This window comes from Puntigrus tetrazona, chromosome 23, assembly GCF_018831695.1.
Source record: "Puntigrus tetrazona isolate hp1 chromosome 23, ASM1883169v1, whole genome shotgun sequence".
NCBI lineage: Eukaryota > Metazoa > Chordata > Actinopteri > Cypriniformes > Cyprinidae > Puntigrus > Puntigrus tetrazona.
Window position 1 is genome coordinate 5,404,884 of NC_056721.1, and position 72,089 is coordinate 5,476,972.

The 72,089-nt window shown below is 39.3% G+C and overlaps 3 protein-coding genes, 1 long non-coding RNA gene and 3 pseudogenes across 8 annotated transcripts; 1 reads left to right on the top strand and 6 right to left on the bottom strand.

Moving 5' to 3' along the window:
* Positions 1-25,662: 25,662 nt before the first annotated feature.
* LOC122329300 lies at positions 25,663-26,641 on the bottom strand. The gene is made up of 4 exons (XR_006247896.1): positions 26,508-26,641; positions 26,333-26,371; positions 25,859-25,905; positions 25,663-25,764 (listed from the first exon to the last, which is right to left on the bottom strand). It is a non-coding gene; the product is annotated as an uncharacterized LOC122329300 (long non-coding RNA).
* A 5,993-nt stretch (positions 26,642-32,634) lies between these two features.
* eef1a2 (eukaryotic translation elongation factor 1 alpha 2) lies at positions 32,635-38,650 on the bottom strand. Its single transcript, XM_043225509.1, is given in 10 exon segments — positions 32,635-33,253; positions 33,902-33,931; positions 33,934-34,135; positions 34,223-34,432; positions 34,434-34,480; positions 34,594-34,744; positions 34,869-35,165; positions 35,287-35,466; positions 37,168-37,362; positions 38,211-38,650. Coding segments are annotated over 9 exon segments (1,389 nt in total). The 5' UTR covers positions 37,312-37,362; positions 38,211-38,650; the 3' UTR covers positions 32,635-33,125.
* Positions 38,651-39,883: 1,233 nt separating this feature from the next.
* LOC122329294 (MRG/MORF4L binding protein) lies at positions 39,884-44,715 on the bottom strand. Of its 5 annotated transcripts, none has more exons than XM_043225522.1 (6): positions 44,488-44,712; positions 43,869-43,990; positions 43,170-43,251; positions 43,003-43,077; positions 42,736-42,772; positions 39,884-40,238 (listed from the first exon to the last, which is right to left on the bottom strand). In XM_043225522.1, exons 1-6 carry the CDS (start codon positions 44,621-44,623, stop codon positions 40,034-40,036), a joined length of 657 nt encoding a protein of 218 aa, XP_043081457.1. In that variant the 5' UTR covers positions 44,624-44,712; the 3' UTR covers positions 39,884-40,033. The 5 variants fall into 5 exon arrangements, with proteins under 5 accessions (XP_043081457.1, XP_043081459.1, XP_043081458.1 ...); XM_043225523.1 differs by having other exon boundaries at positions 40,116-40,238; positions 42,624-42,772; positions 44,488-44,715; XM_043225525.1 differs by having other exon boundaries at positions 40,116-40,242; positions 42,624-42,772; positions 44,488-44,715.
* Positions 44,716-49,210: 4,495 nt separating this feature from the next.
* On the bottom strand, positions 49,211-50,262 carry LOC122329185 (annotated as a pseudogene).
* A 1,519-nt stretch (positions 50,263-51,781) lies between these two features.
* On the bottom strand, positions 51,782-55,241 carry LOC122329287 (HAUS augmin-like complex subunit 8). The gene is made up of 10 exons (XM_043225512.1): positions 55,024-55,241; positions 54,612-54,670; positions 54,490-54,542; positions 54,255-54,387; positions 54,007-54,114; positions 53,829-53,920; positions 52,947-53,105; positions 52,726-52,867; positions 52,454-52,595; positions 51,782-52,347 (listed from the first exon to the last, which is right to left on the bottom strand). Exons 1-10 carry the CDS (start codon positions 55,086-55,088, stop codon positions 52,218-52,220), a joined length of 1,083 nt encoding a protein of 360 aa, XP_043081447.1. The 5' UTR covers positions 55,089-55,241; the 3' UTR covers positions 51,782-52,217.
* A 329-nt stretch (positions 55,242-55,570) lies between these two features.
* Positions 55,571-57,590, top strand: LOC122329186 (annotated as a pseudogene).
* A 9,059-nt stretch (positions 57,591-66,649) lies between these two features.
* LOC122329187 overlaps positions 66,650-72,089 on the bottom strand; it is a 6,324-nt pseudogene continuing 884 nt past the window's right edge.

Genomic DNA, 72,089 nt, shown 5'->3' on the forward strand with positions numbered 1-72,089 from the left:
TCATTCTTCACCCCTCTTTCTTCTACAGTTCTCTTCTTAACTTATTATCCACCTAGGAGAATTCATCATTAAATATAGATATGCATGCTCGATTATCAAAAAGCCTATTCCCGGCCTCAGTCGTGTCCACCCACAGTTCACTGGCTGTCTGATGCATGCCGCACAAAAAAAAACTAAACTTTCTCGATTTGGCAAGCTCCAATCTGATTGGCTGACTTTAAGCGACTGCACTTTTATCAGTCCATCTGGAAGCAAAATATCAGGTTGATACTACAAACACTTTTGAAGATGAAATATTCACTGGGTTTGCCAATGTTCGCAAGGTTATACGATATACAATATATAATTCTTTGTTTCCAGACTTTGGGTATGTTTACATGGCAAAGATGTACTAAAAACAGAAAAGTTTGGGTTTGATTTTAAGAAAGTTTTGCTTACAGATGACAACACTGTCAAAAAAAAAACCCAATCCAAAATCGATCCAAGAAAACGACTTAACACGTTATTCATGCTGGGCCAGTAGATGGCGATGTCAATTTGTAAAGAAACCCTTTGCATCTGTGAACATATGCATACCTATAGACCGAACATGTAATATGTTACTGTTTTCACAAATTCACCTTTGTGAAAAAGGATAGGAGTATTACTTTCAAAAACTTGCACTTTGAAACCCATTTTCAAAGGTTTGGGTTTTCAGGGCCCAAGAATGCTGTTGTATGAATGGCCAGAACACATCAAATGTTTTCAGTTTTATATAAAGTGTTATTGTGCTAACATAGTGGTGTTATTTCAAACAATAAACTCTGCACTAAATGGCGCATAAACTTTGCAAAACTGGCAAAAAACAAATCTGGCCACTTTAACATTTACAACACCAAGAAAGCATTGTCTGTGCCTAGTACATTTCCATGTCTGAGCAAGAGTACAAATCAGCATTTACAGCGCTTCAACGCTTACATGAGCTAAAACCACTTTTTCACAGTCAAAATACTGTAAAAAAGGTGGAAAGTTTTCCAGCACTTTAGTCAAATTATATTTCAGAAAGCAAACAGTTGCATTGCTGTATAAGTCAGACTGGCGTCTATGTTTAAGTTGGCTATGGAACGCAGACTAGCACATTCTGGCTTGTTAAGCTTACAGCCTGCTCTATATTCGCATCAGTGCTCATAAGCGTGTCTTTCTGCTGATCGCGGTACCAGAAAGATGGAGAGATAGACAGAGAGAGTCTGGCATGTTTCCGCACAGGACAAATGTCTTCAGTGTGATAATGTAATGAGATGCCAACATGCATCCCAGAATTCAAATACATATCAATGGTGTAATTTCACCTGCTCATGTCTCATGGTACGGCAGAGCTTGAAAGGCCATATTCAGAACAGATCAATTGGTGGTAATGGAGCACGGGTGAGGATGTGTCTTTTTATGTGAATTATCAGGTATATGAGAGGAAGAGAGTGAGACTTTGCATCTCAGACCGGATGCCAAATGGGATGTGTAATTTTGAAGTAGTGTAATAACACACAGTGAAAATAATCTAGCTGGTTCAAGCTTGCTTGGTCTCTTAGCTGGACTCTCAGCTTGACCAGCTAAGACCGGTCTGGCCAGGTAAAAACTGGCCACTTTAAAACTAACCTGGGAGACTAGCCAAAGTTTTTTGTTTGTTTGTTTGTTTTACAGTAATGTGTTGTTAAGGTTCGCCATAGCAACCAACAGCTTAAATACACCATAAGTCTCCCTGTACAAAAGTTTTCATCCCCTCAATGAAAGTCTATGGAATGTTTGGTGGATTTGACAGTACGGTTTACAAAAAATATCAACTGGATTACTTCGAAAAGACATAGCACACCAAGTCATACCAGTCTGAAGGTCTGACTCAAGTTTGATGGCTGTAGCTTGAAAGTTCTATCAGGAGTTAGGGGTTACATTTTGGTTCAGCAGAAGAAGCTTAAGTAGTAGATCAGTAAAACATCCACATAGTTACTTCCCAAATAAAAAATAAAAAAATTGTTTGTAGTCTTACTTGCATATTGTGCCATTTTCCAAAAAAATTTTAATTTGCTGTTCATTTTTTCAAATCTTACATTAACATAAGGTCAGCGCACACAAGCATTTGAAAACATGCACTGGAAATTCCTAACAGCCGACCTAGAAGTCAGTTGTTTTTAGAGATATAATCGAAAAAAAAAGGTTGAACTTTGAGGACTCGGTTCTGCAGAAATGGACCATTTGAAATTCTAACAACCAAAACCAGCAAAGCATATACAGACATGCACATCACAGAAAATCTGGACAGACAGGGCGAAGTGAGTCAAAAAGGTGAAAAGACAAGGACGAACAGACGGCCAGTCAGAGAACATGTGCTAGTGTTTGGTTAGCGACAGGCCTGTGATGTGCCCCCATCTGTCACACACACACACACACACACACACACACACACACACTATCATGTATTCATCTAGACTCAGGATGCTGTGGGACTAATGCATGTCTCTCAAGGGAAAACCCGTCTTTCTCTTGAACAGCCAAAACAATAAGTGCTCTCTCGTCCTTTCAACAGAAGCTTTGAGTTTTAATTACTGACCATTAGGCGCTGTCTGAATGTACCAACACGCCTCTCTGGCTATTTTACATAATCCCTTTATGAATAAACATTTCACTGTGGTCCCCTGGCCACTCAGAACGCTACTTGTTCAGGTGGTGATAAATATTCATTTGGCCTCACAGTGTTTGCTTGTTCTTGATGTTCTCTTTGACCTTCTGAGCATGATGAAACTTCAGCAATTAGGAGCTGAACCCAAATTAATTTGACAAAAATATATGAGATATATGTTTTCCACTTTTCAAATGAAGCTTTGTATGATAGTAATATATTTATTCGACTATATTATTTACATCAAATCATATATCATAATAATTGAGTTTATCTTTACGTTTATTCAATTTCTTTCTCCAGATGTATATTTAAATTGACTTACAATATGCAGTGTAATTATTAATATCTTGATTTTCAATTAAGGATTAACTAATGTAATTATTTGTACAATAAATGAACGTATACATTTATTTACTTAATTATTTTTATATGTAATAATTAATTACTCTAAATTTGTATTAAATACAATATGAACAATAAATAATACTTTTAGAAATTACTTGGGATGCACGGCTTACGATAAGACAAAAATAATAATAATAGTGATCATAATCATATGCATAATCATAATTATAACCAAAGGTGGGGAAACACTTACTATATTAAGTTTGTTTGTTTTACATTTTGTTGTAAAGTTTTAATATTGTTTTTGTGTATTGGTAATTTTTATTATCACTATAAGTTTTAATTTATTTTGGTACTTATACATGTAAACTATATAAAATGAGAATTTTTGCCTTTGCAACTATATTTTAAATAAATAAAATCTAATTATATAACATATATATAACTTTACTTTTGTCTTTTTATGTATAATTTTAATTATTTCATTTTATTTTATAATTAATAATACTTTTACTTCTGGTAGTGATCATTTTGTATACTGTATTTTAAGTTAAAGGGATAGTTTGAAAATTAATATTCTGTCATGTTGTGTCTTTGTCACGCTAACCACTGAGTCCATATTATGGAAGGGTTTTCATTAACAGTTTGGTTACCCACAATTTTCAGAATATCTTCTTTGGTGTTTAACAGAAGACACAAAAAATAAATGGGCGAAGAAATTGAAGGGAAAAAAATCCCTTCAATGATAACAACCCTGGTGTGGATTTCAGGCAATAAAAAGTCATCATACCAAGAGTGTTCAGCTACATGCATGAACAAGAAGCATGCTTCATTGAGACACACATAAACAGAGACATCAGCATGCGTACAGGCATCTGTACACATAAAGTGCACAGGTAATGGTGACAGCACACGGGATGAGGGGGATCTCAGCAGGGCAGGTGTACATCCACGCCCCTCGCTGCAAGAGCAGCTGTCTCACATGTCTTCCCTCAGACAGCCCAGGAGGAGAACCGCAGCGCTCAGACAGGTGTGACGGTAATTATCAGCTTCGCGGTGTGTGCATGTGTGTGTGTGTTTGTGTGCGCAATTACAACGAAGACGCCTGGATATCCACCCTTTTTGTTGTTACTGTAATTATGCCCACATCAGTCCCAACTCCGTCCTTCCTGCGCTCCGAAGTCTGACAGTTAAACACCCAGACCCCCCTCTCCTCACAGTACTGTCTCCGTGACTTTCACATCTGAGCAGACGCACATTCACTTCATCCCTTTATTTCTCAACGGTGATCCATCAGCATCGCACATTCACACTTCTTTGTTCAGGCAGCTTTAAATATGTAAACAAACTAGCAGGAGTCGCTCGACTAGACTAGCTTTGATAATGTTCAAGGTTAATGTGTTTTCGAATCATTTTGTGTGCTTTGGGGCAAGAAGCGAGAGAATTTCAAATATTAAAGACGATTTGTATTGTATTTTTCGCTTCATGGAGCAGAAAACAGTTTAATATGGTAAAAACAGTGTTGTTTTCAAAATGTAGTAAAATGCAAAAAGAAGAAAAGATTTTTATCAAACGATGACTAAAGTAAATAGCACTCTGTCGTACGAACATAGAATTCAATATAAATGTAATAACTGAGTGTACAAATCCGATTTCTCACACTTTCTTTTTGATTATTTGAGATCTTGATATTTTATAGAATCTTGTTTAATTACAATTAGTCACTCTGAGGACAACTAACCTTATCACTGAATTATATTTGTCAATAGCTGTTTTGAAACTAAATTAAATCGATGGTGCAATCTGCAAAAGTCACAACTGCAAACGTTTAAAGTGCCCCTATTATGGATTTTTTAAAATTACCTTTCATGCAGTGTGTAACACAGCTCTAAATTAATTTAAACATCCTGCACCGTTTTAAATCTGAAAGTGCACCGTGCATAAAGTTATTGTCTCTCAAAACAAAGAGTTGACTGTGAATCGTTGAAACGGGTTGTCATTAAAACAAACCCCAAGTCGTTCCACTTGTTGGTCTGAATGATAATGCGAAATGCCACTAGGTGCCGCTTTCATATCTGTAGAAATAGAGTTTCCCTGGTAACGCTGTACACAAAGCAGCGCTGCACTCACAAAAGCTGCTTTATCAGGCATTACAGACATTATGAAATGAAAATCAGATCATCAGACCAATCAGTGCAGATTAGAGTCATGCAAAGGATGGCTTTGGAAAAGTAAATGCATATTATAAGACGGTTAAAGTGTTTGCATGCATGTCAACCTGTCTATCTATGATGTTTTGGGCACACTCGGTGGTGGTATCTCTGAGGTTTCCCCAGAGGTCCTTCTACATTCACCTTCTCTTCAAGAGAAGGTTGTGGTTCTTTGAACTTCTTGGTCGTATCTTTGAAGTTCTTTGGTATGGGCTTCCTTTGGTTTCAGAGCTTGTGTTTGATATCCACCATAAATAGGTAATGATCAGATTCTATGTCTGCTGTAGTGATGACCTCCACTTTTGGCTGATGCATGAAGTCAAAATTTCACCCGTCTTGTGATCTCGGCAAAGTTTTCACAACCCGTTATGTTCGCAGAACGATGCCAGCCACACCCCGTTGTTGCTAATGAGGATCGCTTTGGTGTGTCTATGAATGAAACTGTATGGTTGTGATAATCCGACCGTTGACGGGTTCCAGCCGAGGAGTGCTTTCGTCACTCATTTGATAATCCCCACGTTCGTGCCATTCTTCATGAACCCCGTACAAGATGGTCTTGCCGTCACTGCTAATTCGTCCATTTGTCATCCATCTGACCTCGCTTACACCAAGGGTGTCCAACCGGTAGTCGCCAAAAGCCCGCAGTAACTAAACGAGTCACCTGCTTTGATACAGAGTTCTTACATTCTACGATTCAATTCTTGTAATATTTCTCACGGAGAACATCATTTATGATATCAGGCATCAGAAGCCATTGCCAGTTTGTTCCAACGCCATCATAGAAGATGAAATGAAATCCTGAGATGAAATCCTGCTTGTTAGACCAAAATTTCCATTTATTCTTGATGTTTCTGTAGCAAAGGTTTGTTTTGCAGGGACAGGGGGCTAGCCCTTCCCTTTTGCATCTGGGCTTGGGATTTTTGACAAAAGTGACATTGGGATTGAACAAGAAAGTGAAAGACCATTGAAATCCACAGCCTTGTTTTAGTACACAGCGTTGTGCTTTCAGTACACTTTTCATTCATCACATACAATAATTTATCTAGCGAGAAATGGCCTGATTAATGTCAGGAAATTATAGCACAAGGTCCAACCAAAAGCTGACCTTTTACAGCCTATATTCGATGTGTCACTTGGGACAAATTTCAGGAAACCTGACACATTACCTTGAATATATGAGTTTCAGCATAGTGCCATTTTCTCTATGTGCCAAAAAACAGCAGATGTTTTGAGTATTAGGCTCTCAATAGAGGCTCATTTCTAACAATGAAGTTTCTTCGATGACTGCCATTAGAACACAATGGAAGGTAATTTTCCTTCATAAGAGGTCATCGAGGCAGATTACAATTAAATCAAGCCACCAGAAACACCTCCTATCTTTTACTCTCTTTGATTTGATGACCTGTATTAAGCTTGAATACAATGATTGCTACAAATGTAACATAGAGCAGAGAACTAAGGAATTTAAAAACTTTCAGCTTTTTTAAAGACAAGGTGTATTATTTCTGCTTCATAACCAGTGTATAACCAGTATTATAAACAGTTGTTGTTTTTTTGGAGGAAATCAACTAACAAATCGCATATTTAATTTTTTTTGACATTCAAGAATGCCATTTGTGTGGGGTGAATTTAATGGAGGAAACTGTAAAATACAAGAGAAAATCATGTCGTATTATGATTTTTTTTGCAAGTAATAAGAAGCTTTTGGATCATGTGTATGGAAGCACTTTTGCTTCCAGCAATTTTTTTTAATTGCAATCACACAATTGCTCCACTAAGTCTCACGAGATGTCACTCTGGATGTGAGGAGCTAAGTAGATTAGAAGAGATCAGCCAGGTCATTCAATGAGACAAATGGAGAAACTTTTGTCAGAAAACTTGAAGAGTGAGGCGTCTGAGAGGATGTTGTTATTGAATTCATGTTGGGAAATACGAACAATATGTGACACTTATCCGACACCAGACATGCTTGCCTTCCTCATTGTCCTATCACTCTGTGTGGTTATGATCATTACATTTCTTCTGCCTTTTTATTTTCAGTGTTGGCGTAACACATTGCAAGTTACGTGAGTTATGTGATCAGATTCCTTTTTTCAGAAGAACTAGTACAGTAATGCATTATTTTTACATTTACAATGAAATATCCAAGTTACTTCTTCAAATAATTAATGCAGTCAACTTTGTTTTCCTATTTATTCACTGACTCATCTGGGATGTCTCTTGTTTCCATGTTGAGACGCTTCCTTCAGCCTTTGGCTTTCGGTGTGAAAGGGCCTTTACAGTTGCTAAAAATATAACTTTTGTGATTTTTCTTATTAATAAACAAATTCGCAAGCCCAGTCCAAAAGTAAGCCCTGTTTAAAAGTATCTTTCCCTAACACTGTTTATTTATTTTCTCATTCTGTTACATTTTCCATCTATTTATTTATTTCACTTCTCTTGATATGAAACATGTATCAGGACATCTGGGCAAAAACGGTCCTTTAAATATACTTGATGAAATTTTTCTGCAACAAAACTGCATATGAATTCTAAGCCAAATATTAATAAATCAAAAGTGAGGATAGTGTAGTATAAAGCACTGGGTAATTGCCTTCAAATGACTTTTATTATGTGGCCCATCAAGCCCTGAATAGAAATATAATGAAAGTAAGGTACATTTAATCCTACGAGATATGATGGCCATTCAGCTGCCTGAACTAAATCAGTGGGCATGTCCTTTAATGCCAGCCCAAGGTACGTGAGAAGAAAAGTTATGAATTTAATGGCCGCAGTGACTTCAGTTCTGCTATATGCTGATCTTTGACCAGTGGATTGGGGCATCATTTTCCAGCCGTCACAGTTACTTAGAAGCTAAATGATGCAGTGACCCAGTATTGCTTAACCATACGCAATAGCTCTTCTGTTTGCTATTAAAACCCTACATGCCTTAAAGAAAACTGAAAACAGATCTGCCAACATAGGAAAAGAGAAAATAGGAAGTAAGAAAGAAACAATGCATAGATGGATGGACGAACGGATGAAAGAAAGTAATCAAGGACAATAAGACAGACTGGATAAAAAGAAGAAAATAGAAAAAGGGGTGAATGGATGAATGGAAGGATGGAAGCTGGAAAAGTAGGGTGGACAGAGGATAGGAAAGAAGGAAGGAAGGATGAATGGAAAGTATGACAGAAAGATGAATGGAAGAAAAAAAGGAAGGAAGTACTGACAGATGTACGGATGGATGGAGAGAAGGAAGGAATGACGGAAGAAATGTGGGATTGACAGATGGCAGGATGGATGGACAGAACGAAGGAAGGAAGTAGTGACAGATGATGGATGGATGGATGGATGGATGGAAGGAAAGCATGACAGAAAGATGGATTGATAGAAAGAAGGACTGATGCATGATAAGAATGGATGGATGGAAGGAAAGAAGAAAGAAAAGTAGGGTGGACAGATGATAGGATGGATGGATGGATGGATGGATGAAAAGAAAGAAAACAGGATGGACAAATTGGTTAGATGGATGGATAAATAGATGGCTTGATGGATGGATGGAAAGCATGAAAGAAAGATGAATGAAAGGAAAAAAGGAAGGAAGTACTGACAGATGTATGGATGGATGGAGAAAAGGAAGGAATTATAGAAGAAACGTAGGATAGACAGAAAGAAGTAAATAGTGACAGATGATATATATGGATGGATGGATGAAAAGAAAGAAAGCAGGATAGATAGATGGATGGATAAATAGATGGCTTGATGGATGGATGGAAAGCATGACAGACAGATGAAAGGACGGAAAGAAGGAAGGATTGATAGATGACATGGATGGATGAATGGTGAGAAGGACGGAAAGAAAGAAGGAAGAAAGACAGGATGAACGATGGATGGATATATAATCACTTAGCTCTCTTCTAGTATAGTGTGTGTAATAGAGTGCTCAGAGCCCCTCAGTGGCCATTAGGGATGATCCGTACCCCTCTTTATCTGCTGCCCTTGTGGGGATTCAGCAACTTAATAAACATTAGCTTCACTCACAGTCAGATGAGCAGCTCTGCCAGGCCATGCGACTGCAGTCAGGACCCCGAATGTCCTGCTAGCTCATTTGTTGTGGTGAAATTTATTATCTCTTGTCTTCACACAGATCGCGCCGCCTTGAAGGCATTTTTGGACTGGCGATCGATAATGAGAAAAGTAGGAAAGGCTCATGTGGCCTGGAGAATACGAAAACAAGCTCTACTAAAATTAACTGCTCGGAGGGACAGAACTTTGTGGAAAAGAAGTACAGAGCAATGAATATGCCACGCAAACAGGTTGAAGATGATCGATCAGACTGGGATTCCTCAAGAGAAAGAGTGCCCTGTTAAACCCTGTTAAAGGGTTAATACATAATCGGTTGCCGTCTCTTTAAATTAGTCTTAAGGCCTGCCATTTTATACAGTGCTGATGACTGTGCAGCCACTGTGCGGTTCTCTTGTGCTTTATGATATTCAGAGAAAGTATCTAAATCCATGGAGTTTGTCAGGTCTCATGTCATTTGTTGTGACTTTTCAGAGTTTCCATCTCTAGCTGTTATTAAACCAGAATTACAGTAGGAGCATTGTTTGCACCGACAAAAGAGAGAGCCACCGAGAATGACACTTATATGGGTGCTTTAGCAGTAGATGAGATAACTACAGAAAAGAACAGCTCTAAGTGGAAGAAATAAGTGGATGGGTAAGGGCCTCTTCAGGGGACATAATTACCACCAACTTGCTGAGAAGGATGGAAATGTACCGAGGAATCATCCAGTAGATGGTGTTTCGTGTTTGAGGCAGGGCTTCTGAAGGAGGCTTTGTCTCAGTGCTTCAGTCAATGCTTCACTTTCACTTTTCCACATCAGTAAAGCAATGAGATGAATCAGAAGGGTCTCGCTGGGGAGGAAATGTCTCTGTGAACGGCTGTTCAGAGGAGCGTTAAGAAGCAAGACACCCTCTGACAGGACTCGAAATGAGAAATGTACCTCAAATTGGCGAAGGTGGACAAGCTGCGGAAAATGCAGCACGCAGAATCTTACATTCAAGCTTAACTACACGTTGATGCTTTGGTCCACGCTCTATGCATACGGATTTAAAATATCTGTTTCCATAGGGAAAATACAGTTTTATGTTATATATTATAGATAGTTCTTGAATTCTGTCAAACGGTTTTATCGTGTCACTGCGGTGTTATAGCAATGGCGTTTAAATAACGATTTTAATTCTAGGACAATAGCACGCTCCACACCAAAGCTGTAACGATACACCTAGGAACGACTGATACCGAAGAACAACAAAAACACTGACAGCCAATCAAAATCCAGAATCCTCCCTGCTTTAAAAACAGTGGTGAGGGATTTTTCAGTGTCTCATTCCACAAGTTTCATGTTTCACCAGTAGGTGGCGACAAGTGAATTTCTCTTTTGAGTCACTCACTCATTTGGTTTGTTCAAACACACTAATTCATTCAGGATGGTGTGCTGCTAATGCTTTCAACTTTCTTTGGGACAAGTGTTGTCAGAACAAAAATACATAACTGATGACACTGTGTATAAAATGTAAGTTAATGATTATTAATGTCTTGCGTATTGAACTGTTGTATTTCACACTATTGTGTATTTACTGTCATATATTAAATATAGGAATGAAATTGCTTTACTTACTGGTGCGGCCCAACTATGACGTTCATATTGTGAGTATTTTTACAAGTGTATTTTTTTCCACGGACAGTAAGAGGTCTAAAACGAGAGCGTTAACACTGACAGCACTATGATCAGTCATGGCGAGCGCCGATGCCTCACAAAGACCTCTGACATTTGTCATAATTGCTTTATATTGATCTACTGTTTTGCAGTCACATTTCTCCTCTCAAGCTATTAAGCTTTCCCATTCAACTCACATCCAAACTGCCAAAAGAAGAACAAAGTCTGACAAGAACCAGAACTTGAAACAAAAAAGAACAGTTTAAACCTCAATTTCGAACTCATTTTTAGAATAAACCAGTTTTTTTCTCCTCTGACTTCCTCTCTTTAACAAACGAAACAAACGAAACCTTTTTCTTCTTAATTAATTTTTTTCCCCCCAACTTGATATTAAGTGAGATGAAATATTTAAATAAAATTTTAATGCGAAAAAGAGTATCACTTAATGTGACAACGTGTGAAAATAGCTTTAAGATATTAGCGCTGCAATATTAAATCGTTCAACGAAACTTAAAAGAGATCAAGTCAAAAGTATGTTTGACTGCGGGGTCGCATTTAAAGAAACGTTCTGGGGCTTTCATTTATGATTTGATGAAAGTAATTAGTCGTGTCCGTCTGACACAATGCAGCATCATTGGTCAAGACAGAGAAATCTTGCTGAATTCGTTTTCCTAAATTGTCTTGATCAGTTGAGGAACTGAAGCAAGACTATTTACCAACTCATCAAATATAACAAGGACTTTCGTGACAAAAACATATTAGAAAGATGTGTTTATGATATGTTATGTGACCAAAAATACATATTTTGTATTTGACGTGTAATACTAGTTTCAGGAGAGACATTTCATGAACAAAAAAGCTCCATCATGTAGTGTAGTGGTGTATTAAGCCGGCGTGATCTTGTGGCAGTTCATAAATAATTTACGAGGGGGCTAATATGTCTGAATTCGTATGTCTTCAATCTTACACATTCAAAAGATATTTGCTGAACTGTACGAGTTGCATCACTGGGGTCTAGAGAAATCATACAAAAACATGTACATGTGAGGACGCACGAATTTGATCAAATTTGCTAATCAGTTACTTTTAAGCTGAGGGTAAACGTCGCAATCCCATGTTACAAACTTTGCTAAGTCTGCTAAATCTGTTTGCTGTCACGCAAAATTCCCAGTCAAGCGGATTCCTATTAAAACAACCCCTGAAAGCTGGAGGCAGTAGGCTGGTGGGTAGTGGTCCAACATCTAGTCCAGCTGTGCTTCAGGCAACTTGAGTTTGAGTCCTGGCTTAGTGATCCTCTCCCAAACCCAGCCCTGTCTCGCACTTGTTTCCCTTCCTCTTTTAACGGCTACACTTTCCAAACAAAGACGAAAATGGCGAAACCAGAACATTTATTTATGCATCTTGGCCCTTCATTTACACAAAAGTGGTGTTTTGGAGGCCTGAAAATGCAAACTTTTGAAAACATTCGCCCATCAGTCAATTGTGGTGGACAGTCCTGTATTTGAGTCCTTAATACGGTTACGTTCACACGTAGTACGGTTATTCACATGCGTAACAACCACATTCTGCAACTGAACTGATACACTTGATTCGCACATTAATATAGACAGACGCAACTGTAATATTGTATGTTGACATTATTATAGACAACACACAATAACTAAAATTTCTGTAGAAATGCCAGTGTTAGCCATCTGCAGTCCCTAGCTATGTTTCCATCCAAAGATTCAAAATGTATTCGGTAAATGTTTCCATCGTAGTTTAGGCACAGTTTTTCTTATCAGAAATGGGTTCATTCTACTCAGTTGTGCACATATGTTTATTTATTTTTTTTCGTTTTTTATGCAATATTCAAAAATGCACTTAAAAATAGGTGCTTGGAATCATAAGCTATGTTTCCATCCATCTATTTTTACATAACAACTTTGTCGTACATAATTATCATGTAAATGCTCTTAACGGAGTCTCTGTGGAAGCTCTTTCAAACTCTACGAAGAAAAATAAAAAAGGTATTAAGAAATGATTTTTTCTTTTTTTTGACAGGGGACCTGCGTGGCTCTCGAAGCTCAGCGCTGACCTGTAACTCCAGCTCCATCGAGCGTCCGTCGCTATTCTTAGTGGACTGAGTGATGACCACTGTGTTATTCTAACTGGGCTGAAAACTAGGTTAACTCCAAGACGACTTCCTCAACCCCCCTGGAGGCTCATGGCGACTTCATTTCTGACCTCTTCACGGCGAGTTAAGGTAACATGCAGATGACACATCCCCAACAAAGGGAAAAGAACAAAAAAACCTAAAATAGGATGAAAAAAGCTCATTTTTATCAGTTAAAGTGGTTATGATTGCTTGCAAAGGGTTGCTACTACAAGCATTTTCTCTTATTTTAACATATGCAAATAAAATCTGTCGCTTAGCGGAGAGCCAAAAGGTGTTGTACCAAAATTCTCTATGGGACAAACCTGAGCCCTCTTATTCTCTTACTAAACATTTATCTCTTTTACATCCACTCGCCAAAACCATCCCAGCGACCAGACTTTAACATGTGCGCTGAATTATTCAAAGCTCACGCTCAATTATTTATCAGTCTGGTATATTTGGATCGTTTGTTAAGAGTCTGCTGGATGGAATAGTGGGCCATCCATGCACACTACGCAGAAGATACGAGTCCGTAGCTTTTTTTACAACACCGTCCACGAAACTGTCCGTTAAGGCGGGCAAACATATAATTTGCAGACACGGGCCTTCTATGCAGCGCCGCCGTCATTAACGTAGCGAAAGCTTTAGCTCCCAACGAGAGCGTAGCGCGCTTGGCTCAATCCATTCTGCAGATTTTTCCCTCGAAGCAGTGGGGAAAAAAAAGTCTGCAGATTCCATCTGCAAGCAAACAGAGTGTGTAATACCGTCGGTTTTGGCGGCTAGTCAGACTGTGACAGTGCATATCCATTAGCAATAATGCAAGTTTTCACCTCTTTGATGCAACTGTCCATGTGTGATGAATCCAGTAATGGAGTCCTCATTAATAAGTAAAGCTGGTTTATTAGAAAATGCGCCTTTATGAAATTAACTGGGGGTTTTAAGCATTATTTCGTTCAGTTAGAGACCCATTGTGAGTCGTAAACGGTAGCAGTAAACGCTAGAGTTTCTCTGGTGCTGTCCACATATTTACCGAACAGAAATCTCTTGTTATAGCTTCCTCTTCTCTCTTGCCTTCCCCCAAGGACTGAGTATGTCCACAAAAGCGAAGGATTCCTTAGGTCAACGAGGTCTCTCCGCTCTCCACAGCCAATTACTTCCTGTAAATGTCAGTGCAAAGCAGAAGACCACTAAATAAGGCCTAACATGCACTGTATTCAAATGTTTTTCACGCTTTAAATACATAAAAACACAACCCCGAGTCTTATTATGCTAGCTATCCGAGTCACAGGTCGTGCAGAAATGTTGTTTTTAGTTCACGCCTTAAAATCTGGATGTATGGCGTATTCTATCTCCATGCATTCCTACGTATCGCCCCGTGGCTATTTTCATAGTATGGATTTCATATTCCCCATATAGAGAAGGCAGTATGTATAATGTACAGGACAATTTCTCTACGCACACTCATATGACCTACGAATACACTGGCTCAGTTTAAAAAGGCACACTAGCGTACTACTAAAAACACAGTGACATTATCGTTATTACTGTTTACTAAACTGTAAAGCGGAGTTACAGTGGAAAAAACATACGTCCTGGCAGAAAATCCGTACTTTTTACACTCATTTTAAGGTAATTCGAATTTTTGCGAATTCAAAATATGGGTAAAACGTATGCAAAAAGGTAATCAATGCTAACAAAAATACAGAACAAAATGAATTCGACTTCAGTTTAACTAAAAATAAAGACTGATATAAATATAGCGTATATAAATAACACTAAACGGATCCATCTAATAATATTCGTCACATCTTCACAGCATCTCATGGGCCTTTAAAAGACGCCGTCTTGCTAGGCAGCTCGGTGTTTTCTGTATATACCGTGTTGTAGGCAGTAAGTTAGTATTCCAGTCAAACCCTTGGACTGTTTTCGTGGACTCAACAGGGGTATGATTCATGTCCCCACATTGAAAGGCTGGACAAAAGGCCTGACGATTTAATTTATCGCACCAAACACAACACCCCAACCCCACGGCCCTTCTGCGGGCATTTCTACTCACTCACCGTAATTATTTCACTTATCATTTCAAAAGACAGCTTCTGGCCTCCATCGCCATTCATACCACAACAGGGAAAGAGGCGACCGCCATTAACCGCTGTGATTCAGACTCAGATTCATTTAAAACTCCATTTAAAAGCAGTGAGCGGAATTCTGAAGAACCGATAGTGGAGAGGGAACAAGAGAAGGCTTTTCACTTAAAACATTCTGCTGCAGACCTGAGCAGAGCGCACTTCTCTGAATACCAACGTTTTAAAGACCACCTTTGCTTATTAAGAGCCTTTAAGTGCCTCGCATTGCTAAATAAGAGCGAAATAATAACAAAAACGTGGGTTCAGCGGCTTGGGAATCGCATGAATGAAGTAACCTGGACTTCAAAAAACTGCTCGGAGAACCCAAACCTTATGAACTGGGAAACTTTGTTTTGTTTTTCGGCATTTGGACTTTTGATTTGAGCTAGAAGTCAAAGGACAAACGTTACCTGTAAAATACAGCGAGCGAGATCAGACCAAAAGCGCACTAGTCACCTTCAGGCAAATGCGCTAGTGCCATCTCGTGGCTGCACCGAGTAATGCAGAGAGCAGGACCACATCAAGAGCAATTCTCTCAAAGTCTAAAGACTACTTAGAACCCCACAATTAAGATCCAAGGACTGGACTATCAACTTTAATGAACTTAGAATAAAATACGGAGGAAAAAAACTCTTTTTGCATTGGCTGTAAGACTTAGGGTCAGTCATGATCCCTTCACCCAGATCTCACATTTTTAATGACCTAAAAATATATAGCATATTCATGAGCCTTTTCTGGAACACAATAATAATCAGAACTAGAAAGTACATTTCCTGAAGAAAATGTGAGTGGTGCTTGCCGTGGCAAAACTCTCGCTCGAATGCTAGGTTTAAAGCAAACCTGGGTCTGCACTCTGCAGAGCACCAGCATGGAAAAGTACGGTTGAGATGGAGCCATCTAAACAATAGTCAGACCAAGGAGTAATATCACGAGATCTCATAAAAGCCAGCTATTTACACACCCTGCATTGTTAGTTTTGCATGAAAAGAAAAAAAGAATGTTGTATATACGCTTTTAAAAATGTAATTTAGTTTTTTAATATGGCACCAGAAAGAATTTAAGGGGTTTACAAAATTTTTGCCATTTGTCAGTGTGAATCAAAAGAGCCCAGTTTTTAGATGAACTGCTTATATTTTCAGCTTTTAGCATAAATAAATATATTTAGATTTTAAAATAAATTTAAGGTATCTCCTAAGATACCTATTACAACCAAGATTTGTTTTGTGCAGTTTATGTAATGACCTCCCAGACGTAACATTTTTGTTTTAATACTGAGATATATATATCGCTTTGTGAAATGGTTTGAGAGAGGATAGCGGAGGTCACCTTTCTGCAATACAAAAAAAAAAAAAAAAAAAAAAGTGATTTTTCTCTGGAATCTCTACCATGTGTTCTGGAGAAGGCCAATATGAACAAAGCCAGAAAGTTACACTGAAGTTAAGTGTTTGTTCAATTTTAAGGTTAAGTTAAAAGTTTTCTTATTGGATTTGCAGACACTGTGATCTTAAATTAGATCAATAGTAAATACCCATATCTAATTTGAAAAATTATTAGAATTTTTTTTTTTTTTTTTACACAAAATGTAGTCTTCATTTATACAAGTGTAAAAACCTTCTTACTGTACGATACAATAAAGACAAACAGACTGGATTTGCCAATTCACCTAAAATGTTTATTAAAAATGTACAAAAAGCACCTGTTGTCAAATCTCGCCCCACCAAACCTGACAATCCTCACATTACATTACATTACATTCATTTTACCTTCTTAATATTTAGAATAATAAACAAATTATGCAATATGGCCTAAATAAGATTAATTTGGTCATCCAATTATAAGATGAAGGAAGTTGATCAAGTCTTGGACTCGTCAGACAGGCTGGATATCCTGTGGTAGAAGAAGCAAAACAGATGTAATACCATTAGTCAAATGATTCTTTTTTGACTCCACAATAAATTATGAAGAGAAATGATAAGAAAAACACAGGTCTTATTATTTCAAGATTTTTTGTTCTGAAACAATCTTACACTAATAAAAATGGAGAGCTTGCAAGTAGTATTTATAAACGTATTGCTTCATATTAATGGGATCAATGCAAAGAAAAAATTTATTTGATCAAAACATTTGTCTTTCTAACTTCATAAACAATTTTAATCTTATGCTTACTCCAGATCCTGGTGTGCAGGTTCTCATCGTGTTTTTACACGCTTTATCTTCTCAGGCTTTCGGTCTTCATCTTCACAATTGCTGAAAAACGTCAAAACCAAAAACAGATTAAGATTAGCATCTTCCTAAAAATTTGGTTGTTTAGTGCAATAGTACAGTGATTGTACAGTAAATGTTTAAACACTTAGCTTTTTTCGACAATGTTGCAGTCACATCCAGTCTTGGACAGGACTGCTAGTGTGTCTAAACCCTTCCTGAAACTTTACAGAAAAGCACATTAATGACAGAATAATAGTGAACAACATACAATACATTTAGTACAGATTTTCAATCAAATTCAAGGTAAAACACCTATTATACCAGTGTCTTAATACCATCTCTGTCTACATGTTAGTGTTGTTACTCACTGCCTCCCTGGAGCTGCTGCACTAATTCTCACTGTCTGTTGTTGGTGCTGCTGCCTCTACTGTCCAGTGTCCTTCCTGAAGCTGCCAGTCTACTCCTATCTTCATTCTTCGTGTTGCTGTAGCTGCTGCTCTACTTTCCCTGCAACATAAAACCTCACTCCGACCATATATCCCACCAGAACTCGATCATACGCGCCAACCCGGTGGCTAAGGCTGTTCTAGCCCCACTGGCACCGTTAAGGCATGCTCAGGGCCCCCGGTTCCGTATGACATAACACCAAAACACAACCATACGCGCCAACCCGGTGGCTAAGGCTGTTCTAGCCCCACTGGCACCGTTAATGCATGCTCAGTGCCCCCGGTTCCGTATGACAATCACTGCAATATACAAAACACAACAACAACAACAACAACAACAACAAAATCATCTACATAAAGCGCAATACACAGTACACAGGATTGTGGTAACTGTGGTAGCTCTGTAACACACCTGATTGGAGGCAAAGGTCCGGATTTGAAATATAGATGTGGTCAAGCAGTGTGTGCTTTCCTGTTGTCGCTGTTCCAATTAGTTGCGTGTATCCTCGAGCTCAAAAAACTCCAAAATAGGTTGTTTTCTTCCAGCTTGTAGAAGGTCCTCATTGAAGTCTCCACAGATGATGGTGAGATCGTGTGCAAGGTCCATATAATCCAGCACACTCTTCTTTAGGTTGTTCAAGAAATCTTGAACATTATATTGTGGTGGCCTATACACAGCTACAATTGCTGCTTTTATTGGAGAATCTAGTTTAGTTAGAACAAACTCCAGATCAGTCACATCTTGTATATATTGCCTGGACTGCGTTGGAATGTGCTCCTTGCAATATATTGCGACTCCACCTCCCTTTTTCCTTCCGATTTCTTGATGTGTCGAGTAAGAGACGTGCGGTTCCGTAAACAAGTTGTATCCTTCCAATTGGAGATCTGAAACACATGATCCGGTCAGGTGCGTTTCCGTAAAACAAAGAAGATCCGCCAGTCGCAGCTCATGGTGGCATCGGATATCCTCAATGTGAGATGCCAGTCCTTCCGTGTTGTGATGTATGATGGTAAGTGTACGTTCCCTTACATGCTGTAGAAGTGGCATGATGTCTTCGACTCTTGCTCTTCTCATGCTTTGCAAAGAGGCCGTGATTTCTGGATCCGCATATATCTTCTTCTCGTCGAAATCCGTAACGTGTAATCCATGCAGAGAGGTTGTTCTGCTAAGGGCAACGAGGCCATTCCGGCTCAAAAATCTTCTTCAAAGACACAACTGCAGACTGCATTGTCATGCCTTGAACTTTGTGGGCTGTGCAGGCATAAGCTAGCTTGATGGGAAACTGTCGACGAACCATTCCTTTCCTCAGATTCTCTTCAGATCTCTCAATGTAAACTAGGGACGTCTTCTTCACCTCGCACCTTTTTGCGATGTTTCTGACCGGCACTTGGATTGTCGAGTTGAAGTCCTAACATTTTTACTGTGGCGATTCCATCTTTTTCGTTTGGTGACGATATTTGCAATTGTGCCAAAACATCCATTGACGATTCCATCCTCTACATCCAGATTCCTGGTTACCATCACACGAACTCCCACGGCGACTTGAATTGTGTCGAGCAAGTCTTCTTTTTTTCCAGTGACAGGTCTGTTTATTCGCTTCATCCTTCCTGTTTTGGGGTCTTTCCTGTAGTCTTCGGCATCAGATGTTATGATGTCAGTGAAAAGGGCTTGTACGGTCTCCGTATTGTACTTGTGAACTTCTTTGTTGGTGGCAAATATGTGCAGAGAATCACGCGGGCAGTCTCCTGGCTTCTTCACAGCCTGCAGTAATAAAGCTCTATCATCTTCTCTCAGAGCTTCAGACTTCTGCTTCACTCGTAGTCTGTTCAACAGCTGAGCAAAAGCAAGGTCTTCTTTCTGGCGCATGATCTCTGTGAGGGTGACGATTTGAAAATTGTCCTTCCAGAAGTCCAGCACGTCCTCTTCATATACGCAGAGCGGTTTGGCTTTACTTAGTGGAGGGAGTTGATAGAAATCCCCTACTACAAGGCAAGAGATACCTCCAAAAGGTTTCTTGTTGCCTTTGATCTGCTGAAATCTCCAGTTTACGTAAGTAAACAGGTCCTTGGAAATCATGGAGACTTCATCAATGATAAGAATCTCCACATTGCGTAGTCCTGCTCTGACTTCATCTAGGGCGTTCCCAAGTCCTTGATAAGGCGGCTTCAGACTCCTTGGCAGTTTTAAAAGGGAATGCAGCGTTTTACCAGATATGTTGAATGCTGCCGTTCCAGTAAATGCAGACAACAGCACCACAGGCACCGAGAGATCCCCTTCTTCCTGGAGTCGAGGTAGTTGTCGCAGAATCTTGGTTGCTTCCGAGTATATGCACTTGATGACGTGTGATTTCCCACAGCCAGCACCGCCTGACAAAAAGTAAAAAAACTGCCCTGGATTGTGACCCCACACAAGCTTCTGACACCACTGTCGAACGGTGTAAAAAATGGCTGCCTGCGTCTCATTTAAACTCCTAAACATCTTCCTCACAAATTCGGCAGTCATTTGAGGTGCCTCTATCTGTGGTACGACTCCGTCTCCATCTTCACGAAGAATCTGGTACTCGGGACATCTTCTTGTTCATCCTCTTCTTGTAGGTCGGCGGCGTCTTGTTCTGCAACGCACTCAAGCGTTCGGCATCAACTTCAGGTGCAAAAGCACCCCAAGCATTCTCAGCTGGTCCTTCCCGCTGCAGCTGTTCACATGCTTCGTCGAATTTTTTGCTGTGCTTTTCAAACTTTGTTTCTTGTGCTTTAACTATGCCACAGACAGGCATCAGGAGACCAGGATGTGCCAGGAGTTCCACATATGCACTTTCGTAAAACTCCTGATACGTTGGATAGCGCTGAGGTTTCAGTTGCGTGTTGACGCGATGTGGCACGTAAAGTTTTACCAAAGTTCCGTAAAACTTTTCTGGTTGCTTCTCCTTTGAAAAGCGAGCATACCTTATAACTGCAGCCTTACCAACAGTCCTCTTCTGAATGAATCCCATATTGTTGAGGAGTGGGTGGACATTCTTTCCTTTAGTTTGCTGACCATACACAACACGGTATTTTGACACGAAGTCTGCAAGGCACATCATTTCAAACTCCAGTGTTTGAGGCCTTGCTCTGTATTTATCTATCATCCCCGACATCCAGACATCCTCTGAATCAGGATCTTTGTTGTGTAGGACACTGAGAGGCAAACTCATCTTCAGGGCATCGTCATCCGTCGGTATAAACACAACGCTCCGTGAACACTTTTTCAGTGGTAAGCTGCATGTTCGTGCCACAGACTCCTGAGCGCTCACTTGCCTGTGTTTGGAGTAGGCCTGCATGATTTGCTTCATTTCATCCTCTTCGTCTACATTGGTTTGCCGAACACTCTTGATGATGGTCTTCAAGAAATCACTCATTTCGTGTTCTGGCTTGGAAATGTAGGAAAGCATATACATGATGCAGCAGAAAGAGTCAAGAACAAACTGAATGTCCATGTTGGCATTCCATGCCCTCAGCAAATCTGGGTTGTATCCATTCACCCAAGCCTCCTTTGGATCACGCTTCAGCAAAATCACGCTTGAAGTGGATAGTGCCTCAGCGTTTTCATAGTAGTCTTTCTCGGAAAGATTACATTTCATCAGCAAATCTGAGAAGCTGTCAAAGGAGGCCTGAGGATCATTTAACAGATCCCACACTGGCTTGAGTTTTGTCCTGGCTTCTCTGATTGCTTTGCGCACCGCATCTCGTCTTGCCTTCTTTTGGTCTTCCTCGTTTTGTTCTTCTTGTGGGTCTTCATTTTCATCTTGGATGGGTCGTGGACGGGTGATTGTGGTGCCTGACATGGGTAGTTTAGGAAACCCGTATCTGCACAACATCTTTCCTTTTTTGCATGATTTGGAGTGATTCCTGCTGTGAAGTTGAACTTCGGTGACAATTTTATGAAGCTCGGGATCGGTGGTAGAGTCCGGCAACTGGCAGGTTATGTAGCGATCAATGAAGTCACACACTTTTTGGTCAGAATCATTTTCAAATTCCGGTGCCCCCTTTACCCAGGCCAGCAGATGAATGTGTGGGCTTCCTCTGGCTTGAAACTCGACTCGATAAAAATAATCCTCGACTTCCCCGATGGGTTGAGCACGTGACAAAAGCAGATGGGTCATTAACGCATCCACTCGTTTCTCAAACATCCGCATGACGGTGACGGGGTTACTTCGAAGGATTTCACATTTTGTCGTCCAGTCAAGCTCTGAAAAGTCAACCTCTTCACCTTGCTGAGCCTTGATTGCCGTTATAACTTCTGGCCATCGCATTTCGGCTGCACTGAATGTGCAAAAAAAAGTAGGTGTCCCCAACTGTCTGATCATGGCCTGTAGATCTCTCAACGTTTTCTCCCAATAAGATGGAGAGCCTCTCAAGGGTTGCATGAATCTTGTGGCGTCACGGCTGTGGACCAGTCTTTCGACCTCAAGATCATCCTGAAGAAGCTTGTTGGAGATTCTCCGTCCGTCTTTTGTAACAGGTTTGCCTTTTCGCATCTGGATAGACATGCTGTTTCTAGCCATGTGCGTCTCAGTGACAAACTGTGCAAAGAAGAGATAACTCTGGTCTTTGGCAAAACAGTATCCACGCAGAACAATCTAGCATTGAAATACATGCTTGGTGATAATGCAACTTTTCGTGCCTCATCGATTGTGTTCTGTCCAGTGGAAAACTGTACAGGGAAAGCCATGGCTTCCAGTTTTGGAACCTTGAAAATCCAACTGGCTTTTTTCCTTGAGCAGGTGCGATGCTGAAGATTCCATCGCCGTACGATATTAAGTCCTGCCCAATGTCAAGTGGCTGCATGCACGTGTCCAGAGTGAGCCCAGGCCTGAGTTCATCCTTTTCTTCTGTGCTAACACTCTGGTCACCTTGTTCAGAGACATCGACTTCCTGTTTCTCCTCTGTGTCATCCATCTGATCATCATGGAGAAATTCAAATGTGGCAGCGTCATTTATCACTATGTCCTTGTACTCTGAATGCGTCGCTTTCAGTTTTGCTAACGCCGCTAGCACATTGTGCATATTCACTGTGTGGAAGTGTTGGTATCCTCTGAACTTGATGTGCCTTTTCAGCTTCACCTGAAGTAGCTGGGACTCGCTATTAGGCCTTGGCAGACAGTTGACGGTGTTCTCCACCTCAGAGGGTACACACACAACAGCACCACGCACTGATCGTTGCTGTCCTTTGGGCAATGCAACTATTTTTGCAAATGGTAAAATTTTGGCGATAAGCTGTCGTTCGAGCACATTCAATTCAAGAAGTTCCGCAGGAATGGGAGGCAAATCAAGTTTGTTTGCCACTGCAATAGAGGGCATGGATCCTCGTTTCAGATGATTGTCACATGTGTGGCAGATCCATTCCTGTCTTCTCTCTGCTGGAACCGTACAGGAAGCTGAACAGGCACTGTCACAAGCATGAACATATTTTCCAGTTAAGCAAGAGGCTGTAACATGAACATTTTTGAAGTATCGTGTTCTGTTGCACATCTTGACTTGATTTGGAAAAAGAGCCCTGTGACAGACAGTACAGATGTTAGATGGACCAAGCAGAATTTGACACCGAAATGCAGATATGGCCTTTTCCATCAAGCTGTTGGACACAGGCTGGTTTGTTGCATCTGAATTGGGTGGATCCTGGCTGAAACGAATGTATGGCCTGTATTTTCGTTTGATCCTTAATGCACATCTCAACTTATGAAGTATGTGGAATCCAGCATCAGTGAGACACTTCTGTTTCTTCTGAAGAGTGCAAAGCAGAATGTGATTGGATCTAAACTCTGAATCGCTTGCATATCTTCTGGCCATGTAGTCCTTCTTTTTGCTCTGGAAAGTAGCATTACTGTGGTACCTCCTGGCCATGTAATGCCTTCTCTTCTTCTGAAAAGGTCATCTGTCTTGTACCTCCTGGCCACATAGTCCTTCATCTTCTTCTGGAAAAATTCATCTGTCTTGTACCTCCTGACCATATAATCCTTCATCTTCTTCTGGAAAAATTCATCTGTCTTGTACCTCCTGACCATATAATCCTTCATCTTGTTCTGAAAAGGTTCATCTGTCTTGTACCTCCTGACCATGTAATCCTTCTTCTTCTTCTGGAAAGGTTCATCCGTCTTGTACCTCCTGACCATATAGTCCTTCATCTTCTTCTGGAAAAGTTCATCCGTCTTGTAGCTCCTGACCACATAATCCTTCATCTTCTTCTGGAAAAGTTCATCTGTCTTGTACCTCCTGACCATATAATCCTTCATCTTCTTCTGGAAAACAGCATCAGTGTGGTACCTCCTAACCAAGTACTGCTTCTTTTTGTTTCTGACAAAAAGATCTCGATTACACTTCTTGGCGACTTCTTTTTTCTTCATTTGAATCAGACAACTGTTGGCATACCTCTTTTTCTCATATTCTCTTCTTTTTGTTTTGGATTTCAAAACATAGAGTATCTTTAGGTCCTGCACGCTGTTCAGCCATTTTACGCATTTGTTTTCTTCTTCTCTGCTTGCTTGTTTTGATGACACCTTGATTTTTGTCTTCGGCAATTTTGTCACCAACATTTCTTTGTGGTTCAGGCAGATATGAAGTTACTTGTGAGAGTGACTCACAAGCTGCGGATGGCATTGATAGTGCTGACTGTTGCTCCATTTCAAACGAAACAGGCATGAATTCGTAGGTACTCCGAGCACCACGATTCTGAAAAAGCTGAAGTAATCTGCTGGCCATGTCATTCAGGTCAGTGAAAGTCAACATGACTGCAGTTCCATCATCATGTGGGAATCCTTCAGCAGTTCTGGAATGTGAATCAAAATATCCATATCTTCCAGATCCATCTCTGAACACAGCAATGCACTCTGGAGCAACAATAAGCAGTGCATGGCTGACATCTGTTGACAGACACTGAAGTCTTTCATTGAGAGGAATCCACCATCCTTCCATTTCTGGAGCTCCTGTCTCTCTCAGATATCCCATCAACACTTCTGACTTTTGGACGCTGTAGGTGTGGTTAGAAGTTGTGATGCTCACAGGCACTTCATCCATGCTTAGATGATTGTGTTGGAATCTTCCTTCAGCAATAAGCTGCATTTTAATGCCGACATACAAAGCATCACCCTCCTCTAGGACTCTGTCAAGATCAGGCTGTTTGAACATGGTTCCCTCACTGTGGTACGCAAGGAATGTCAAACATACACATGTGCACTGATGATTTCGTGAGAAAACATCATACCTTGCATCACTCTGGCAATGAGACGCCTGCACAGACAGAAACCTAGATGTGTTGTCACCATCTTCGCACTGCTGTCTGTCGGGAAACTGAGGAACACCTTTACTGACGCTCGTCAGTCCAGTCAGGTCTAGCTTGCTCCAACGACTCTTTTGAGCCTGGGATCTCCTACCTTTCCGAGGCATCCTTCAAAAGATAAAAAGACAAAATGTGAAAAAAACAAAACTGACCAAATCTATGAAACAAAATAATCCACAACATATCTGAAAACAAAAAAAGTGCTCAATTTTCAAAAGACACCTCAAATGATAGATCATTTTGTTAAATTGCAGCTTTTGCAATTTTGTAATCATATTATCAACCCTTTTCATACCTAAATGGGATGAAATTATCCAAGTTTAATATCCTAATCATCAGTTCTGCTTGGTTTTACAGTTCAAAAGTAATGTAGTCAATACACATGTAGTGAAGACACTTACTTAACAAAATGCTGAAGTGACACAACCTGCAAGATAAAGTAGCAGATTATTAAAAGTAATTAACTTATTTAAAAAAAAAAAAAAAAAAACAGTATGTGAACAAATTTTTTTTTTTTTTTTTTAGTGGATAGGGTGTTAGGGGCGGGGTTGGGTGTTTGGGGAGTGGGGGTGGGTGTGGGGTGGAGAACAATACAGAAGAACTGCTGCTCTGAGAAAATCCCAAACCTAGAAAAGAACAGACAAATTAGGCAACTATATATGATAATAATGTTAAAAAGAAAAAAAGGCATTGCACTATTTAGGCATTTTGCACACTAACCAGGCGTTCAACTGCAGAGAAGAATGTAGGTTGTTCTTTGAATAGATCTGCAAATCAAAAACAAAAATTATAGATACATCTCTACTACATAATAGAGTGGAATGCAGTAGATTAAAAAGAACTGGATGATCTATTACTTCCATTTTGAATTTTTACTTTTGTATATCCTATGATAGACTGTTTATCCAGAATGTACAATAACTTAATAGAAATGGTTCCCCCACAAAATTAATATAATTTCATCACTCTCTCATCACTCTCAAAAATTACCAGAAAGGAAAAAATGACTGGGGCCTACAACATTCCTCAGCATGCTATTCAAAGGTTCTATAGTGAACACAAGTGCTATAGTGCATCAATTTACTCATTAGTTTCTTATTAGTGGTGCTTGCCTTATAAGCGAAGCACACTATTATTAATATTGCTTTTCCAACTCTTTATAGTATATCAAAACCAAAAATAAATTAAACTTACTGGATATTGTGCAGTGGAGAATTTGTAGTGCTCGTAATGCTGTAATTTGAAGAAAAATTAAATGTCAGACATATTGTTCTCATTTATCTTCACTAAATATGTCACAATTTCACATTTTTCTAATCTTGCAGAGTTTACTTTTAAATTGGTTTACAACCAAAACATGCAAACAAACCTCAAGAATTGCTCCAGAGATAAAGCTCAATGACCAAATCTAAACAAACAAAGAAAAGACATTTATAAATGAATGCTTCACAGCACATAACAGAGACACTTAATATAACAACAAAACTTAGGTCCATGACTTTAAGTATACCCCTAATGACCAAACTTAATTTTATTATTAATATAAACATTGAAAATTCTGTCTATGTCCAAATATATGTTTATGGTCATTTCAAATATACTTAAAATCACAGATATTAATAGACATATGAAAAATATGTCAGGACACAGAAAACACATTAGACCAGAGCTATAACAAGGTATTGTCAACCACATCTTCACAAAACAGAGGAAACTGTAGCAATAATTATCTACATTAAGGCAAATTTTTACATTGAATAAAAATGGTAAACAGAATTATCACTGGCCACCACTGCATTTGTGTAATGTTATCATTATAATTGTCGGAATTGTGCATATTATTATTATTTTTTAATAATTGACAATGGTTGTGCTACTGCCTAATGCTGTGTGTAAGGACCCCACAGCATTATGCAGTAGCACAACCTTTTCAATTATTTTTTTAATAATTATTAACATAAACATGAAAGTATATCATCATTCTCATCGATCAATGCAGCCTTAGTCAACGATAAAACAAAATACAAATTTAGCTCTTTCAATACAAATTTAGCATTCGCTGCACATGAACACGCTTCGAACACGTTTATCAAGCTTCGAACACTTATCAAGCTTCGAACACTTATCAAGCTTCGAACACTTATCAAGCTTCGAACACTTATCAAGCTTCGAACACTTATCAAGCTTCGAACACTTTTTCCTCCCCCATCCGCATTCATTACCAAAGGGACTTTATTCATTACTAAAAATAAATGAATAAATTGATAGCACAAATAGTTCACGATTCAAGCTCAATGTTGTTACTTCAATCTGCTGACTCAAAATCATTTAAACACTAGCATATTAACATTTTCTGTGGTCAAAACCAAACCGATTTCGCTCATTTAGGCTCAACGCGCCATGCGGTCGGACCTACGCCCAAGGCCAAAGTGATAAGCGTTACCTCAGACGGACGGTGATCTGACACGATTCGCAGTGAAAACCACTAGCATATATATATATATATATATATATATATATATATATATATATATATATATATATATATATATAAAATTATCATTAGCCAAACACACAGCATTAATTAGGTCTCATGGATTTCTAATGTCTACTGAGTCAGCGAAAGTATTTCGAGACGGTTTATATTATACATTACTGTCCTAAAAGCACATTCAAGCAGTAAAAGATTCCATCGATCTCCAGCGGCCTAACCTTAATACCAAATATCTTCTAAAAAAACCTTAGAAAACGCAATCTTGCTCATCCAATATTGCGCTAATATTTCGAAGCAGCTAATGCAAACACAAACTTTACACAACAATAGTATACACCGTTTCGGCAACATATTTCATTTATTAAAATTCGTTATTAAAATGCAGAGAAGTTAGAATAAATAAACCAGCTGTACTTACCTCAGGAAGATTCTGGAAGATTCTGCCGACAGCCTCGCGATATGGCTGTATTACTCAGCCAATCAGCACCACGAACTTCAGCTGCGCAGCCAATAGTCATGCAGCGTTATCGTTATATCCATATATGGAAGAGAGAGCCCATGGAGACGACTTTTTTTTCTTCTTCTTTTTTTCTTTTTTTTCTTTTTTTTTTTGTGCACCAAGGCTTAATTACAAACGCGTTTTGTTTAATTACTAAAATATATATTAGTTACTAAAAAGTTAAACAACGTTAATAAAATTATATCTGTCTTGTTTTTATATACATATAATACATTTAAAGAACAAAGTTACAAACAGAAAAAGTATATTTTTAAGCTTTAAATGACAAGGAATTGGATATACTTTATGTAATATAATGACACATAAATTATAACTTATACACATTACTACAAATTACAATTTTGTAGACTTTGTTCTGTTTAACATACTAATAACATGACACAGGTAGGTGTATACAGTGCCTTGCAAAAGTATTCATACCCCTTCAAATTTAGTTATGTTGCTGCCTTATGTGAAACTGCTTTAAATTACTTTTCCCCTCATCAGTCCACACTCCATACACCATAACTGAGTCATTCTACAAAGCGGGTGCCATTTGTGTCCACAACACTGGATGAGATGTCCCAAAGTGTGTTTTCAAAGCTTAACGTTATTAATTAAAGTGTTCTTATTAACATGGCATACGATAAAATCCTTTTCTTAAACAGTAATATAGTGTTCAAGTGTATCATTATTCTTTAGTACATAGCCAAATTCACATGTCCGTGGTGACCAATATGACATTTGCATTCAAAATATCACCAAATAAGGTTTGTTTGTTTTGTTTTTAAAGACCGTTTTTGGTATTTGTATTATGTTTTCCTGTTTATATTAGACATATTTATTTCATTTTATTTTTATATATTATATGATTCGTGTGTGTCCCTGAGTTTGACTTACCACCCTGTCACACTAAATTCTTTTAGCTGTAATTAATGTACTGTTTCTATAAATGACCTCAAATTTAGCAGAAGTGACTTAAAGCTTACTTTGTTACTATGGCTGATTGGCAACTTGTTGCTAGTATGTTGTTAGTTACTTGCTAGGGTGTTCTGGGTGGTGACTAGGTAGTTGCTAGGTGGTTGTGCTTGTGTTCTGGTGTTCTGGATTGTGTACGCAGTTGAAATGTAAATGTTGTTGCTGACGTACTCTCTGTGATTTCTAGGCAATTGCTAGGGTTTTCTGAGTGGTTGCTAGACTAAAGATACATTTGTTCTGGTACCCAAGATGGTTGCAAAGACCATTGCTATGGTATCCAGGGTGGTTGGTAGGGTGTTGCTAGGTTTATTGAGGTTCATGCTAGGGTGTTGCTATGTGATGGCTATGATAACCAGATTGGTTGCTAGGGCCATTGCAATGGTACACAGGGTAGTTGCTATGCGGTTGCTATGGTAATATTGGTGGTTGCTAGGGTGTTGTTATGCAGTTGCTAGACTACTCTGAGTAGTTGCTAGGGCTTTGCTATGAAGTTTCTAGGGTACTCAGTGTGTTTGCTAGGCCGTTTTCTGTGTGGTTGGTACGGTATTTGGGGTGTTTACTAGGGCATTAACTATGCAGTTTACACTGGCTTGGCAGCTGCCAGTGATATTATAAAGGCTGTTTGTCTGTATAAATAATATAAACAAACATTCGGATTCAAAGATATAACTGTTTGTTTTTGGATTGTTAGGAGGTTGATAATGGTTGCTAGGGCATGGCTAGGAAGTGTCAATGGTGAATGATGATTAGATGTTTCCGCACAAAGTCTTTATGACGTTCTGATTAAAAGATAAGCTATTTAACACTAGCATGTCTCTAGCATGATTGTGATGTTACTAGCATGCTGTTAGCATAGCTAACATGTCATTGGCAAATGACTAGCATGTTGCTAGCATGTCGCTAGCATGACTAGCATGTCCCTCACATGTTTTTAGCATGATTAGCAAAGTGACTAGCATGTCGCTAGCATGTTTTAGCATGATTAGCAAAGTGACTAGCATGTCGCTAGCATGACTAGCATGTCGCTAGCATGTTTTAGCATGATTAGCAAAGTGACTAGCATGTGTCTAGCATGACTAGCATGTCGCTAGCATGTTTCTAGCATGATTAGCAAGTGACTAGCATGTCGCTAGCATGACTAGCATGTCGCTAGCATGTTTTTAGCATGATTAGCAAGTGACTAGCATGTCGCTAGCATGACTAGCATGTCGCTAGCATGTTTTTAGCATGATTAGCAAAGTGACTAGCATGTCGCTAGCATGTTTTTAGCATGATTAGCAAGTGACTAGCATGTCGCTAGCATGACTAGCATGTCGCTAACATGTTTTTAGCATGATTAGCAAGTGACTAGCATGTCGCTAGCATGACTAGCATGTCGCTAGCATGTTTTTAGCATGATTAGCAAAGTGACTAGAATGTCGTTAGCATGACTAGCATGTCGCTAACATGTTTTTAGCATGATTAGCAAGTGACTAGCATGTCGCTAAAGCATGACTAGCATGTCGCTAGCATGTTTTTAGCATGATTAGCTAAGTGACTAGCATGTCGTTAGCATGACTAGCATGTCGCTAGCATGTTTCTAGCATGATTAGCAAGTGACTAGCATTGCGCTAGCATGTCGCTAGCATCTCGCTAGCATGTTTTTATCATGATTAGCAAGTGACTAGCATGTCGCTAGCATGACTAGCATGTCGCTAACATGTTTTTAGCATGATTAGCAAAGTGACTAGCATGTCGGTAGCATGACTAGCATGTCGCTACGATGTTCTGATGCAAAGATATAGGTCTTGCTAAAAGGTTGCTAGGGTGTTTGATAATGGTTGCTAAGGCGTGGATAGGGGATGTCTATGGTGACTCAGGATTGGCTGTTGCTGCCCGAGTCAAAGCGAGCCCACCCCCATGTCTCTGTGACGTTCTTTTTGAAGATATGTAAGTTTTGGTTAAGATTTTTGGTTGCTAAGGTCATCGATAAAGGTTGCTAGGGCGTGGCTATGAACAGCTGAAGTAGTTCATGATTGGCCGTTTGCTGCCCCGAGTCAAAGCGAGCCCACCCCCATGTCTCTATGAGCGCTCTGATCCAAAGATACCCATCTGAACCATTATAATGGCAGTCTATGGGATCTGTTGCTAGGGTGCTCTAATTGGTTGCTAGGGCGTGGCTTGACACCTTCATAGTGATTCAGAGACTTTGATTGGTTAGCTGAGTAAAAGCAGCCCACCCCCACGTCTCTATGACATTTTAATGCAAAGTTATTTAGATTTGCGAAATTCCTATGTAAATTACCATAGTAGGAAAAACACATGTGCAGTTTTCCCTCACCATACTATGTCAATGGGGCAACTTTGGGGGTCTTTTGCCCCCCAGGGGTAAAACTTTTACCCCACTGTGGGGTATGTTCTCGCTCAGTTTCATAAAGTCTTCAAATCTGGTGATTTACAAGTTTGTGCGATATTCTCGCTCTGCGCTACGATCCGTCAAAGTCGGTCGCAATGTTACGTCTATGGGATTTTTCGCCCGATTTTTCGCCCGGTGTACGAAAATCGTACGCCCGATCGCTTATAAAAGTCATAGCACATCTTTCCTCAATATCGCGAACGATTTGACGCCCATTTCATGGGTGTGTGGCAAAAACTGTGGGACTAGTTACGCGCCGAAAATCGTACGGAATCTATAATAATAAGAATAATAATAAGTAAGAATAAGTATGAGGAATAGTAATAGTGTGCTTTGCCTTAAAAGGCAAGCACCACTAATAATTAATATGATGTTTGGGGTTCTTACGATTTTTTTTTTTATTATTTTAGTGAAAACCCTTTGTCTACAAAGACATATTATACTGATTATTGTCATGATTTTTACATTGTTACAAAACTTCTATTTCAAATAAATACTGTTTTCAACATTACTAATGATGCTTTTGAGCACCAACTCGAGATAATTCATGTGACATTGAAGACTGCAGGAACTGAATATTTTCAAATACAAAAGTTATTTTAAACTATTAAAATGTTTGTTTTTACTGTATTTTTATCATTAATAATCATAGCCCCGGTGAGAATAAGAGGCTTTCTAAAACAAAACAAAACTCGAATGTACTCCAGATGTTTGAAGGGTGTTAACGCGAACCCAAAAAGACCCAAGTGAAGATTTAAAGTATAATAATTACAGTATAAAAAATTAATAGTTTATATTCTGTCACCACTTGGTTGCTATTTTATTTGACAGATGTTGTTACATTCGCTCTCCATTACTAGAACCTTAAGCTTGTTAAAACACAACATCTATATAAACGGTACTTATCTCAATCCATCCAGGAACTGTGTTTATATCCTTCACCTGGTGACCTGTTTCCGCTGCAGTCATGCCCAGAAGGCATCAAATCTAGCTCAAGGCTCTTCATTGCAGACAGCAACCAGACCTGTATGTCTCTCCCATATCTCTCTTACGCGTTGCATCCATGTGAACTAATACAATTTTTTAAATTGATGTCCGATTACATTTTCCACAGAGACAGCAAAAACACATTTAATTTATAAACTCGTGTTCTTGGGCAATATTTTATTGATTTATCACAGGTTTCAGCTGCAAGGGTCTGAAAGGAGATAAATGGTGCTTTGGATCAATTAGCCTTCAGTCACTGCTCAGTTATAAACTATACAAAACTTTCCTTTGGACATCATCATTATTCTGGTTTCTTTCAACTGCGCGCACACGCACACACACACACACACACACACTCAGCTCTACCAGCTACATTCATTTAACAGATGCCGTGCATATATCAAGACAGACATCCATGCAACATGTGTGCCGGTCTTCTGGTAAAAGTGAATATACAGTGCAACCAATCACAAAGTAGTAATGTCTTTCATCATTTCCTTCAGTCCATCAAGCTCCAGTTTGGTTCGAGTGTATATTTCAAGCACACGGGGGAAACAGACTGAGCATGCCCAGATGAGAGGGGCATGTAAGCTGGGGAGGGCCTGAGGTGACAAGGTGACTCGGAGATTCAGATTCATTTGCCAGATTTTTGAGCTTTCTGAGCAGATTTGGTCACTTTTCCGCTGCCGCCAATCTTCTTTTCCACGCTTTTGATGACACCGACTGCAACGGTCTGTCTCATGTCTCTGACGGCGAAGCGTCCTGGGAAAACACAGAAACATACGCTTCTTTTTCATGAAAATGGCTTGTGACCCAACTAAAGAGTTTAACTTAAATCACAGTCATCTGTCAGAACTGTTCCTAACTAAAACAAGATTTTCTTGGTGAACACTAATTTTAACGGAGATTTTAGAGGGAAAAATAATGAGAACAAGATGTAATAAAAACGATACATCGCAGTAAAACAGCGGGTCAAAATGAGGCTGTGCAATCAAACAGGCCTAATCATCAGCTCTATTGGAGTTGCAGCATCTAAGGAAATGCAATCCAGAGAGAGAGAGATGAAAATCATGAACTCATGGTTTCAAAGGGACGATGTCTCACATCACTGATGAGTCAGACCTTTAACCTGACAACGACAGCAGCGAGTCTCAATCATGTGACCAGCAGGGACCAGAAAGGTGATAAAAATATTAAGGAACTGGTCGGCAGAGCTTTGCACAAGATTTTACCATGTCTTGTGTGGGTTCCACTTACATAAAAAGCAAAACAACGGAATAAAATAAAACATAATAGCAAAGCAAAACAAAAAAAGAAAGCAGAACAAAAGACAAAAGTAAAAAAAAAAATTATATATATAAAAATGGCTTCATAATCTGTTTCATGTAAGGTTAGAAAGCAGACACATACCCAGTGGAGGGTATTGAGAGAAGCTCTCACACACATTGGTTTTCCTGGGATCATGTCCACAATGGCAGCATCTCCAGACTTCAGGCTTTTGGGGTTGTCTTCCAGCTTCTTGCCCGAACGGCGATCGATCTTCTCCTTAAGCTCAGCAAACTTACAGGCAATGTGAGCCGTGTGGCAGTCTATGACAGGAGAGTAACCTGCGCTGATCTGTCCTGGGTGATTCAAAATGATGACCTGATAAAAGAGACAGACAAAAGAATAGAAATCCGGATAGGGATAAAGAAAGAGATCAAGACGAGCTGACAAAGACCGGTGTCCCACCTGTGCTGTGAACCCTGAAGCTTCCTGAGGCGGGTCTGACTTACTGTCCCCACAAACGTTACCTCTTCTTATGTCTTTAACGGACACATTCTTCACATTAAAGCCCACGTTGTCTCCAGGCAGAGCTTCACTCAGAGACTCGTGATGCATCTCCACCGACTTCACCTCTGTAGTGATGTTGACCGGGGCGAAGGTCACCACCATACTGGGCGCGCAGGATACCCGTCTCCACCCTGCCCACCGGCACAGTGCCTATACCTGAGCAGAAAGACGTGGCACCTCTGAATGAGCACGTTCTGCGTACATGAACTCAACATACAACCACAAGCTTAAAATGACATCAACCTATAAAATGCGTGCGTTAATCCCACCTCCAATCTTGTAGACGTCTTGCAGGGGCAGACGCAAGGGTTTGTCAGTGGGGCGTGTTGGAGGCATGATGGTATCGAGAGCTTCCAGTAGAGTAACGCCACTGGCATGATGCTCCTTCCTGTCCAGCTTCCAGCCTTTAAACCACGGCATCTGCACAGCACAAATGAGAGGATTTTAATAATCAAATCACAAGCATTCTGCCAACGGTTTAATTGGAAACCGCCAAACAGTATGAGGTCGGTGCTGAAAACGATCACACACCAAGGGGACTCACATTAGAAGACGGTTCCAGCATGTTGTCGCCATGCCAACCTGAAATTGGGACGAAGGGCACAGAGGCGGGGCTATAACCGATCTTTTTGATGTAGGCGCTCACTTCTTTAACGATCTCGTCGTAGCGTTTCTCACTATAGGACGGCTCCGTGGAGTCCATCTTGTTGACGGCTACAATCAGCTGCTTGACGCCCAGCGTGTACGCCAGCAGGGCGTGTTCCCTTGTTTGTCCATTTTTAGAGATGCCTGCCTCAAATTCGCCCACTCCAGCTGCTACAATTAGAACAGCACAATCGGCCTGGAAGAGAGAGCCACATCGTTTAAAGATGATCATACTGTGCTTTACATGGGCCCCTCGATCTCTACAGGCTCGTAGGGATCTTCTCACCATCGATATGACACTAATTCTTGTTAAATACCTGAGAAGTCCCAGTGATCATGTTCTTGATGAAGTCTCGGTGTCCTGGTGCATCTATTATGGTTATGTAGTATTTGGTGGTCTCAAACTTCCAGAGTGAGATGTCTATGGTAATTCCTCTCTCCCTCTCGGCCTTCAGCTTGTCCAGAACCCAGGCGTACTTAAAGGAACCTTTTCCCATCTGCCAAAACAAAAGTATGTGAGCATATGATGGAAAAAGTTGCGTATACAAAAAATTCTGAATACCAGTATTAAAAAAAATTTTACCCAGGGTAATGAATCTCTGCTTTTGCATTTACAGTTTACATATTTGACAAAGCAGTGTTTAAGGAGTCATATGACATTGCTAAAAAGAACATTATTTTGTATTATATTTGGTATAATGCAATGTGTTCATGTGGTTTAAGGTTCCAAAAATACATCATCTTCCACATACTGCATATTACCAGAGTATTCTTGCAAAGTTGGAATTGTCTCACTTTTTAGAAACAGTTTCTGTGCACGGCCAGAATAGGCTACTCACCAAGGTCGGGAAATAGCTCTCCATAAAATGCGACAAACAGACAATACAGACTAACTGTTCTGGAACAGAGTTGTAAATAATACCTAACCACTGCTTTCTAGTTTTTCCTCTTTTGGAAGGACAAAGTAGTTTAATTTCACAATGAATCACGCTCTCCATAACATGGCACAGACAACAACACTATAGTTCTGCCTTCTTTCTTTACATGAACATTTGGGTGGTGTTAAATAAAACCCACTGGCTGGTGTGAATAAACCCACACAGTGACGCATCGCACGACCCTTTAAAAAAAAAAAAAAACAACCTCATAATAGGAATGTTTCATGATCAAATCATGCTGGGCTCTGGATAACTATCCCTTTAATAGATCAAGTAAAAATTTGTATCATGGAAGGTTGTTTGTTTTAATCCTGTAAGGTATACCTATGCCTCAACACTGAGTTAAGCCACTTGCCCCAGCTGACGTTTCAGAGAATAAAGGTTGTGGGTTTATATCCCACAAGGTCCATACACTACGACTCAGCTTTGTGACACTGCTTTAAATGACTTGTCCCAACCGACTGTCTTAGCAATAAGTCTCTTTTAACAATGATCATAGATGGAAGGTTATGGGTCATATCTCAACTGTCCACATACCATGCCTCAACATTGTTCCATTAAGTTAAACCACTTACCCTTGGATGTCAAGGACTGTAGTTGCACATCCCTGTTGTTGATATAACTCCTAAGACCGATAATGTTAAGTCAAGCTTATCAATTTACCTAATATTTAGGAAACCGAAAACAACTCCAACAGGCTTTGTTGTGCACACAGAGCTTTACTACCCTACATTTTGCTAATTGAAGAACAAGTTACCCTCAAAGATAGAGGTGAGGTGTCAGACCCACTGGGATTGCACCCATTTACTCAGGTCTCATTCTCAGAGTCTAATGTGCATCAGGAAGACAGAAGTGCAGGGCCTGACTAATGGTTTGGCCTGTTCCAGAAATCCATTTATCTTTTACTTTCATCTCCAATGGCGTCTTCCAAAGAGTAAATGCCTCAATGTAATTACACAGCAATTCTCCCTCTGCTCTACAGCGCACAGAAGGAGAGGAAGGCACAGTGTGATTCATGATGAGATTCTTACATAATTACCCTACAGAGTAAGTGGGTTGGAGTTACCCATCATTCAGCACAGACCACAACTCTCGCAACGCTTCAAGGATTTGGTCACTTGAGGTCCCTTACATTTAAACGGAAGGTGCAACTGAACTCCTTTTCCTTGGATCAATGTTTATTACTTCACCAAATTGAATTCATTCAGAATCATGTTACTCCTCTTGAACACCAAATTGTTTGAGATCCCGTTTGCCTACCTCTGCAGCCTCTTTTTCAAACTTCTCGATGGTTCTTTTATCAATTCCTCCACATTTATAGATGAGATGGCCAGTGGTGGTGGATTTCCCAGAATCAACATGGCCGATGACCACTATGTTGATGTGGATCTTCTCTTTCCCCATGATGGCACAGGACCGGAGGAAAGGATGAGAACGGTTGGAGCTTTCTTCTGTCTATAGCCGTCACAGACAAAGAACATTAGTACACATAGACACAACATGTACTTTCATCTTGAGTCTTCAGGGCGCAGCTATTCAAGGTCATTAAATGAGAGATAAATATTTCAAATAAAATACACCGCATAATTAAATAATAGAATTATAAAACATAAAACATACTATATAAAATCTATGAAATATTATTTGGACAGCGGTCATGACCAATACATAAATAAGATAACTATTTGACCTCATTAATTTTACCAGTTTACCAAAAGGCTTGCTAAATTGCAATCTTAAAACATAGTAATAACAATTTAGACCAAATCACGTACATTAACATCCTTAAGTTTATTTACCACTTGCAGAGATAACTCAGTTTTCTTTGTTATAGGCATTTTTTGTTTTATACTGCTCAAAATTATAAATTACACAAGAGAAAAATGGACATACCCTTGCCTTTCAAGATATAGGTTGCCTCTACGAGCTATTATTGTTTTTACTTTAGTCCTCAATTGATTGTCAAAGGTGGGTTAAAATAATACCTCCACCTTAGGAAAAACTCAAATGTGCAGAATATGCCTGGAAGCCTTTTTATCAAAAACAGTGGGTAGTTTCCTGTACGGGACAAACCAGATACTCGTGCGCAACTGTCACAAAAGCTTACGAATAGCATTTGATGCAAGAGGAAACGCACAAAATAAGGACGCAAGGGTATAGAAACTAAACTGTAAATTCTGCGATTAATTTGGCTTGAAATTAGTAAATATTTTTTAATAGCTTCATCAAGGCAGTACTAAATTAAAAGCACAGAAGAGAAGAAAGCAAAGTCTATCAGCAGGAGGATGATTGTGGCCTCTTACCTGCAGCTGACAGGCAGACCCTGTTCTCCCCTCAGCAAACAGACACTCTGTGCTCCTGCAAAGGTGGCGGCACAGTCCAAGTCTGTGCGCGTAATGAACTCACCCCACTTTGATACAGCAATGCGGCACTCAAAGTGGGGGGAGGCTGGTGGTGAGGGACTGCAGTGAGACAGCTGCAACAGCAGCAGAAACCAGCCGAGAGGAAAAGTACGAAAGATGAAGGAGGAACACACTGGAATAGAGCGGCGTTCAGTGACTCAGCATCTTATTCTCAACTAACTCCTGCTGGATAAGAATCGGATTGGCTCCCTGAAATATGACACGTACAAATTCCTAATACACATGTACTATTCTTATTTTCAAGAATGTTTATTACCAGGTTATTCTAGATGTAAATATTTATTTTTTGCAGTCAGTATTTTAGTACATCAGAAATTGTACGTTTATCACAGGGTCTGATCAGCTTTCTGGCCTGTTCTTCAAAAATTATTCAATAGGAATTTATTTTATACATTGTTATCCCCATTCTTCTGCAGATTAGATATAGACACTTTTATAAAGCACATCAGAAAACCTCATGATCAGGTCTCTCTCTCGCTATCTCTATTTTATAATAATAATAATAATAATAATATAACAGCTACTGTGACCTTGAATCACAATACCAGTTGCTGGAGTATATTTATAACACTAGGTAAAATTAATTATATGAGTCAAATGAATGATTTTTCTGTTATGCCAAAAGTAACAGAAAAAGATCATGTTCAATGAAGATATTTTGTAAATTTCCTACCTAGGAACTCCATTTCAGATTTCTTTGCACCCTCAGATTCCTGGGTTTCAAATAGTTGCATCTCAACCAAATATTATTTTTTCGGAAAGCTTATTTATTCAGCTTTCGGACGATGTATATGATCTCAGTTTAAACAAAAATTTACACTTACGACTAGTTTTGTGGTCCAGAACTGAACTAATTCTTTTGAACAGTAGCGTACGTATCAGAGAGCAGAGAGTAAAAATGGCGCCCGTGTTCTTATAGCCTAATATTCCAAGATCTTCCTGTGGCTTTTAAACCACTTGAAATCTTTTTTCGGATAATGTGCATTTACCAGCATAGCTCAAAGGGAGGTAAACATTAAATATTGACCACTGTCAGATTAAAAATTAAGAAGTCAAAAATCAGACCAACATGGTTCACTACCATTTTTTAATCAGGGACATACTCCTGATGTGTTCGACACATATTCGGTCCAAATAAATTAATCAAACATGACTCCGAAACAGTGCAAATACCAATCACTATTTCCTAAGCATTTGATCAACGACCGTCTAATTGGCTAATAGGATCAGGTTATTTCATACAGTTAATATAACACGTCTACCTCAGCTTATTTGCAGTGCAAGTTCTAACAAAATCACACAACAAACTAGTTGATTCTCTGGTCCGTCTCCAGAACGTCAGCTCTGACGAAAATAAAATAAAGCTACCACTTAAAATTCCCACGAATCTTTTTTTAAAAAGTTGCTGTCTTGTTTCCGAACTCGGCAGAGGAAAGCTTATTTAACATACTTTCCCCCTCAGTCTAATCAGATCCTACGAAACCACCAAAGTCTTTCCTTCGTCTACATTTTCTCCGTCCGTCAGTGAACACCTCTGGCAGTGACCCCTGGACCATGAGATAACGCAGACACGAACATCACACATCCCCTGCTCGCCATTTCACTTTCGCATTGGCTGTAGCGAGACCAATATTAGCTACGCCTTCCTCCGTCAGTTCTTTCCAAATGTCTGATGTCCCGAATCGCCCCGCTGCAAGCTGCGGCTACGTCCTGCGGCGTTTGGCTCCCCCAGGGCTGGAGGGGTTGCTGGAGTTCATCACCTTTTCCACGGCTCGACTCCTCTTCCTCTTTTCCCCGGCTGATTCTTTCGACCCGCTGCCCGTCTCACCTGAGCCCCCCCTCTCTGCCCGCTGTCTCTCTTTCTCGCGCCCGCTGTCCGACCTCTCCAAAAGCTTCACGGAGCAATTGCTGCCTGTGAAGGGAAAAGGGAAGGAGGAGATGGGGAAAGGAGGATGGAAACACAAAGAACAAACCGTGTTAAAACCACTACGAGATTAAATCCACCCAAATTAATTATTTCTCTAATTAAAAAGTGGTGTGTAATTTCTGCACTAAAAGAAGCCTGACATTAGTACAACCAGTTGTCGAAGTTAGTGGCAGAATGACTTGTTAAATCAAACGACGGTAGATAGAGAAGAAATTGAGCAGAAATTTGAGCAGTTTGGTGATGCTAGAGGCACAGAAACCACACACTTTCATTTAAATTGTCATTTATATTTAACTTTCTTGAGAAAAAAAAAAAAAAAAGGTATCCTATTAATTGGTGCTGAGAGAAAGGTCAAACAAATTTACATAATCAGCTTCACATAATGTGTTTTGACATGAATGCATAAACTTCCTTAATTATTTCCTCAGAAACACTTCAAGAATGCTTTTGCTATTAAAACATTTTTAATATATGCCTTAATACATCCCTTAAGCCATTTCTGTTGCTTCTGCTCTATTTATAACAAAACTTGTTTTTAATTAACAGAGACTGGGAAAATTCATTTTAATCAATTAATATACTAATAATGCAAATATATTGAACTATTCATTTTGTAAATGCATATGTTTCAGGAACTGCATGACGTCCAGCAAAGACAATAGGCACTGAGGAAAAAAATATAAATAACTACAGTTTTATATCACATCTTGTGTTATTATAATATTTAAGTAAGAATTATTTATTAAATTTAAATTTAAGGAACCCTGCAAACACTTTAAATTATTACCTGCATGATCAATAAATACTTTCTGGTACTAATTAAGTATTTTCCACATTAATAAAGTCTAATTATAAATGTGCTTTTGAGCAACTGAAAGCTCACCATTGTCTAAAGCAAGTAGCTAAATCATACACATGACCTCTACTCACTGTAACAGTTTAAAGGGACAGTTCACCCCAAAATGAAAACTGTACGAGTTTCTCTCATGTTAAACAAAAAAGAAGATATCTTGAAGAATGTTGGTGATCAAACAGCTGATGGTCCCCATTGACTTCTACAGTATTTCTCTATGGAAGTCAGTGAGGACTAACAGTTTGGTTTATCAAAATACCTTCTTTTGCATTCAACATAAGAACTAAACTTTTGTTTGGAACAATAGACGAAAAAATGTTGGGGTGAACTATTCCTTAAGTCAGGGGTGTCAAACTCAATTCCTATTGGGCCGGAGCCCTGCAGAGTTTAGATTCAACCCTGCTAAAACACATATACTATGAAAGCTTGAAGTACTTGATTAGCTGGATCAGGTGTGTTTAATTAGGGTTGCATCTAAACTCTGCAGGGCTCCGGCCCTCCAGGAATTGAGTTTGACACCCCTGCCTTAAGCAGCTCACCAATAATAAAGTAGCAGGTTCCAGACTGATGCCATTTATCAAACCCTACATTTCTGCTGAATATTAAGGCAACGTTGTGGAAAAGATATCCCCTAATGCACCACAATGTGCTGTGAAAGATAGTAGATAGGCAAAGCAAGAGAAATTGTAATGGTTTTAATTTCCACTTAAATTTTGAACCTATATTTGTCTAAAATGGCATAATTTGATCAATAGACAAACCCACAATATATTATTACTAGTTGCATGTTTGTGTATGATGTTGAGCAGGTTGTACAAATTTAAGTCATTGAGGACGTGCATGAATTTTTCAAGTCAAACTCATAATTATGATAATTCTGAAATAAGAAGCTTTTTGTATCATTAGAAATCAGATTTTGAGTGCATTTGTATGCCTACTTACAGCACAAATTGCTTTCTTAAGATTTCAAGTATTGTTTTCTAAAGAATCTTAAATGAACGCGGGACTTAAAATCGATTCAAGAAAATAAACTTGACATGAAAAATATTCAATAATTATGATAATTCTTACACCGTTTTGAGTGCGCTTTCTTTGTCCTTCTTTAAAAGCAGTCATTTATAAAGTGGATACGCCATGTGGGCAGTGAGTATGGGACAAAACATCCGGGTTTTGGAACAGAAATCAAGTCTGGAAATGTGTTTGAGATTTTAATAACCAAATTTTGCTGTCTGCTTTAACAACTAACAATTTTCAAACTGAAGGCCGAAGCAGCGTGTATTAATTCTTCAACCTTGTGACCGGACATTTCTGAAAAACCAGAGAACTCTCGTTATCACATGAAGCTGCTGCTGCTGCTGCTGAACAAACCTGTCCAAGCAAACCCCCAACATGCCATGCTTTCATACACACACAGAGAATAACAACAAGCTAGGGTGCACAGAACACATAAAAAAAAGACAAAAGAGAAAGAGAAGGAAGGACAGCGAAAGAAAGACGAAGAGAAAGAGCGCACATGGTCAGAGGTCTCTGAAGGCTGTCTACAGAGGCCTCTGGTAATGAGCTGGTCTGTACTGAGCTCAAGCTGGAGTTTTGGAACAGAGCGAAACGTTTTCTTCTGTCCATACCTCGCAAAATCCTGGCCAGCCATACTGGGACCCAGACCTTTGAAAATGAGACACAAATGACCAGTGTGAGCCACGCTGAGCTTCACGCCAACGGGAGAACGATCCAGAAAAAAAAAAAAAAAAATAAAAATAGTGATGCAATGACGCGGAGTTTTAATAGACGCTTTCGTCAAAAAGAAAGAGAGAGAGAGAGAGAGAGAGAGGGAAAAAAAAAGAAAGGGGTGAGTAGATGAGATAAAATAAAAAAGGAGTGAAGGAGAAGAGAACCTTCTTCGTGGGTTGCAGGTGGGTCACTTTCTTCTTTGAACTCCTCCTTCACGTCTTCTTCAGATCCCACTTTACCTGCGCAAAGACAAAAAGAGCTTTTAAGTAAATCAGTAAAAACCAATCAATCAACTGTAAAGATCACAAGACAGGAAGTAAGAGCTGCTCACCTTCCTTGACATCCTGTATGATCTCTTCAGGCAGAACAAAGCTCTTCTCAGAGTTTGGAAACGGGAGTATTTCTGATTCATGCTGCAGCAACAAAAGGTCATTCACCGGTTAGATTTGAGAGCTAGGTGTACAATTTAAAGATAAGCGGTCATCCTTTGTGATAATTCATTTTATATATTCATATATATAATAAATAAATGATAACTTCTGATAAAGTAATTAAATATAATTCATCCTGTGCAATCTTTTTTAACACACAAAAGATTTCATAAGTAGAATATTTATATCATGGGTCATCAAACAAGATCCTAGAGGGCTGATGTCCTGCAGAGTTTAGGTCACTAGTGAAAATGCTTTTATTTATAATTTTGTCATTATTCTTTTCCCTGTTCTATTATTTGCAATACAGTGAAGATGATTACATTTAAACATTTCACAAACGTGCTCATTTGATTAGTGAGTGTGCATAATCTTAAATCAGTTTATTAATGAATTCAATATACTTCATAACCCCACATTTTCAATTATTCCCAAGGTTCAGAAATTCTGCAATATTTCACCTTTAAATACAACCTTTTCCATCTATAATTGAATCCACGTATAACGCATTGCATTATTGTGGTACACAATGCACGCAGTGAAGGCATGTCATAAAATAGATGTCATGATCTCAGAAAGCAGGAGTTGAGAGGTCTTACCAGCGCCTGCATGTCATACATGGTGCTCAGGTGATCCCAGATGACTTTAGAGGACACCTGCCTGCCGATGTTCTGGCTGAACTTATCGCGAATACAGATCATGTGGAAATGTCGATTCACTCCTGAGGATAGGAGACAGTTTCACGTACACGCTCTCCTTGCGGCACAGAAAACACATTTGTACCGCCGTACGTTAGCTTAGCCGTGTTGCTAACATGCTAGTTAGCAGCCGCGCTAATGTTTGCTAACGTCAACAAACATTCACCGCTACACTCCCTCCGTAAACACAGCACTGGTGCTTAAAAACGGTACAATTCAACGACAGGCTACAATATATATCTCGAAACTGTAACAAAGCCGTGCATGCAATCACTCCGTTTCGGTTTTCTTTTATCAATTATCGACTGGGCTCGATAAAGCTCAATAAAGAAACACTGAAAACCTTTAAAATAAATCTAAAACGCCCAACCAGTATATAAAATCTGACTGCTATGATTAAATAATTGCATTAAAACATAAAAAAGAAACCTATGTGGTCTTAATATACGGTTTGTTATGTTATAAGCTATTGTTTCACGTGTGGAGCGTAGGGCCTGTTATTTGCATGAATTCATCTTACCTACGGGTTTGTGTCCCAGCATTGCGTGAAAAAGACACACTTCCACCTCCTGGCTCCATACAATCGATTCCTCGGCGGTACAGATGCCGGTTTCTGCTTGTTTTTCGTCGGACGGCACAGCCTCGGCTTCCCCCATGTTTCTGCAGCGACTCTGAGCGACGCTTCACCGCTTCATCAACACACGACAACACACACAGATACAACACACCCGGACATTACTCTGGCTTTATTGTGTGGCTTCTGCAAGTGTCTGTTTGCCCATTTCCAGGAACGAATAAAAAAAAAGAAATGCACGAAAAACAATATCATAATACATTTAAGTATGAAGTGTAAATGGCCTATAATGCATACTTTTCCAATAGTTTTATTTATTTAGACTATTGTTTATGTCAGAATTGCTTACAAGGGTTGTTATAAATTGTTCCCATTTATTATAAGTAATGCATATAGTTTTGTTTATATGGTCAGATTTTCAAGGTTTGTCCTTTGATATATTTATTTATATTTACATCATTTTTTTGTTATTTTAGAAATGTTAATAACAGCATTTCACATTCATTTAATGTATGCATGTTATTGCTTAGACTGTAGTTATCATAATTGCAAGGTTTGCACTATTTATTGTTTATTTAATTTTGTTAGAAGTTTGTCAGTAATATATGTAATATTTTAATGTTTATATAACCATAATTCTAAGGTTCGTGCATTTTTATTTCTGTGCACATTTCTTTTCAGAGGATAGTTACTGATTTGTTCACATTCATTTAAAACCAAATAAAATATTAGTGTTTATTTCATACTTTTTATTTAATCTGCATATTTTAATTTTACCACAGAACGGCGTGCATTTGCTTACAGGGGTTTGTTATTAATGTCTTTTTCTGTTCAGAATTCTTTAATAGATGCATCGCCGTGAAGAAATAGATACTAATGATAAATCTGACAATATTTGCTCATTTTGACAAAACTCAATGGATAATGCACAATGTCATTTTTAAACATTATTAATTCATTTCTAGTGAATAGTGTGTAAAATGTTTCATTTTGTTGATAAGTGTACTTAATCTAATTTATACTGTATGATCCTTACACCTCATTATCAAGAGACATATTTCCAGCAGCAAGCAATTTGTTCACGCTGCAAACAAAATACCTGACACAATCACAGCCAATCACAACGTATCTGATGTTTAATATGTTTGGACCAATGGGTTTCATAGTGTGCAGTACAACTCTTCACAAGGCCTCAGAAACAGATACCAAGTGATGCACAAAATCTAAAGTTACTTGTCACATTTATTAACGCAGATTCACATTTAAAATGGTTTTAAATTATGATTTTATCACTTTAGAAAACCAAACGCTCTTTCCTGTTCCTTACACCTCTGGCCCGTAATGAAAAAAATTCTTCTAAATCGATAGTTAAACTCGTCTTTGTCTTTTCATTCGTGCAGAAATGGTCAGAGGAACTCAAACCCGCATTTATACTCATAATTTTGTCCAAACACAAAACATTAGCTGTTGAGATTGGCTGTGGCCTAAAGATTGGTTGTACCCCTCACTAGATTATAGTTTGCCACATAAACATAGAATATAAAAAGGATACATCATATGAAAGAATATTGAGTAGATAGAAATTAAAAGAATGATGTCACATATTTCTATTTTTATGATTATTGTTTCACTATAGTATTTACATTCCCCTATATTTACTTCAAGTGTGCTCATTTATTAAAATTGAAAACATACTGTTACTCTCCTAGGGCAAGAGCGTGTTGTGTTTTTTGTTGGAACAAAGACATTCCTATCATATACAGCAAGTTAAACTTTTCACTATTTAGACAAATACAGGCTTCATATCGTGCAAAACTCCCTCGGCTGGCATCCTTGACCTGTTTTTGAGAGGCTTCTTCGCTGAAGCAAGCAAGCAAGCGAGTCTTCATTGCTGTTGACAGCAGAACAATTAGTGAGTGAATCAGTGTCTGCGAAGTTTCTTATCATTCGTTTCTGCAGGGCTTTCAGGGGTCATATCTAGTCACTCCAATAGACTCTTGAAAGGACGACTGCAGACTCTTGCGTGAGGAGTGATAGTAAAATCCTCGCATTTTTTACATGTCTCCATATCCAAAGGAAAGCGTGGAAACTAATAAGTTTAATAAAACCTTGAGGATGTGTCACATAATGGGACCTTCACGCCAAAAGCACCTGAAGCTTCTCGTTAACTCATTAATGCAATTTTAATATAATATACTAAAATAAATATTTAATATAAAATAGTCATTTGGAAATCGCTAGAATCGCAGAAAGACCACGCTATTACCACAGCTTGCTATCAGAGAATGCTAAACCGGAAGCTCGCGCACAACTGAGATTTTAGCAGGAAATACGTAGGCGGTGGGCCGTACATAGAGGCTATTGCTGTGTGATTGCTAAGGAAAAACCAGGTGTCCTCGGTCTTGGTTGATCTGGCCTTTTCCCATCCGATGCAGCTCTGACTGCTTGTGCTCAGGTCAGGTCTCAGTTCTGTTTGTTGGTCTCATACAGTCCTGCGCAGCCTTCGATACGGTTCGTTGTCAGAGCGGTGGACTTTGCTGTTGGAAAGTACTGTAGCTGCAAGGTGGGGCTGAATTCTTGGCATAAGATCTGTAACTCATCAGCGAATTTGATTCTGGAGCCTCTGGGGTGAGTCGAGGCTCCTCTCAAGTCTTCCTCCGACCACGGTTGAAACACCATGCTTGTTTCATTGGGTTCAATCACCTGGACCTCCTCACCATCCTCCAGACCTTCCTCATTTGAACCAGTCTTTGGTCGTTCAGATATGGTTCTCACTCCGTGTCTGTCGTGTTTGGTTGAAAGTCGATGCTTTAGCGCCATGAGATGGAGGTGGCCAGGAATAGAGGACGTGACCCACCTTGCTCAGCAGTTCTCCGGAAGATTTTGGAGCAGAATCACCTCTTTCTCGTCATCCCTAAATTGCATTTCATTTGAATCTCGTTTCCTATCTGCTTCTTCCAGCCAGAAACCTCTTTGGGGGCGTGAAACTTGGCTTTCCGTATATTTTTCAGTTTCCCTTCATCTCCTCATTTGCGTTCACATTTTTCCACCGTCTTTCACTCTGTTTAAAGTTGTCACACTAAAAAGACTTCAAATCCATTATCCCCAAACCATCCACAATATTCTCCCTGTATATCTTTTTCATCTCTTGATAAATTGGACTGCCCAATTCTTCTAGGTTAAATATGGCTTTGCTTCTTTCAGAGCCCTTTCTTTAGCAGTGATCCAAGACCTTATCTCTCGAACACGTTCTTTTAACCCCTAACACCACGTGTTTCTGTCTCACTTGTACCTCTAGTACACTAATGCCTCTCCCACAACCTTGTCCCGCTAACTTGCAGGACTTTCTCACAGCCTTGGATTCGTTCCTTGTAGACTGAATGGGAGGCACAGACTTGCTTTCTCAGACCCTCTTATTTATTCATTACTTGTGGTTTTCACACTTATTCCTGGGGCCCATTAGCTCTGCACATTTTGTATGTCTCCCTAATTTACACCCCTGATTCAGATCATCAGCTCATAAGGAAAGAGCTCCATGAACTGAGTGTGTCAGATAAGGCAGACATGCAAAATGCGCAGTGGATCCCGAGGAACAGCATTGAAAACCACTGATTTAAATACTTTTTAAAATGAAAACTGGAACCGTTTTGCAGGTTTCTTTAATTCAATGTGAAGTGGTCTGTGCCTACTAATACTCTCTTTTTTGGATTGGGATGATCAATCACAGACATTTTCAGGTGCGGACTGGTTCCTTGTCTCTATGTTTGTATTATACTCTGAATGCGTACCCGACAACTTAAAAACGGAGAAGAGGCAGTAGTAATATTACAACCATGTTCCAGCCAGAGCTTACATGCTAAGGCTTTTACACTGCAGAAATAAACATGACAACAACCACTATAGAGTATAATAAACACACGATTACGACAGGATGGTTACATATACCGCAGATGTTCAACTGTTAGATGTTCACAATAAATGCAGAAGTCCTGTGGTATGCAGGAAGAATCTAGATTAGTGTGCTCGATCCTGGATATTAGTTCTCTTCCCTTCTGTTTTCAATGACCACTGTATACTGAATATGCGTCTCCCTCATGTCTCTTTATTCCAGCTGTCTACAATACATTACCTCACAATACATTAACTGAAATAAAACAAGCTTTTGGAAGTTTCACATGTTACTCAGCTGCTTAGATTTGAAGCGAAGACAGCTCCGATTGGTTTTTTACTGCAACTGTACATCATATAATGTATAAAAGCGCTATATAATGTATAACTATTATGCTTGAAATACATCAATACATGCACAAACAAGAATTGTGCATAAATGTAAAATAATACATTGTGCAAAATTTTCAAAAGCTGAACAGATACTACTATTCAAAGGGAAATAAAGAAGTATTAAAGAAATCAAGCAATTCCAACCTGCAAACTTGCAATTGCATTGCAAAAAAATGAACAAAAAAAACCCATTTAGGTAATTCAAGACTTTATCGTTTAAAATCTGTATTAAAATAAATGTAAGAAATATTTAGTTGCAATATTAAAGATCAATAAATCGTTGATTATATGGATAAAGTAGAAACTAAAAACAGTTTATTACTTTACTTAGCACTTTGTTATTAAAGCGACTACCTATAAAAATTCACATTTCATCAAGTCACGAAAAACCCTGAGTTTGCCAGGTTTGTGTAAATTATGAAAGCTTTATTGAAAATGCAGGTCGTTTAAACATTTACTATAAAACAAATCCAAACATGGCATGACCCAGAAGATAAAAAAAGCGTGTTTCAGTCACAGCCCTGAATGACGCTGCCAGGAGAGCAGTTCCAGCGCTCGTCATCCGGCGGCTCATGCAGACGTCTGCACTGCAGATCTCCAGACGGGGCGTCCCTGAAGGAGCTCTTAGAGAAGGTCACCCACTCTCCGCTGACGTACGCCGCACACCTGGCACAGCTGCTCAGCTAGGCGTCTTTGAGATCGAGGAGGCGCGCCAGGCTCTGGAGCGGGTAGCGGCAGTTGCGGCTGCTGAGTCCGTGGCTGTAGAGCAGGAGCAGGTCTCTTCTGCAGGGCAGCAGGTGTCGGTGGACGGCACACACCTGGATGAAGTCCAGTCTCTGGGCCAGACGCAGCAGCCGAACCGGGTTGCGCTCCGTATGTGCTCTGCTCAAGGCCAGAGCCAGCTGAACACTCGGAGAGCTGCGTATCCTCTCGGGCAGCTCCAGGACGTGCTGAATGGCTTGAGATGAACCTGAAAATGAGATAAAAGATGAAAAAGTGAAAGGTTTTTGCATTCAAAAAATGTTTATTTTATTTTATCCAGCAGCACTGAGAGCTCCAGCAACTGCGACTCACTCACTCAAGTTATAGAGAAGACTCAATGCCTGAAACTCCTCTTGATGCTGGTGCTTTCCGTCTCTGTAGCTCTCCAGCAACCAGCTCAAGCACTCCTGCAGGTGAGTGTCATTGATGCGTGGGTCAAAATGCTGAAGCTGCTGGCCGCAGAGTCTGTAGGAGGCGTAGAGAAGGAAGCGCACGCTTTTCTCCAGCACGGCCACACAGTCCGGCCCAGACACGCGCTGGATAATCATGTCCTGTCGAACGCTGCGCAGACGGTCAAACACGTAAAAAGCGCATACCTGCGGGTCATAAACGGGACAGGCTTGAAACGGCCTTCATATCGCAGATCAAGGAACGGCAAGGAACGGGAGGCATTTCCATACCTCCGTCCACGGCTGAAAGGAGGAGGAAGCCGCAACGTCGTCGACCAGGTAACGCAGCGCGTCTTTAAAAGCACAGACGGAGGTCGGTCGCTGGCCCTCGTGGAGTCTTTTCCGCGCCGCGGTCTCGAATACTCTTTGGACGGCTCGTGAGACGTCAGCGTGGCAAACGGTCCCGCTCCGTGCGGCCGCCGTCTCAAACCTGTGCAGCCGATTCTGTGCTTCCCGCTGGCATATCTCATGGGCAGGACACATAGTCATACAGGTCCGTGAGGCACTGGGTCTTCAGCTTTCTGCTCCACCACACGAGCCCTGCTCGCTCGACCCTGCTCCTTATGCCTGTGCCCTCGGCCTCTCCTAGACTGATGCCACCTGGACGTTAAACAAGACAGAAGACACACCAATACATTTATGATGTACGGCAACCTGACAGCAGCTGCTGATGTTACTAGGAGGTGATTCTGAATTATCTGACAATTATTAGACCGCATTATTTTATTTATTAAAATAGAAAACTTTGATATACGTGGCCCTGGAGCACAGAGCCACTCATAAGTAGCACGGGTATATTTGTAACAATAGCCAACAATACACTGTCGGTCAAATTTACTGATCTTTCTTTTATGCCAAAAATCATTAAGATATTATATAAAGATCACGTTACATGCATATATTTAGTATATTTTCAACTGGAAATATACCATAATTTAATTTTTGTTTAGTAATATGCATTGCTATTTGGACAACTAAAGGTGATTTACTCAATATTTTGATTTTTTATTCCATATTTTCAAATAATGATAGTTGAAGGTGATTCTGAATCTGACACTCATTCATTATTACACCATATTCCTGAATATATATATATATGTAATCTCTAGAATATAGATGGATCTCTGCCTAATATTGTCCTGACACATAAATGGAAAGCTTATTTGACTTTATTATTATGTGGTCTCCACTTTTACAGGAAGGTCTGAAAGGTGTTCACTGCGACCTTTTCGAATAATTTTTCTCTTTACTGACAAATTTATCTCGTTTAAGATTGAAAATTGATTATTTCCAAACTATGTTAAGCGGTTGTAACAATCTGCCATGTGTCATGCTGTAAGCTTTATATTGCAAGTTAATGACATTAGCTTTGTCACAACGAAGGGAGACTTCTTTCTTTCTGATACTCTTTGTATCAGAGTTAAAAGTTAGGCTTTCTGACTGTATATAACGCGTTCATACGATATCGTCGTGCGGTAATCAAAATAAAAACAAGCTTTAGGACTCACCCGACGCTCATGTCTGTTCTGTTCATTGGTCGGGTCCGAGCTCAACTCTAAAAACACTTCCCGTAAAGACGGCTCTGATTGGGCGCCGGGTTTCACGCAAATGTACGTCATATCCGACGAGCGCTACGTATTTATGACGCCTCGTAATTTTTTATTTTGAAACTGGAAATATTAGAATACGCTTTCTTATCCTTGTGGAAAATTGTATTTTCACTAAAGGTTTCTAAAAAAAGAAAGAAAAAGGGTTCTCTTAGATTTATTATGTTAAGAACATTTAATCAAATCACCGTTAATAAATTATAATAATAAAATCTACTTTTTTTGAACATGGGACCTTTCATGTTTTCATGACTGAAAACGGTTTTGCTTGTTTTTTTGTCCAATGTAGAAATGTGCAAATGAACACTGGGCAAGACAGTTATTAACAGAATATGAATACAGTATCACATGCTTCTCTATCTACATACACAGATACATACTGTTTGGGCTCTTCTTTTAATTTAAACAAACTAATTATAACACACATGAATTAATATGGTTGTTGTTTTATTAAATACACTGCACGACCGGGCTGATCGAACACATAGCTATTAGTCACAATGTTTGAAATAAATACCTACTATCCATTGATTATTAACACGCTATCTATTAAACTGTAAACAGATGTGATCATGTATCAGAGCGCAGAGGGACAGAAGAGAGCCTGGGCTGTGCTCGGTCCGATCTCTTCTTCCTCCAGTGACTGCTTGATCAAAACCGTCTCTCGGCTTACAAGCGAGGACACCTCTAGAAGATCAGAAAAAGTCCTAAAACAAATCCAAACAAAGTCAGAATCAGTTCAGGTTTAAATAGAGAATGGCACAGAAAAAATATCAAGTCCCTCTTCTTATATGGAGACTGAAGTCCTCCTACCTCGTCACCTGTTGGCTGATTTCATTAGCCGTGTCTTCCATCTCTTTGAGACAGCGTTTTGAAGCCTCACAATCAGTGGAAACGTCTTCAGTATAACGTTGCAAGACACGCTCACTCCGATTCAGAGATTCAACAGCCTTTTCTGTGCAAAATAAATATTGTTCACTAAACTGGAATCACTATAAAAATCAAAATTCCTCAACAGAACTGTCCATACATTTACAGGCGTAAAGCAGGCTACTTTAAATAGTAAAACAGTAAGCAAATCTCACCTAAAAACTGGTCTGCGTCCTCTCCAGCGTCCACGTTCTTCACAGGAAGCTTGTGTCTCGTGGCATCAATGGCGGAGGCAAAAGACTCGTAGTCCTCTGCAAATGTGTTTACTTCAGCAGCAACGGGACCTAAAGCCTCGATCTGCGTAAAACAAGAGGACTCCAGCGTGAGATCGTCAACACGGAGATTTAAGCAACAGTGCTGAACGTGTGAAGATGACCTGTAAGTCCAGTAGACTGTTCAGCTGTTTCTGCTTTTCCAGCAGCAGATACTGGCGTTTCTTGCGACTAACTTGAGCGGATAACTGCTGCTCTTTCTCCATCACAGCCAGAATGTTCCTCTCAGCCTCCTCTCTACATTTTTCGGTGTTGTGCTCAATCTAGACAGAGAAATACAAAATATAATATTAAGACAAAAAAAAAAAAAAAGAATATTAAAAAGAATACTAAGGATATTTTGGATTAATGTTGATAATTTTTTAATTTTAGTTTATGTTTTTTTCATTTTATTCATTTTTTTAAATACACATCTATATAGCTTTTTTTATTTCAGTTATTTAAATGCTTCAAGTTAAGCGGTTAAAAAGTGACATATTGCCTTGGCAACAACCTGAAATAAATAATTGTATAATTTGTTTTAATTATTATTATTATTATTATTTCATGTCATGAAAAGGTTTTCTTTTAATGGTTTTAATTTTAGCTTCTTTTGTTAACTATAATAACCCTGGATGTAAAACTGTTTTGCTGGAAAAAACAAAAAATCTACCTAAATATCTCGATAAATATCTGGCAAAGCGTAGGGACACAATATATAATTGTAGTTATTCATATTCAAATAGATTTTATTATAATTAGTAATACAAAAAAATAGTAATTTAACTTATAACAATAACACTTCTTTATTTTTTAATGAATCTAAATAATTGATCAATAACAGTAATTGATTTAAATCTAAAAGAGCAGTGAATACTAATATCTGGTCAGCATAATTTAAAATGATAAAATAAAATAAAGTGGTATATTATTTTCTAGTGACCACCTCTGATTAAATTTCATTTTTTTTTGTGAGCCACTTTCAGTAAATTAGATTAACTTCAGACCTTAGCAGTGAGGAAAGCCAAAATAAAGGTCTCCGTCGCTATGTCCCTTTCCTCGTTATCAGGGTCCACTGTGTTTGGCTGTGCAACTTTATCTGGAAAATATAAGTCAACACACTAAGCAACCAGGTCTGGTGGAGAGAAAAAAAAACATATACTCTAAAACTAGATTTTACCACACCATTAATGACAGAGACATCAAAATCTGGACGAATGCAGTGACCATCCAAAACAGTCGACTGAAAGACACTTCCTCCCACATTTGAGGACTCCAGAATGCTTGCGACCACTGCGGGAAAACATTATACGCTCAATACAACATTCACCAATGATCTGTAAGCGACTAACTTATCTGCTCATTCGATGATCTAGATCCAACAAATGCAAAAGTAAATATTTAAATCATCTATAGTCCAGTCAAACACTTACATGCAGAGTCATTATCTGCTAAAGAGCTTATTGTTCGTCTCGGATGTATGCCTTCCCTTGGCTTTCGCGGGTTGCTCGCTCTGGGAGAGGACGGTCTGGGTGGCATCAGCACTGACTGCTGCTGTACACTGCCCTGAACAATAATATAGAAAATCAATCTACAAAATGAGATCAAGATCGACATGATTACGAGAATTAACATACAGCTTATTTGTATACTTTTTCTGGCGGTTACCTTTGTAGGAGCCTTTGTTTCAGTTTGCATGAATCTAGGCTTCACAAACGTGCCTAAAAATAAAAATCAATAAGATCAGATGACACTGTCAGGATAACGTCGATGGGTTAAGACACTCTTACCTTTGGTTTCCTCCTCCGCACCGCTGTTATTTCCGCTGCCTTCATTTTCAGTGGATAAACTAGAGAGAGACAGACAGACAGAGAGAGAGAGAGAGAGAGACAGACAGACAGAGAGAGAGAGAGAGTCTTAATATCTGCATACACGATTAAATGACAACCAGATATTCTTTTGTGATGTCTAAATTAGTTTCATTTTGGACAGCTCGTGACTTTTAGTTGTTATTAGAGCAAATAATCATTCAGTGACACTTTAACATACACGTAAACAAACACATTTTCCAAAACCAACATTAGTAAGTCGTGTAAAAACAAGCGAGCCAGGTTGATGTTGACATTACTCAAGCAGCAAATTAACATTACACGACGAACTTAATAAGAGTGACTGAACTTGACCCGAAACGTAAAACCTTACTTTTTTGAGTCGCTTGAAGCGGTTTTCTCTACTCTACGTATATTTAACGGCTTTTTGGATGCCATTATTCGCTCGGAGCGAGATCTTACTGTCCGTGGTCGTTTCCGCCGCGCGCTCTGTCGAGTTTCTTCCTCGTCGTTTGAAGCGCGGATTCGAGCAGCGTTCAGCGCCACCTGTCAGGCAGGAGCGGCACTGAACGTTTATTTTTCATCACAATTAACTAATTGTAGCGAGACTAGCCGAGTTTCTCTGTTAAAGCCGTTTTATTTAAAAAGGCCGTATTCTCAAGTTAATTAAATAGCTTTAATATAGAAATAGAAACAGTCATGCTCTTCTACTTGTCACACCTATGCGAGATAAATTGTATAACAAAAAAAATCGTTTAAAAAGATTTACATCTCACGATAAACTAAATAATCCAGAGTTTAGTTAAAAGCTCGAACAAAAAAAATGCGAAATTATACATAACTGCCCGCGGAAATATATGATAAGGCTGTGTTTAAAGTCATGCCTGCTGTCAAGCCAGCGAGTGTCCGCCCACTTCCAAGTAAGTTAGTGGTCAGTGAATAAGTCCCATGCATTTCAGCACCGCTCCGTCTCTGTTTGCACGTGAAAAAATGCTCTAACAGCACCATGAAGAGCTGATCGCATGTAGTCGAGAGGTGTGTGGCTCGGGTAAGTGCGGATACCCGCGTTTCGCCTGCTCAGTTATCCCTGTGGGTGGAAGCGTTAGGATTAGCCGGAACCTTAGTTAGCAAAGAAAAGTTAGGCGAGTTAAGACCAAACTCTGCGCCTGGCCGCTCTTTAGCGCTGCCCGCCAGACACTCGACGGGTTTAACAGAGGAGCGTGTGTAATTATCCTCAAACGTCCGATACTTAGCGAGCGAACGCGCTGCCGATTGAGCGCAGTGTTGTTGTTGTTGTTGTTATTATTAGCACTTAGCACGCTAGGGGTGATTCGGAGACGCTCCCCCTTCCCGGATGTTTCAAAAGTTTCCCCACGCGCAAATCGTAAACGCCGACGGATATAGTTTGGTTGCGGGATTTATTACAGGAGAACTTGAGGCGTGAAGGGCGCCGCGCGTTTGTGTAACTTTCCGCACGTCGCGAAGAAACTTCAGTAGCGATGAATACTTACGGCATCCGCTTTAACTCAGATTTCTTCCGTGGAAATAACAGCAATCAATGCTGCTGCGAGGGCGCCTTCACCCGAAAGCCCTCAATAAATAATGAATATTTAGGCGACGGATCAGTTTCGCGGCTCAATGAAAGTTCACGAGAGGTTTGAGGTGTCAAGTCTTTCCATCGCTGCGAGCTCCGCTCTCTCTTTCCAATCCGTAGTTTCACGGGATTTTAAAGGGATCTGCCATAAGTAATGTCACGATTTTGAAAGCGTGGCGTTGTGTTGGGAATGCTTCTCAAGGTCGCGGTGGGATCATGTGTGTTTTGTGCTCTTCAGGGGTTGGAGAAAAGCTGGGATGGCCTCTAAACTGTTCGACAGACTCCGCCGGACGCTCTTTCAAAGAGGAACTTCCCTCCTCCGCGGCGGACGGTGGAGGTGAAGATGACTTCTCCGGAGAGCTCCGAGCTGGAGGACGACACCGACTGCGTGTCTGCCAGACTCGAGAGGACCCTGTGCTTCGAGGAGATGGGGGCCCCGGACTCCGAGGACGCAGGGAGAACGCGTCGGGGCCGGACAGCGACTCCGACTTTTTCGGGAGTCCATAGATAACGCGTGCAGCAGCACAGGTAGGCATCAGTAAATTACTGAGAATCTGTATCGTGGGTGAGTTGAGGTCCAAGATGCATGTGCAGAAGCTTTTCAGCAAAAGTTCGAGGTTAGTTATGCAGGCGAAGAATGCGTTTATTAGTTTAAAATACAGTGAAATTATATTATTGCAATTTAAAATAAGAGTTCATCTTAATATATTTAAAATGTCATTTGTTTCTGTGACAGCCTTCAGTGTCACATGATCTTTACGAGAAATCATTTTAATATAACAATTTGATGCTCAGTTAAGGCTTAATATTTATTTTTTTACTCTGAATGTTTTAAATGTCATCATGCTTTGGATTTTTGTGAAATTCTTTGAATAGAATGTAAAAGCCTTACGCGTATTTTAGGTAGAAATCTTCTGTAATATCTTTAATGTCACTTTTGATCAGTTTAAAGCCTCCCTGCTGAATACAGTTATTCATTTTTATTTAATCTTACTGACCCTAAACTTTTATTTTTTTACAGTGATGTGTTTACTGTCAGTGTTGTAAAGTCTGCTATTGATGTAGAAAAATCATTTGACAAACAAGCTAATCTCTTTCAGCTTGGGCACAGTTGATATGGTTCTTGTGAATTTAAAATGAACTATTTGCAGAGCAGATCTCACTTCTTCTTTTTAGTTCACTTTTAGGTTGCTGGATGCTTCATAGTTGATCTTGTCTTTTGGTTTTATAGATACCAGCCCAATAGGTCCTTCCCCAAAACCTAGAACATGATCACCAGACAGCTACTAAGAAAACTAAGCGCAGCTCAAAAACCCGATTGCATTCCTGAAAAGCCCCATTTTTGAGGTGACAGCGCCTGTGTTGTGCAAAGTATAATTCCAAGTATGTGGTAAGTACACTAGCGTGCACCAACACCTTCTGTGAACCATTTTCCAGTCTGTCAATTTTTTTTTAATGTCACCAAAACATTCATCACCAAGCATTTACAATTTGAGGAAAAACACAAATTAGACTATTCACACCAAAGAAAAAGAAAAGATGAAAAAGGAGAATGCAAGTTCTTGGAAATGTACAGAAACATACTATAAATGTTGGTTTTTATGGATTTAAACAACTTTTATATTAATTAAATTCTTTTAAAAATGTCTCCATAAAATTGTTTTTGGTGGAAATTTGGTGAAAAAATATTTGTGCTGTCAAGCGATTAATCCCACAGTAAAGGTTTTTTGTTGACTTTCAAATATATATATATATATATATATATATATATATATATATATATATATATATATATATGTATATATATATATGTATATATATGTATGTACAACATTATGTATGTATATGCATGTATATGTGTGTGCAATACATCGCATATTATAATCAATAAATTCATATTGTCATAATGCTAGTCAATGAATAACAGGAGAAAGCATTGGATGCATTAAATAATTTAAGTTGTTAAGCGGAAAATATTAATTTTGAGAATTCTAGTAAGCTTTGGAGAAGAAAAAATATGTAAATGTGGCCTCAATGACCCATTTCTCATCTTTGGGTTTAGTTTTCTGGCTTCTGCCGAGCTCACATGCATGCGCTCTCTCTCTCAGCTCAGCTCACGATTCCGCGTAATCTATTCTGGGACATTTGACAAAGCCCCTGCGGTCATCGCAGCGGCGCTACACCGACTTGGCGTCTTCACAGCAGCTTGCGCCCGTCCGCAGCGAGGCGAGATAGTGGCGGCGTCTTCCCACCGCGCAAGCTGCGCCAGAACCGCCTGCCGAGACCGCCGCCAAAGCGCGGCAGGGCATTGAGCAGTGCCTGAGCCACACTCCCGCCCGCTTCCTGAACTTCACGGGCACCTACGTTTCTTGAGTTCTTCTACCGGGGATCTGCGGCGGGACAGATGTTGATGCGCGTGGGCCGCTACCAGGATGCCTGAGCTCTCTTCTCCAACGCCCTGCGCTCAGGAAGTTAGGATGCCAGCAGCTGCTGCACAGCTCAACCAGCTCCAGAGGGTTCACTGGTTCTTCACGCTGTCTGCTCTGGTCACCTGCTCAAGAACTGGAACAACTCAGCGAGGCTCAGGAACACTGCTGACCGAGGCCCTGGGACTCGCGCCTTCCAGGGGCTGCGGCGCACCAAGCTGCACCCTCTGCTCATCCCGCTCCTCCCGATCAGATCAGGCTGTCCTGGAAGATCTCCCGAGGACAAGAGAGCGCTGGGAGGCTCTTCTGCAGAATCAGAGCAGGATCGATGTCGAGTCAGCCCAACCTAAAGGTGTCTCATTAAAGAGAGCATCGAGGACAGCGGCGGTCAGGGCTAAAGCAAAACTGAAGATGTCCATAAGCATTCAGGATTTTTTTTTTTTTATTAATGAGTGTTAGAAGTTATGAGGATTATTCTGATAGCAGTATGTATGATAGTTTACTAAGGAAACCTGTGGAATTAATGCTAACTTGTATAATGCACAACATGCAAAGTACACATGGGCACATTTCAATAGCATTTATTATAGACTTATTCTTTATTTGGTAACTCTTTAATATATGATTCAATTTGTTAACTTTGCTGAAGGAGTGTTTGACCATACAATGAAAATGTGCTTAAAATGTACTCACCCTCAGGCTTATCCAAAATGTAGATGATTTTTTTTTCGTCAGAACAGATTTGGAGAAATGTAGCATTACATCATGTGGAGCGAATGGGTGCCGTCAGATTGAAAATCCATCACAGCTGGTTACAATACATTATGATAATTCATAAGAAATCCACAGAAGTCCATCCCTTGTAGACCTCTCACATATATCCACCAACATATTACAGTATTTTGGACTCCTTTCATTTTATAACTTGGTGCTTGATCTCTGCCTTTTTCTTTCCTGATTCGGATGAAAGCGAGACGATTTTTAACTGTAGAAAGTAAGTAATATAACTTTCGTTTGACATTGGAAAAACATCTTGGTAATGGACTTTTTCTAAATGCAAACATTGCTGTTTTCTCTGGAGGTTGTTGATTGATGGTCGGAGTCATGTGGGTTACTTCTGAATTATTGCCTTGTTTTTATCAGCAGTTTGGACTCTCATTGTGGTGGCACCCATTCACTGATAAACAGTATTTAATTTCTCCAAATCTGTTCTGTTGAACTAACAAACTAATGGCCCAATGGTGAATTAATGTTCAGCACATCTTGGGTGAACTATTCCTTTAATGCATTCAACATTATAAACTAATAGCACTATTGTAGAATAGTTCAATAATTTAGCTAGAGTTTATTTTCTATACTAAATATGCTAAAATGCATTTTTAAAATAAGTGAACAGTAGTTAAAAGTAAAATAACACAAAATTAATATTCTCTGCATTAATAAATGAGGAATGATATATATATATATATATATATATATATATATATATATATATATATATATATATATATATATATATGTACATATATATTTTTATATATATGTGTATATATATGTGTATATATATATATGTATATATATATATATATATATATTAATTATTTGTTTATTATAGCTCCAGTGTTTTAGCTGAACTATTAACAAATTGAACTTGTTTAAGTGTACCTATATTTTTGTATCCTATAAAAATACTGACCTGAATCATGTTTTATTATGACAAGAAACTTTTGGTTTCCACTCAAGTCCTTATTTTCAGCTATGCGAGTGGCGGGCCAGTTGTTTTGTGTCTTCTATTTACTAACCTTGAGCTGCGAGCTATTAATGTTCATTTTGAGCAGCTCTGCGCGCCCACACGTTATTTAACTCTGCGGGTTAAGCTAGGCTGTGCAGTCTAAACTCCTGTTGTTTACGCTCAGCTGCCTGGACTGCTTTTTCCTTTCTGGTGAAGAATGCGGCATGAATTATTAAAGCAAGGGGAATTCCTCTTTTGGCGTGGAATTATGAGATAAAAATTGGTCAGGCAACTAGTTAACTACAATTTTGTAACCTTTTATGTTTTGTTAGTGACCTCAAAGTGTTTTTAAAAACTTCAGGTCACGCAAAATAGTTAAATTTAGTGCAAATAACACTAAATTGTTTTTTTTTTTCAATAATATGAACAATGCCTTTTATATATCAGACCAGGGCTTTCAAAAATGTAACTTTTTTTATATCTGAGCCACGTTCTTTTTTTTTTTTTTTTCACGTAATCTCACAAATAGTTTTGCAAACCGCTGTCTCTTGCACACAGATTTGGATACTTTTGTATGCCAGGTTAAACAGATTAATCGCCTTTTCCCTTGTTACCCGCTAAATTTTTAACTTGAAGATATTTATTGATGTATTTATTTATTGCTTTGGGGTATGGAATCAGTGAAGTGAGATACCTTGGCTGTGCAGCAGTCTTCACACGTTTGGTCATTTTAAAGGTGCGTTTTGGTAACTTAATGCAATTAATGCAAATGCTTACAGGTTTATATTCAGATGTATTTCAAATTATTTTATGCACTGAAATTGTTCAAGGAAAAATTCGTTGAATTTACAGTCGGTCAATAAACGGATGTTTGAATTTGCTTTCGGCTCTCTTTGTTATTGGAAAGGTATCTTTTGTGTTATGTTCTTCCCTCCTTTTCAAGTTTCTCTTTACGCTTAAAAGTAGCGAGTAGACTGTAAGTTTAGTATTTATTCATTTTAGTAAATAATTTAGTCTTTTTGTTCGATCTGTCTTTTGAATAATACTAAAGACCGCCTTCCAGCCTCCAGGGAGGCATAAGGTTTTCATAAACTGTTTAGACTAGTCTTACCAGTCAGGTATTACGCTTTTCTTTTTCTCCTTAAGATTGATCAATACTTGTACAAGTCATTTACAGAAAAAACAGGTTTAGACTGATTATCTCGGGTCCTATCTACTGTTATAAACCTATGGACTATGGTTCTTTACACCAAGCAAAGATTGTGGTTTTCTTTCAAGCGCTGCACAGCACTGACGCACAAACACCTACAGCATTTTAAGCACCTGTCATCTGTCATAAAACCTTTTATAGCATATTACTAAATGCACATTAATGTGCCAATGCACAATCTGTTCCAAAGCAATGCACTAGAGTCTATTTATAAACATGTGCTCTTTAATTTGTCATTTTATTCAATGTGTTAACTGATGCTTGTTTTTATCAGCAGTTTCTGCACCACTCTTTTTTAGTGAAAAAACGTTTTGTAAATACTCATATTTAGCTCCATTGTAGTCAATTGGTATTTGTGATTAAAAAAATGCACGAAGTAAAGATTATCCATCGTTATGAATTGGGAATGTTTTCTGGTTGCACGTGCCACTGAGATGCCAACACACATTACACATATGTTAAAGAATATATAAAGCAGGTATTATAGAGCCTGCTGCATCACGGATCACTGCCCACATGTTTTATTGTTTGCCGGAACGAATCGTCCCGCCCCAAACTCACTCTATTGGTTGAGAGCGGGCTTCGAGTGTTCTGATTGGTTGACTGGCGCGGGCCAGCAGTCAATACTAGTTTCTAGTCTGGAAAGAAAATATACATTTGTGGTAATATTTGATAAACTGTAGGGAGCGTACGCACGCGGTTCAAAACATTAAAAATGCAAACAAACAAAAAAGTATTTGCATACACGACGCTGAAACCATTGTAATCTTGTAATCCGAACCTAAAGATCTCTCTCTCTCTCTCTCTCTCTCTCTCTCTCTCTCTCTCTCTCTCTCTCTCTCTCTCTCTCTCTCTCTCTCTCTCTCTCTCTCTGGTTTGCTGACTTTTCATCAGTTGGTCTCTGTGTCTGCAGCTCGAGAGGATGAGTGCTCGAGTGTGTTGTTTGGTGAGTGTGGTTTTTTCTCGTGTCTGTCCGGATGCTGGAGCGCAACAGACGCGGCCCCAGGACTGAACTGCACAGGTGAGTTAAGTGCATGCATGCGCTTCACAAACAGAGCGCCGGCTAATAACTGATTATTACACGGCAATCTGCACTGCGTGATCGGATCCCAAAACGTGAAGCAGCAGTAAATTAGTTTAAGTTACATTAAAATACTAGTAATCAGACCACAGTTACTTTTATATATAGAGTGCATGATGAAGTGTGGTTCATAAGTAACTATTTATTGATAAATTATTGATTCTTTATAACTTTTTACGTCATTAGTCATGTGGTTCACAGCATTCAAACAATAGATTTACTAAAATAAAAATAAAGTACTTGATGAGCCACGTTTGACTTTCACATTTATATGTAATTTGAACTTTTTCCGTTTGATACTTCTACCTAATAATATATTTACTTGAAGAACTGCTGAGACATCACAAGACATAGGAACATCAGCTTACGCCAGCATGTAATTTTTTCCATGTTTTTCAGTGAGTATTTGATTTTGATGAATTTATGGGATTTTTTGAGAATTTTTATAACCATATGGTAATAATGGCCAAATTTAATCTATAACATGATTACATTACTAAAAATGTGTGTTAGCAAATAATTATATTACAATTTTTTTATGTAATTTGGAATGGGTAATGGATTAAAATTCATAAGTAATCTGCCCAGCTCTGCTTTGGCAAAAAAATATGATAATTAAATTATAAGTATTTGTTTTGAGTTAGTTTGTTTGTAAGATGTACTTGAGCTGGTTACAACACTCATTATTAAAGAGGAAAAAATTTGTTGGTGAAACCATATTCACTAAGCACAATTGCCAGCACAAATAAAAGTTGAAAACCATTGAATTAAATGTGAAAAGACTGAAGTAGAAGAGACGGCGCGAGCTCCACTCCTGGTGTCTCTTCTGTGGCATGGGGTCAATGGTCCGGCGAGGCTGACCGTGGTGCCGCCCAGTGAGGATGTGGTTTCTGATAAGGAGCTGCTCACAGTGACACAAATGCTGTGTCTTTATTCTGCGAGGCTGTGGCGCGCCGCCCGCTTTCAGTAAGCAAGAAATGGCACAGTGCAGGTTTTGATCCATTGATCTTTGTCTCCGGTTCATCTGCTCGTGGCGGCTGGTAAGTCGTGATGTGTCCGGTGTTACAGCAAAGCCGAGAGTGTGTCCAAGCTTGGAAGATCTGGGCAGGAATGTGTGCCAGTTCTGTGTGAATGAGCGGCGTACTGTCCCGCAGTGAGTAGAAATGCTGGCGTAACGGATGTGGACGCAGATAAATGGCTCCAGATAATGGTATAGACGCCACAAGCAGTAAACATTTCCATTTAGTCATGTGGTCAGTCATATACAGCAGTTTTGCTTGTTATAAATATATGTGTGTACTGTGTGATGTTTGTTTTTATATGTATGCAAACACATGCATGTATATTTTTAAGAATAGTGTTGTTTAATATGAATGAAATGAATATATATATATATATATATATATATATATATATATATATTCAAAATAATAAACATTATTCATGTGTGCATATACAGTGTATATATATATAAATATATATATAAAATTCTAATATACATATATTGTATAAATATATGGGCCAGCTTTCTCATTTTCCTCTCAATTTGTTTATTTACCAGTAATAATAATCATTATTAAATATTATTATTATATTAATAATATACAGAGCTGTAAAGGAATTTGATTTGTTTGATCAAATTTCTCACCGCCTCATATCCATGGCTTAGTATTGTATTGAAGGTTGATTTGTTGTTTGAGTGTATATTTTATACGGAGTTTATTTACTGTGCTTTAATGTTCGAAAGCTGGGTTTTCAAGTATTGCCGTTCAATCTATGTATTATTTTATTGTAGTATTAATTATATATAATGAGCTTGACATTTAATATTATTACGAAAGTTATACAAGGTAAGTGATGCTCGTTGTATTGTATTATTTTTATTTTATGTTTGGTTTCGTTTCTTAGAATCTTTTTTTATTTGATAGTACGGCGCGCCTCGCAGAGTGCCTTTGCCACCGGGACGAGCCTCAACATACTGGCTGTGGTAATGATTTCGCTGCCAGAGGTAAAGTGATGCTGCTTTGACTGGATGCTGTTGTCCGTGGTTCATGCAGTGAAGCTTGGTCGAGGTGCTTTACCGTAAGGGGGATTTACGTGTGTGGTGAATACTGTTACCCGCGATGGCCAGTGTCCTGCCGAACAGAAGTACTGCCCAACCACCTGCGGTCATGCTGCAGTGAAAGACACGTGCTGATTGCAGAGGAAGACTGCATAATGATATTGATTGCGAGGGTTTTGTATTGTAAAGATGCTGTAATAAATGTATTGTTCATTGCTTGTTAAGTGTTGGATTCCGCTGCGTTACCGTGATATGTGCTTTTATTCGCCAGCGTCGTTTATAACTACTAATAAATCTTCTTGGTAGTTCCGACCACAAAATAACGTTAAACTGCTTCATTGAAGGTTGGTATTTTTGGTATGCCAGTGTTCGTTTGGCTGTTCTTTCTCACCACAAGCTCATTGGCATCAGTGTAGAATGCACAAGTCCCCCTCCCGAGACCCGAACACGTGCAGTACGTCTTGTAATGAAAGAGACCTCTGTTTCCATCCTCTCCAGGAGCTTGGCAGCAAAAGGTCAAGACATTTGTCTGCAAAAACATGACAGTGATGGAAAAGCCTTGAACCAGAGCACAAGTTAAACAGGAATTAAACGGTCAACGGCGCAACCCCGCATTGTTGGAGATTTAGTCGCGTAAAGAGAGAAGAAAGAGCTGAAATGATGAACATTCAGAGCTGGTTGGCGTGCATCATCTTGCAGGAATGTGAACAGTCTGTGAATTCTGTCTGGAGGAAACTGAGCAAAGATTCAAAAGTTTGGGGCTAGTAGGGTTTCAAAGATACTTTAATCATTTGTTTTAAAGCTCTATTAACATTTAGACATTTATAATAAATGTTTTTTTACGATGCTTCCGTTTCTGTCCACTCCGAATCCCAGTAATTCATAACTACGCGTTAAACTCCAAATCTCTTCTGAGTGGCGGGATTGTGTCTTGTTTCACATTCATTGTGGCCATTTAGATTCAGACGTTTAAGTGCATTTATATGTTTTAAAATAAGTCGTATAACAGAGAGAGGTTTACAGTTAGCCAATGCAGAGGCTCTTTCGCGTGCAGTAATTCAAACAGGACGGCACAGCTGAGTGGGATGCTAAATAGTTTCCTAAACCCTCCAAAAAACATCACATTCTTCTGCAAAATCCTTGAGGCACGAACAAAAAATGCTGCACGAGAGTCCGAACACGTTACGGCCTTCTAGTCGGTTTATTATGAGAAAGTTAACCAGTGTTAAGATCTTCTGAACCTGAATTCAATAACACCCAATCTGGAGGTCATTCGCGGTCAGGCCACAGGCAAAAGCGCAGAATAAAAACAAAATGCAAAACATTCACAACAACACGTATTTAAATATCAGTGCATTACAAAACATGGAAAATATCTGCCACATTCTGAGACATCCACTTTCAGCAGTTGGGTTGTAGTGTCTGAGTGTCTATGAGGCCTGGTCACGCTCTCAAAGGGAGTACACCTAGCATCACTCTTCCACTTATATTTCTCCCAGATGCTCGAACCATGCAGCTCCTTTAAGAAATCTTCACGTGTCATTTTCCAAAACAACAGTGCAAAAATGTCTTCGGCAAGAGATCCGAAAACAAAGCGAGGAGGCTAATTTTTTACTTAATGTATAGAACTCAAAAAAAGCGAAAAGCAAAAAACGTGGATAATCTTTGTGTGACTCAATATTATTAATCGAAAGCGGTAGTGTTTTTCTGACTTAGGTCAACAACGAAAAAAAAACCCAAAAAGCTTGCTAATCTGTGTTTATGTGACTCAAAAAACCCAAACAAAACATAAAAAGAAGTCTAATCCGTCTCGGTAGCTCATTTGTTCAACAGAAGTTCAGAACCGTCACTTGGCATCGGGTCTTTCCAGGGCTGGAAAGCAGCTGCCTTTGAGCATCACAGTGCTCTCCGCTGCCTAATATGGACATTTCAGACGTCAGGTCTGCTCTCGGGAGTTTAGGTCAGCAGCGGCACTCCTCTTATGCGCCGGATGAGGTTGGCCAATCGCGGCCAGCGGCAGGCTCGGCTCGTCCACCTGGAAGGTGCGGGTCAGGAGGTTGTAAAAGGAGCCGTAGCCCACGGCCACCACCGTGCAGGTGAGGCAGATGACGTTGTAGGGCATGCTGAAGTCAGGCGTGGGAGATTCACCAGCAGCGGCTCGGTGTACACTCGCACAAAAGTAGCTTGATTCTTCTTTGACTGGGGCGCTGGGAGTCAAAGGTGAAGAGTTATTACAGGAAGAAAACTTTTTTTAACTGGTCAAGGAATAGTTCAGACGAAAATGGAAATCTGACAAACATTTTCTCATCCTCATACAAGACGAGTTTGTTTCTTGATCAGAACAGATTTGAGGAATTTAGCAGTATCGACTAATGGATCCTCTGCAGTGAGCGGGTGCCGTCAGAATGAGAGTCAAAGCGGCTGATAAAAACATCACCATTTGTAAGCAGCGAATCCATCATCAAGATTGATTCTTAAATTGTAAACTGAGTCAAAACACAGTCCACCAACCTATGAGGCTCCGAACCAAGTCCTGGGGCCAGGTGTCCTGCAGAGTTTAGCTCCAACCTAATTAAGCTTACACCGGCAGTAATCAGCAGCTAGGTATTTATGAACTTTAAGTGGGCAAGTTTTAGCCTAAACTGTGACAGGACAGTAGCCCTCCCGGACCGATCATCCAACTGCAATGTCCTCTTCACATCAAAATCCACCCACATATTTGTTTTAGAACTGTTTAGGAATCTCTCCTTATTCATACCAAGACAACATCTGCGTAGAAAAGCAGTAAAATGCTGTAATATATGATTCATTTATCACAAAGCGTGCCAGATTTGTATTTCATAACACATTAACTGATGGCCTAGGGATTGGTGTGTGCTTTCTTGTAGACAATTGTGATGCTTTTGACTCTTTTTTTCCTAACGGCACCCCATTCGCCTGCAGAGGGTTCATTGGTTTATGTAACTTCTTGACATCTGATGTTCTGATGAACAAGCACAAATTATAGTCTTGCCTGGGCTTGAGGGTGAGTGTATTTTTCACCATATTAACTTTTAGCTGGAGCCGGTTATTTTTAAAATTCATACTTACAAACTGCTAAACAACGGCTGGTCTTGTGTGAAGTTGAGGTCCATTAAAAACTATACCACTTCAGCAATGAGGGCGCTGGACCACAGATGACCTGGGCAGGAAACATATTATATTACTTTGATCGAATATAGGGAGTGACACCAGCAGGATAAAATCTATACAGCCATTAACTAATGCAATCGAGGATGGCAAGAGGACTCTATGTTGCAACAGAAACTAGAAGTGTTCTAGACAGGCAAGATCTATCAAAATGCTTGATAAGTTGTCGACATTACCATAACGTAGAAGCCGTGGTTAGGATCAGGCGTGTACTCGGTCCATTTGAGCAGAGCCTCTCTCTCAAACTGTGCAGTGACCTCTGTGTCATAGAGTGAGGGGGTAACTGGACCAGCATCTCCAGCAGATGAGGCGATGGCGGTCTTTAGCGGGCTGGGTAGTGAATGCAACCTGGCCAGAGAAGACACAAGGTCTGTAAAGGCTGTATTACTCTGTATTCACAAGCATGGGTCTTGTTCTGTCTTCTAAGGATATGTCTGTAAATGTTTTAAACTTATCATCCGTTTAGTATATACTTCCTCATGTTGAAGAGTGTTGAAACATTTGCCAAGAATTCTCTATTTTGGGCTTGTTCTTTATCAGGCGTTTCTTCTCCTTTACAGTTAATTAACAATTTTAAATAAAGAAATGAAATAAATTCTGCTTAATACATTTGGTATTTCAGTGTACAAAACTTTGTGTGTGTGTGTGTGTGTGTGTATATATATATATATACACACATTATTTAATACATTATATATATATATATATATATATATATATTATCAGATTTTTAACTATTATCATATTTTCAATAACACTGTTGTACTGTATTTTTGCTTTCTTAAATAGACACATGCTTCTGAAAAACATTTTTAATATTATAATATATTATTTTTTCCAACCAAATCAATTAATGAATGGATCTTAAGTTTGCCAATGAGAAAAAAACAGAACAGCACAGCGTGGACATTTGAACAGAAGAAATATTTAGTCACTTTAAATCTTATATTGTATTAAATATAGCACTTATCATGACTCCCTAAACCAAAGGGTAGATGTATAGAGAGTCTATTCTATGTTTTATATTCTGCGCTTGTGTTTCTACTCACTGGGCTTGTTATCACGGGACTTACTGGTGACTGTCAGGGTGTGAATGTACAGCTGCAGGTACCAGGGCACGAGTCCATCAGCAGCACAGGGAAGGTCCGATCATCGGTGGTTATTATAGATGACGGTGTGGATTTCCCCGATCTGCAGCCCAAAACCAGCCACGTATCGCTCCGTGTTGGCGCAGAGGACGAAGCATATCGCTGCAAAGCACAAGGTAAAAGAACCACAGAATCAGGTTGACGCGACTGATCTTGTAACACAGACCAATATAAAAAATTTAAATGTAGCACATTACAGACTGTAACAGCATCAACATGAATAGCTTTATCGGTACCAAAGGAACGATGCAAAAGCCTGAGCTCCTCTCATCAAATACATTCATACCACTGTCTCCTTTCCAGCGCGGAGAGTTTGAGAGAGCATTAACACATCACAAGCGATCTCGGCTCTGGTCAGGTCAAACACTGAGCTGTGTTAGGCTATCTCCCAGCACCACGGCTTGGCTGATAGAAGTCGGAGGACTCAACTCAGAACAGCTCTGCCCTGTTGGACACACAGCACAAGACTCAACTGTAAACTATGTAAAAGGCAATCTAGGATCTAAAAGATTTCTGTTTTATTTAGAGAGACACGTTAAAGCATCAAAAAGAAGAAAGAACGTTTTATTTGTTTAGGTTTCACCTCCGGGTTGTCTGTGATGTCCCGATGGACTTTACTGGAAGTAGCAAGAGGACAAGCCTCTGTCAAAGTCCTATGAAAACATCTTGAACAAAGACCATTCTGTGAAAAACGACGATAGTAATTAACACACAGACTGATTACTTTCTCATTGTCAGTGCGCTACTTATTTATCTTATATTGACCTTTGTGAAAAAGTGATTAAAGTGGCCTGAATAAAAAAGCCTTGAACATAACAGGACAAACAGTTGATGAATAGACAATCATTTTCACGACTCTAGACACTTCTTCATGAGAGTCAGTGGCATGATACAGTGGAAAAATATGTTCTTTATCCATGTAATAACAGAGAACACAGCGACCCCGGTGGTAATGGTCATTCAAAAATATTTTTGTTTGGTTTCTCATGATTGAGCAATGTTTGCAAAGTCTCACGGTTTTTCCACACTTAGAGGTAAATGACTCCTACGGATGGCTAAGTCTAGCATTAGAAGTTCATTTATTGCTCACCTTTTTCCTTGGCCTGGCGTGTAGAGATCAAACACAACGTTGAGAGTTTGCCTCCAGCTCCCACGCTTTACTCGTACACAGTTCATCCTGAAAGAGTAAAGCCTGGTAAGCTTCACCACGAAGACAACGTGCAACCCTGAGCCAGAATATTATTTTTTTAATCCAATTTTTTGTTAAAGAAAGGTTTGACAGGATGTTTGTCTGACATAGACGGGTCTGATAATAGACGGCCTGAGAATGGAAACTGCGTAAAAACAGCTTCATCGAACTTTCAGGGCAAATGCCAGATCAGCACCGGAGAAGAAAAGAAAAAAGCAAACGCGTGAATTAATGGCATCTTATAACAACCAGTTATTAAGAAACCACAAGCAGCGATCTTGAACCCCAGAACCACAGGGGAGAAGCTTCTTCCAGGGTGTGAGGTTCTCAGTGTGACGATTTCACGCGTGTAATGATTGCGCAACGTAAGCGGTGATCTGTAAGCAGTGAAGAGAGGAGAAGAAAGAAAGTCTGTCATTTCAAGGTGAAAAAATGTCAGAATTAAACATAAGCTGGATGAATCGATTTACGATAAAGATCTGCCGCGGGTTGGCGAAATGAATGAGCCGACAGCTGCATCGTCACCGTTAGTTTGAAAGCTGCTTTATAAAGGGCGCTACCCGATTTCCCCAGGCCGAGTGGTTTAAAAGAAGCACTGGGCTGCCGCGGTGTTGGTCAGGTCAATGAAGTTTAGAGATGCGCAGAAGATTCCAGAGAGGGCGCGGTAAAGTTCCTTCCAGTTTCCATCCACTGAGAATTCAACAAAATAAGGGGATGTTAGTTTTTGCAGAATAAAACAAATGCACTGATAGAGACAACCAGGACTCTACGGCTTTCCACCGGTGCCTCGCTGGCTGTGTCATTGGAACCACACCCACAACTCTGCTCGAGTGGAGGGGATGAGAAGGAACTGCCCCCACTGCATGGTCCTCCAAAAAGCCCTGGGTGAAGGGAGATGTACAGCTCGCTTTCCAGCTTAGAGAAGCACTTGACCCAGGATTTGAGAACAACCGGTAATGTGAGACGCTGTAGGTAAATAAAGACAACAACGAAACATAAATCACTCAAAACAAAATTAGGACTTGAGGTGTTGATACTCTTCAAGCAAACTTTGACTTTCCACATAATCCAGAATGAAAGCGTATAGAGTGAAATCTATTCATATTCTAAACTGTATACCAATCTTAATTTTATAAACCAGGTGTATTCATTGTATTCATATTTTTAATTATTATACTATATTTAATTTTATCTGAGTTATTCATTTTTCAAACATTAAGCCATTATCGATTTTACTAGTTTGTATCTATTCAGATTAATCATATTTTAAAAACTGTATGTTCATCGTTTTAATTTTATTCACTTGGGAACATTTATTTCATTCAAAAACTAAAACCTTTTATTTGAACCAATTTATTTTATTTGCAAATACTACACCCGCATAGAAATTAAATAATTTAAAATTCTATGCAACTTTTGTTGCCTGAAGTTTAAACATCACAACACACACATACAAACATATACATTGCATATTCAATTTTAGAAAATATTTATAAATGCTATATCCTTATTCAATTTTATTATTTATATTATGTTGCATCAACTAAATGCTAAATTTCTACTTCATTTGATTTGTTTGCAAAAGCAACAAATTATGACAGATTTCAACAAATGTTGTCAGAAAAGAATAGACCATAATAAATGAAATCAAAACTTTTGCATGAAATTTTATTAACCAAGTCTTATTAACTAATTTATAAACAACTTTTCTGCTATTATTTCCAAGACACCATTTAGCTGAATTTACAAGTGCTTTTGTAATCAGTAACTTTACCTGAGAGCTTGTGTTAGCGTTAATATAGCCTCTT

Coding starts and splice junctions, on each gene's coding strand:
- LOC122329294 (XM_043225522.1), bottom strand. CDS start 44,623: ATGGGGGAAGCCGAGGCTGTGCCGTCCGACGAAAAACAAGCAGAAACC. Junction 43,252..43,868: donor TGTATGACATGCAGGCGCTG/GTAAGACCTCTC, acceptor TTGTTGCTGCAG/CATGAATCAGAAATACTCCC. Junction 40,239..42,735: donor GCTGGCCAGGATTTTGCGAG/GTATGGACAGAA, acceptor CTTCACAGGCAG/CAATTGCTCCGTGAAGCTTT.
- LOC122329287 (XM_043225512.1), bottom strand. CDS start 55,088: ATGGCATCCAAAAAGCCGTTAAATATACGTAGAGTAGAGAAAACCGCT. Junction 54,543..54,611: donor TGCGGAGGAGGAAACCAAAG/GTAAGAGTGTCT, acceptor TTTTATTTTTAG/GCACGTTTGTGAAGCCTAGA. Junction 53,106..53,828: donor TGGCTTTCCTCACTGCTAAG/GTCTGAAGTTAA, acceptor TTCTCTGTCTAG/ATTGAGCACAACACCGAAAA.